Raw genomic sequence first — 71,688 nt, forward strand, 5'->3', positions numbered from 1 at the left:
TGTATGTTGATGATGTTCATATTAGCTTTAGGTCTTCCAACCTGTCCATCTGTGAAAGGCAAATACAGTTAGGTGTAAACAGGCTCCGGAAATGGACAGAGGAAAATGGTTTTAAACTGAATCCTCAGAAAAGTACATGTGTTTTATTCACAAGACAGCGTGGAATCCATCCGGAACCTGACATTACGCTGAACAGAGAACGGATTCCCGTCAAAAAAGAACACAAGTTTTTAGGTGTTATACTTGACGAAAAGCTAATATTCATACGGTACATAAAAACACTCAAACAGAAATGCCTAAACACCATAAACATTTTAAAAGTTTTGTCGCATCAGTCTTACGGTGCTAATAAAGATTGCCTTTTACGCCTCTTTATCAGTTTAGTTAGGTCTCGTATAGACTACGGAAGCATAACATACGGGTCTGCATCTAAAACTGCCCTAAAAATGTTGGACCCAGTGCTACATTTGGGCCTTCGCCTTGCCTCGGGAGCCTTCAGGACAAGTCCAATTCAAAGTCTCTATGTAGAATGTGACCACTGGTGCCTAGAGCACCAGCGTGCTTATACAGCACTGCTCTATGCTACTAGGACAATGTCTGTGAAGAATCACCCGTGCAGTTCATTTCTGAATGACGTCTCATCTGCCCATTTGTATTTAGCGCGCCCTTCGACCCTTGCCCCTTTATCCTTACGTGTCAAAGGCCTTGCAGAGGAAATAGTGGTGTCTTTCGATGAGGGCATGAAGACTTCCATCGCCGACGAAGTCCCGCCTTGGGAAATGTCAACGATTCGTTGCGACACATCCTTTAAACGCATTGATAAGCGCCGTGCACCTCGTGAGCTGATCTTCCAGCATTTTTTACAACTACAACACACATATCCATACACCTCATTTTACACGGATGCCTCGAAGTGTGCTTCCGCTGTGTCGTGTGCTGCACATGGCCCGGATTTCGCCAGCACGAGGACCTTGAACAAAAATACCAGTATCTTTACAGCAGAAGCTTATGGTATTTTAATCACAGTGGAGCACATTACACAGAACAAAATACAAGAATCAGTTATCTACACAGACTCCTTAAATGTCGTTACGGCACTAGGTTCCTTTAAACCTACAAAAAATGTTGTCCTCAATCACCTTTTTAAAGCTCTCGTGACTGCTCATAAATTACAACTAAAAATACTTGTTTGCTGGATCCCTGGACACAGTGGCATTCTAGGCAATGAAATTGCCGACCAGAACGCCACTTTGGCGGCCCTCCATAGTTGTGTTGACGTCGCGGAAATCCCTTACCTCGATCTGAAGCCAGTGATCCGAAGGGGAATCCGTAAACGCTGGCAGGACACGTGGGACACACACACAGAAAACAAGCTCCACTCAATAAAACCCCACCTAGGAAGAAGATAGGTTTTTTTTGGCAGCAGCAGTGGCGGCGACGAGACACGCTTCCTAAGTCGCATCTGCCCTATTTTGCAGCCTGTTTGCCGGTTACCATCTTCGGGTTCCTGCTGCATCACCTGCCTACGTGGTCAAATCCACGTGCGCCTGCGCCGCTGTCCAGCACGTGTGCGTCTGAGCGTTGGCTTAACAGACCCTCTGAGCCTGCGCTGCCTGCAGCCTGCTGCACCTGTGCGGCTCTCGTCACCCCCAAGCGGAGTCTTAAAGGAGCACCCACGGCAACCCGGCTTCATTTGGCAGCAGCAGTGGCGGCGACGAGACACGCTTCCTAAGTCGCATCTGCCCTATTTTGCAGGTTGGTTGCGTAAAAATTCCAACTGTTGGTTATTGTTTTGCCGCGACTGTTGCTGCCCAGCGTTTGTGGCGTTTTGGTGCTCATTTTTTGGTGGTGCAATGCCTACTAATGCTGAGCTAGCTCAGAAGATTGCGTCCCTTGAGGCGTTGCTTGATGATAAGCTAGAGGGTATGCTAGATGCGCTTGCCGAAAAGTTTAAGACGAAGTTAGAAAACCTGGGACTCGGCGAACACGTTAAGCTATCTGAGACTGTTGACTTCCTAAGTGCGGAATATGACTTGATGAAGGGGAAACAGGCGGAGCTGATTGCGTCAAATAACGAGCTTTCGGCACGCAACGCTGCTCTCGAGAAAAGGGTGGGCGAACTAGAACATACTCGAGACTGAACAACATTGAGATCAAGGGCGTTCCTGTGACGGAAGGTGAAAACTGCCATGAGATCTTACAGACCATGGCAAACGCCATTGAGTGCCCTGTTGAGGTAACGGACATTGACGTCGTGCATCGCGTCCCAACAATGTCGAAAAATAAGAATGAAAAAAACATAATCGTTCGTTTTTGCTCGCGTGAAAAAAAGAATGACTTCCTCCGGAAGGCGCGCAAGGCAAGGCTGTGCACTAGCAACATTGGTTTTTCTGGAAACACCGATGTGCCTGTCTTCGTTAACGAGCATCTGACTTTTGAAAACAAGAAGCTTTTTTCCAAGGCCCTATCTCTTAGGAAAGAGCACCACTGGCAATTCCTATGGACGGACAACTGTCGCATAAAGGCCCGAAAAACCGAGGACAGCAAGGTCTTTCGCATTGACACAGAGAGGGACTTGAGGGTTTTCTCATAATCCTCAGGCTTGTAGCTTTTTTAGCTACTGCTGGCAAACTGCAACCAATGGCTTTGCTGTCACCCGATGATGCAAAAAACCGTCTTTCTAACAACAAGCGGTCTTTAATCCATTTTAATGCACGAAGCCTAAAGAAGAACCTCGACACAATCAATAGTTTCATAGCTTCACTGAACCATTCTTTCTCGTTCATATGCATATCAGAAACTTGGCTTTCTGATTCTGACAGCAATATGCACAGTTTTCCATCATATCAATCAGAGTATTGTCATCGAGCTCCAGATAGCCATGGAGGAACAGCAGTTTTCATATCGCCTAATATCTCGTACACACGTAGACATGATCTGTCCTTCACTACTAATCATTGCGAATCGGTGTGGATAGAAACGGATAGGTCACTACTTCCCCATAACAATAAAAAGTTCGTCATTGGTTGCATCTATCGTTCCCCTTCGTCCTCTCTCACTGAATTCCTGCTTAACCTTGATACTATTGTTAACCAGCTAGCATTCGAAAATAAGGACGTTCTGTTAGTTGGTGACATAAACATTAACTTACTTGACACCGAATCTAACTCGTCTACAGCTTACACGGATTGCTTTACTGGGTTTGGATTCGAATCACTGATACATTCACCCACCAGATGCGTGCGCAATGCTCCCTGCACTTTATTAGACCATGCACTATCTAACCTATCACCCCAACCTTTCCCAGCCGTTCTTGACTCAGATATCACCGATCATTTTCCTATTTTGCTTATTTTTGACGCGGACGTACCTGAAAAATGCAGTTCTCATTTCACATCCGTATTTGATTCGGTAAAATTTATAGAAGCTATCAGGGCGACTGACTGGCGTACCATTAACTCTATGGATGATGCAGAACTAGCACTGCAGCACTTTTCTTCGGCGTTTTTAAGAGCTGTGTCATCTAGCACTACTACTGTTAAATGTAAAAAACGATTCAGCTACCCGAATAATCCTTGGATTACTAATGGACTTTTAGAAAGCATGCGAAAGAAAGATAATCTCTACAAGAAAACCAAAAGGCAGCCCTTTAATTCCAATTTATCTAAGCGTTACAAAAAATACTGCTCGCTCTTAAACATTCTTTTAAAACAGGCAAAAAAAACGTTATTATGTGAATGAATTTGCTAAACACGAAAATAACCCAAAAAAACAATGGAATCTATTTAATACCTTTCTTAACACGACTACAGTTAATGCCTCAATACAAAAAATTACCTACAATGGAGCAAACCTAAATAAACCTACTGACATTGCCGATGCTTTTTGCGATTATTTTTCCTCTGTCTACAATAACACCCTTCAATCTGTGAATGCGCAACATGGTATGCGCCGTGCTAGCCAATCTTTCTTTTTATTCCCGGTTACACCAGAAGAAGTCCGGTCTACGCTTGGTACACTAAAAAACAGGAGCCCAGGCCTAGATAACATTTCTATTCGTCATTTGAAGTTAGTTGTCGATTTAATCGTAAATACACTTACCCATACCATAAATCTTGTATTTAGGTCTGGAACGTTCCCATCTTCTTTAAAAAAAGCAAAAGTGATACCCATTTTCAAAAAAGGTGATCGATTATTACTATCTAACTACCGCCCCATTTCCATTCTCTCCTGTCTGAGTAAACTAATTGAACAGCTGTTTTCCAAACGTCTTAATAGCTACCTAACTAAGTTTAATATACTAAACCCTTGTCAATTCGGTTTTCGGTCTGGACGTTCCACTAACCTAGCTTTGCTTTCGTTAACTGACTTTATTAAGAAATCTATTGACTCTGGAAATTTTGTGGGGTCTGTTTTTTTAGACTTTACTAAAGCATTTGATACCATTAATCACGAAATCTTGTTTAATAAACTAGAAACGTATGGCATAACCGGACCGGCATTATCCTTTTTGAAAAGTTACTTACTAAACAGAAAATACACTGTATATGTTGCTGATACTTTCTCTGAAACGAGAACATTTAATCAAGGTGTTCCCCAGGGATCAATCTTAGGTCCTTTACTTTTTATTTTATATATTAACGACCTTCCCGATTGCATTAATCCCTCTCATTGCGTTTTCTATGCGGATGATACTACAATATCATTATCTAATAAATCAATAATTTGCCTTACCTCTAACTTGAATGCAGTGCTTAACAACGTTATAAACTGGTGCCGTGACAATTACCTAATTATTAACCCGGAAAAAACTAAATTTATGGTATTCAGGTCCCATCAGAAAACTATCACTATTTTTCCTGAACTAAAACTTGGGCCTCATTTAATTGCACCATGTGACCGCGTTACATTCCTTGGCATTCATCTCGACCCTAACCTTACATATAAATCGCACTTTTCCAATCTTAAGCAAAAAACAGCTTTTGGCATACGTGCTTTGATCAAAGCTCGGCGCTTTTTTCCTCATCATGCTTTGTTGTCTTTATATTTTGCTTTTGTTCAGTCATTTCCATTATGGCATTGTTTCATGGGGCAACGCGTAATCTTCACACGTTTCATCGGTTCAACATATTCAAAATCAGTGTATTCGGATTATAACGTTCAGTTCATGTCGTTCTTCTGCTTCAGGCCTTCTACGTCAGAATAACATACTATCAATTAATGCAGTATTTCACTATAACCTGGGAGTATTTTTTTACAAATTATTGCACTCTTACCATTCTTATGATTTCATTGATCTTGTTAGTTTACGAAGCAAAACCTTCACCAGATTTTCAAGTAATAATAATTTCTTGTTACCACCTGTTCGAACTAATTACGGTAAGAAAACATCTTGTTTCGCAGCTATCACATTGTGGAATAATTTGCCTGTTGCGGTTAAATCGTCGTCTCCTATTACATGCTTTAAAAACAATCTTAGAGAGTTTCTTCTGGTTTAATTACAATCCTGCTTTTGTTCGTATTTATGAGTTACATTCCTGTTTGCTTGTGCCGTTATTTCTTTTACGTTACTTCACATTGTATAACTTTTTGTTTATATATATTAGGCTTACTGTTCAGTGCATGTAGATTATAGATTAACTTCACTTGTCTTTTTACTATTATGATGAGATGATACGCCCATTTGCTGCTTTCAAACATTTGTTTGTGTATTCATCATCAAGGGTCCCCTTACAGTCTGTCGACTATGGGACCCTTGTCTGTATAATATTATGTATATATTCTTTTTATAAAATAAACTTTCACTTTCAAAAAAAAAAAAAAAAGCTCCACTCAATAAAACCCCACCTAGGAAGATACACAACAGAAAAACAAAACAGATTCATTGAAGTATCGATTTGCAGACTACGCATCGGCCACACTTACGCTACGCACGCATACCTTTTAAATGGCACACCCCCACCGGTTTGTGATAAGTGTGGGGACCGGCTCTCCGTCCTCCATGTGTTAATTGAGTGCGCATCCTGCAATGAGGCCAGAAAACGGCATTTCCCTAAAATCTATACTTTCAACATTCCGCTACACCCGTCACTGTTCTTAGGAGATGAACCTATGTTCAAAAACAAGTCCCTTTTAAGTTATTTTGCAGATGTGAAGTTTTTAAAGCTCATTTCGTACAGTGCGTGACCTCAGAGCCTACAAGCATTGAGCAAAGCCTTCATGTTTTCATTGTTCGCACGAGGGGCCCGCTGCCGTAGCGTGCTCTTCGGCTCGAGCTACAGTCGCGTTCCATTCATAATCCCTTTCATCCGCCATTATGAACATCTCCATTTTTTAGTCTACGGGCCCTCTACACCCATATATACAGTATTTTAGGATATATCATACTCATTTCATACATATTTTAAGCTCAAACCTGACTATTGACGGACCACTTAACATAGTTTTGGCGCTCTTTGGTCCTAGTTACCCTTGCGCCAATAAACACAAACATACATACATACATACAGACATACAAAAATTTCTGGGTTTAAGTAGCCCCAGAAAGACTATCGTCTATTTAAAACCATTCTGCGAGCTGCAACAACGCCTGCAAAACCCGCCCGTGCTCGCTCATTTCAACGAAAACGCCGAAACGGAAATGCACACGGACGCCAGTGGTGTAGCCTTGGGTGCCGCCCTCGTCCAAAAGCAAAGCAGTTGCGAGAAAGTAATCGCCTATGCCAGCCGTGGTCTGTCGAAGGAGGAAAAAAAACTACTCAGCCTCCGAGAAAGAGTGTCTCGCTATTATATGGGCAATTTAAAAATTTCGCCCATACGTGTATAGTAGACCATTGAAGGTTGTGACAGACCACCATGCGCTGTGTTGGCTCGCCAATTTGAAGGGCCCCTCTGGGCGTCTTGGGCGGTGGAGCTTGCGCCTGCAAGAGTTCGACGTTACAATCGTCTATAAATCCGGCAGGAAACACCCCAACGTCGATTGCCTGTCGCGCACTCCCGTCGACCCACCACCACAAGACTCGTATAAAGACAGTGCGTTCTTCGGAGTCGGGACAGAGAGCGACCTAGCCACCCAGCAGTGTGCCAACCCCGACCTGCGCGTCATGATCGACTACCTCGAAGGACGCAACGTCGCCGTGCCAGAACCTTCAAACGCAACTTACCTGCATTCAGCCTCAAAAACTCTGTCCTCGTGAAGAAGAATTTCAGCCCCGGAACGAGAACGAATTATCTTCTTGTCATCCCGGCAGATCGTCGACGAAATATCGGAAGCGTGCCACGACGACCCGTCTTCCGGACATCTTGGCACAGCTCGCACAATTGGAAAAATCAAGGCGAAGTACTATTGGCCCCGCCTCACATCCGACGTCACCCACTACGTCCGGAGCTGCCGTGACTGGCAGCGACGAAAAACGCCGCCGGCGAGACCCGCCGGACTTCTGCAGCCGATCGCCGTCCCATCGAGGCCCTTCCAGCAGATTGAAATGGACCTTGTAAAGCCGTTTCCTATGTCACGATCTGAGAGCAGATCGTCGTAGCGACAGACTGCATGACGCGCTACGCAGAGACCGCCGCTCTTCCGAGGGGGACTGCACAAGAAGTCGCGAAGTTCTTCATAAACCAAGTTGTGCTGCGACACGGCACCCCTGAAGTCCTAATCACGGACCATGGAACGGCATTTACTGCGGAGCTGATGCAAGGAATCTTACGCTACAGCCACACGGATCACCAAAGAACGACGGCGCACCACCCCCAAACGAACGGACTAACGGAACATTTGAAGAAGACGATTGCGGATATGCTGTCCATGTACGTTCAATCCATTGGGCGAACAGGAGCATATGCAGCGAGCAGCCAGAGCAGCACACCGGAGTAACGGGGACCTGTGCTTTCGTTCCGCGAATGAAACATTCGCGCTGCTCCGGGAGCAGATAAAAGAGAGGGAGGGCGTGGCGTCAAGGGTCATGTGACCAAACTGTTCCCGCGCTTGTTTCCCGGAGCATTTCGCGCGCTCGCGTTGTCCGCACGCAGTTATTCCGCGCCAGTTTTGCCAGATACGTGCCGGTGGTTTTGTGTCTGCCTTCCTCACGGTGACGAATGATAAAGTAGGCGACGAGTGTTAAAGTAGCAGCAATTCCTCGACCAGACGGCGGCGCTTACCTGCTGCCGTACGCACTGAACGACTATCTTGGCTGCTAGATTCCGCCATTTTTCCTCCGCCACCCCGGGGATAAAACCAGAAGTGACGTAAAAGAGGTCATGTGACTTCCTCGGCGTTCCCTGTTACTCCGCCGCTGGCGACGGAGTACCGAGAGCTGCTCTCGGCTGTTCTCGGCGCCAAAAAAGTGCTCCTCTTCGACCAATGAAACACAACGCCCCTGCTCCTGCCCGACCACTGGGAGACGCCAGACCTCGCGAGAGCACTTTGAGTGCAGTTAGAAGTGCTCCTGCTCGCCCAATGGAAGGCGCTATAAGACCTGGGACGAAGTGCTCCCATCTGTCACGTTTACGTACAACACGGCTGTCCAGAAAACTACGCAAGTGACACCGTTCGAGCTTGTGTACGGAAGACTGCCGACTACGATGCTTGACGCCATGCTTCCGCATCTAGAAGACGACGACCTCAACCGCGACGTCCAAGGATACCTTCAGCGTGCGGACGAGGCCCACCAGATCGCTCGAGTTCGTACAACGGACCAGCAGCTGGTGGATGCCGGCCGCTATAACCTCCGACGCCGAGACGCCGAGTACCACCCAGTACCACCCTCGGAGCACACTAGAGATTGCGCCGCGAATTTACCCATGCAGCGTTTCCCGCTTGGGAGTGCCTGCTCGCAGGCGGCGGCCGTGCGACTGCGTCGTCTGCTTTAGCCGCGGTTGTTTTGGGCCTATTTTAGTGCAGCTTCGCGTCAATTGCGCGGTGCCTTCGCAAGGCTTGATTATCTTGCACGACAGCACCTCCTGGGTAACCCGCACCCGACGGAATTAAGTGGTCGTACGGCAAACATACGTTAATGATTGGTTTGCAGGGCGGGAAAACAAAATGTAGAGACCACACACAGACATCTGGCCGCTAGAGAAACGCTACCTTTTGCGCACTGCTTGCCACGAATGGGGCTCCTTTTTCTAATTTGGTGATTACCAATTCGGTTGGGATTTAAGAGGTTTTAGAAAAAGCGAAAGTAGCAACTGGTCCTTATAAATAGTGGTTATATAAAAGTTCCCTCAGCTTTCTCACAATTATCAAAATTACTAAATTAACTAGTATAAATCAGTAGAAATTGGAATCGCGAAGCTCACATATGCCGAATTGTTTCAGTGTCCGCGCTTGTGTCGCGCAGTGGTGTAGCCCCATGCTAGCAATTCAGAATGGCTAGGTTCCTCTGTTCCACCCTTCGAAAGACGCCCCTCTCCGTTTTCTTTCCCCCGACTCACGGCCGGGCTACAGCGGCGGCGTCCGCCGCTCTAGCCCGGCCGTGGCCGACGCTGCTGCTGCGTTCGGGACGCCGCCCCCGCGAATTCCAGGTAACGGCTGGCAGAATGTCTGGTTTTACTGTTTGTAGAGCTACGTGTGTGAGTTGAAGTGATGTCGCATGGGCAATTGTTGTGGGTGTCGTTTAAAGCTTTGTATTCCAACCACCTTCACAGCGTGGATTGGAGCCATTTTTTTAATGATTTCTTTTCATTTTCATTTAAAGAGCTTTCTATTATTTTTACAACCAAGCTGTGTATGCCTCTGTTTCCAAGTGTAACGTGAGCAGGCAATTCGGAGTAGAACGGAAATTTTTCGCAATTAGAGCTAATGTTTTGTGCCCCGTCTTGAACGGCTCGTGGAGTTCTGTTTTTGCGTCCTTTGCACGTGCACGTAGAATGGCTTTCGGAGTGATGTTTTGGCTGGTGTCTTCCCGTACAAGAACACGCACGCCACCTGTCAACCCCTTATAGCTGGTATTCACATAAACGTTTAGCGGGCGATTTCTTCTCTTGGCAACACTGAAAACCGCCTTGACTGTGCCGGCCAACGTTCTTAGACTACTTTGGTGCCGGCCCTGTCTTTACTAGAAGGTAAGGGTGTCATGCGGGGAAAAAACCAAAGGAGAGTGAGGGTCCCTTTTGCGATGGAAAAAATGTATGGAGCACAGGCGTTCCCCAGAGAACTCCTGTTGCAGGGAGCAACACTTATAAGTTTTTAAATCACGCCAAACAATTATTTGACGGATGATATAAAACTTTATATTTGGCAATAAAAAATAATACTATTTAGGGCAATAAATAAGGGTCAAGACCCCTTGAAAAACGAGAACCCTCATTGCCCGGGTTCGGATTCTTGTCCCCTCTCGGGTGCTAGCAGCGCCGGCTCTGCTAAATTCCCCCCGCCCCCCACCTCCCCCCCCCCATATAAGGTGCTTTGCGCCTTCGGCTATGCTGAACACTTTTGAGCGAGTTAGCACATTTTATGCACATACTGCCGCGAACGATATTCTTATTTGTTTACTGATATTTGTTGCTAGGAGGTCGCCGCGCTCGGTTATCTTATCTTGGCTTCCATGTGAAGAGCTCGTATCCTTGTTCTTTCGTACGCTGTATCGGAAAGCTTGAGAGGGAAAACGTGATACGCTTTTCGGTCCCTTTCATAGACTGTTTTGGCTTCGTCGACAGTGTTTTGTTTCCAGCAACGAGACACCAACAGATAAGCGCGTGACAAACAAACGCCGCGGGCTTTCGATTCGTCGACATTCCACTGTGCACGTTACTTTGTTGACTGCCTTCTTCGCCGCTAAATAAATAAATAAATAAATAAATAAATAAATAAATAAATAAATAGGTAGCAGGCATTCACTGCTTAGCGTGGCCTTGGTATTAGCGTACCTTATAAGTTGTAGTGATTTCCCAGGACTACTTTTCTGTTTGCTTGCTGGAAGTTATTGTCGCCATTCGACAAGACCTTAAAATTGACTTCAATCTAGACGGAAGGGCGATTACTAGTATGCGCTGTGAGTTGCGGCCTTTGGAAATACCTTGTTGAGAAAAGGATACACAGATGGCAAATTAAGAGGAAAAGCAATATCGATAACCAAGAGCATTCTGCAAGCGCGCAGTCAGTTCAGTGACACCTTTTGTAAACCGGCGAGGATTTATTTTGGCCATCACGTTCACAGCTACTTACATCAAAGAGCTCTGCATCACGCTAGCAGTAAGTTGCATGGAACGAACACAGGATGGAAAGTCTCTGTTATTCTATCTTGAGTTTTTTATTTAAACATACGGAAATATTAAATCACATCTCCCAGTGGCAGGATACCATAGGTACTCATAAACATAAGCGTCGAAAACGAACGAAACGCAATGCAAGGCATCGCCTTCTCACAATGGCTTCTCGTCGTCTGCTCGTCGTCTGCTTCGCCGCAGCTCTCGAGCAGACGACACACGCGCGACTTGCAGCGCAACTCAGCGATTTCACAACGGAGGGTCGAGGTGGTTCGAAAAAAAAAATCTTTCTATGAGCTAACGTTATTAGATAAAAAAAAAACGTTGCAATTAACTGTAGCGCAATGGACGTTTTGCGAGCTAATTTTATTTCTACAAACATTAAGTATTTGGGTAAGTCTCGTGCCCCGCGCGGGGTACGAGATCTAGCCCCCTCGCGGTGGCTCCTGCCCCGCAGAAGTGACGTCAAACTAAACTAGTCACGTGACTTCCTGTGGCGTCACCTTTTTTTTTTTTTTTGCACATTTGAAGGAACGTCGTGTGTGTGCGCCATGCGGGATTCCGGCCTTGGCTCCAACCGCAAGCCTGCGCAACGTTACATCCTTATCGCCTAGCACAGCGGCTGCCTCGCGGCGCTTTTTTCTTGTTGGGAGGATTGTTTGCAGTTATTTATTGAGTATTTCTCGTGAACTTGCTGCTGCTAGTCTTGGTAAGCCTAACGCATCCTATTTTGGCAAGCTGCTTCGCCCCGCTTTTTTCCGTGCTCCTTTTGTTGCTGTTAAATATGTTGCTAGCTTCATATTGTCTTGCAGTTCGCGTGCCATCGGCTTTATGCTCCTGCATTCGTTGTCTACTTGTTCCGATCGCTACTTGCATTCCGAGCCTTGTATTTTGATTCTGGCGTGAAACGTATTACGTGCGGATCAGTTTTCCAGCGCTTTGCGCCGTGGCTAACGAGGTAGCTGACTTTGATGACGTGATAACGCGAGCGACGCAGTGTCAGCGGCGTCAGTGTGCACGAATCAAGTATCGTCAGGTAGCGCAGGGCATCGTCGAACGCAATCCGTCCTCGCATGTAGCCTGTTCTGCAATTTTTCTCGCGGGGCACTGCAAGAAACGTTACTACCCCGCGAAACGATCCGTGCACGCTGCATGCAGGGAGCGCAGCTCCACTTTAGTGGGTGGCCTGGTGAATGGGAGAGCCCAGCAGCCGCCCGTCCATGGGCAACATAGGTACTTAGCTATCGCTGAAACCAGCCGCTCACTGGCTGGCTTCCTGTGCAAGGAGGCTCAAGCTCCAAATGTGCAAGTTCGGGAGAAGTCAAGCCGATAAGATCGCCGTTTGTGCCAAGCTTGACACTTGTGTTAAATAGTGCTTTCAAGTTTGGTGTGCTCAAGGTAAACAAGTGGCTCTTGTTGTTCATCTATGTTTTTCGAATTTGTTGCTTCGAATAATACTATTGTGCTTTCATGATATGCAAGACTTCAAATGAGCTGCGAATTCTAAGCAATCTGTAGGCAGCCATTATTGAATGCACAGGAAGCAACGTTATGTCTACCTTAAAATTTTCTACATAGGGTATGTGGAACTGCCAGCTAGCAAGTTTAATGAAAGGTTGCTATCTGCTCAATTATAGTAAAGAGGTAGCAAGGGATAGATAGGATAGCCCTCCCTCCTCACCAGCTGATCGTCTGGCAGCGTCTCATAACTTCCTTCACAATTACCGCATGGATTTTAGTTCCCTAACCTTTGCCCCACTGCCTTCTACCTTCTTCAACCCGGTTAGTCAACAAAACTTCATCCTGCATCTGTTCTGTTTATGTATTTTGGTACGCTAGTTTTTTGTTTACTCGTGTTTGGCTTGGAAGTCAACATAACCAACAACAATACTTTCATGCCCACTCAGTTGGATGGCCAGTAATGGTGAGAGCTTCTCTCGCAGGCTTACGGAGGATTCACGAATTCTGATTGACTGTGACATCAATGTACCCATCCGGAGCACCCTGTGGAATTCAACTCGACGTTAATACTTGTGTTCACAGCTGGTAATTGTCTGCTCTGTGTTTGGGGGAGGGGGGTGAACAGTAAAAGTTTCTAATTGCAAAGAGATATTTCATGTTATTTTGCTTTTTAACTCTGTGCTGTGTAAAAAACTGTTTCGGCTAATTGCTTAAGTGACTATACTTAGTCGTAAGGGCCATAATGCAGCGTCCCATATTTTGTTTGCAACGATGCATACCCAGCAGAGCCCAACTGCTAGAAAGCACATTCTCTGGTGGTGGTAATTAGCTTGAAGAAAAACAGGGCACTGAAACTATTTTTTAAGCTAACAAGCCTAAAAAACAGGTTATGGAGCACATCTACGAGGGAATGGTTCTTGTACAGCTTGACATTATCCTCTCCCGTGAGTACTTAATACCTTGTGCAGGAACTGGAGCCGAGGACACCTATGTGGACGTGAATGTCTTTATTGGTGTTTGTGAATATTGCAGTACAGCTGAAAGCTGTATGTATCCTGGAAGGCTTCAACAATAAAATGACTCCAGTGAACGTACTTCTGCTTTGGTGTCAATGGGCAGCATGTGAGCATTGATAAGTGCTTCGCTGTTGACATTTTTGTTAGACAAAAATAGGCTTGATCAGGCACTGTAGCAAGTCTTCATGAAAAAACACAGGAAAGGAACTGGACAAAAAAGCTGCGAACACATGGACACTGTTCATCACAGCACCTTTCCTTGTACTTCAGTACTGTTATTGTCGCTGTATTTTTCCCCCAAAATATAAACCAACTCGCCCAGATTCACACCTTCAGACAGAAAGCAAACATGGTGTTTGTCAATGACAAGTGATTCTATCAAAATTCCCTGGCTGTGAAAAAAGTCAGTGAGTAGCTCTACTTTCTCTGCACAGTCTGTGGTGTGAAGTTCCTTTTCCAAACAAAACGCAAGGGTTTCTTGGCACAATACACAGAAAAAATGCCAAATAAGCAAGTGACGCCTTCTAGCACTACACTGCAGTCCTGCAGGAAAGCCAAACAACCAAGTGATCTTTTTGCTTGAGTGCAAAGCTCCGCAGAGAAGCCAAGAAAGATTCCTTTTTTGTTGACACCAAAGCTCTGCTGGAAAGCCAAAACGTGTGGCTTCTGTCACTGCTGATTTGCTGTAAGACGGGCATGTAAATGTATTGCAGTAAGGCATTTGTTGTGTACATGTCCTTCACACCTAGATAAATATGAACCAGGCTGGCTGTGTAACAAAAACGTCAAGTGAGGTAACAACCAAATGTTTTATGTAAAATCTTAGAATACTGTTTGTTATAAATAGCAATTAATGTTGTAATATGGTTTTGACAGTAGTTAAGTGACCTGTTGGAAATCATAGGCTAAAACTAAACAGAAGCAATGTTTCATACAGCTGCAATCGTGTGAAATAGCAAAATAATGGTTTGGGCCCTAAATTCAGCAGGCATGTTCCAGGTGGGAATGTGTTTCTAGAGCACAACAATAATAAAGACATGGGAAAAAAGGGTGAGCTGAGTTGAGTTACCCCCAAAATATTGGTAGACAGTTAGAATGCTTACAAAAAATTATAAATAGTTTGGATACCCTGAAACAATAGGGGAAACTTCACTTGCCCTGGTTTTAAGTTAATTAGTATTGAGCTTAATGTACCCCACACAACACCATTGAAGAATGTTACGCCTGCATGGACACAGCAGCGTTTAAGGTATAACACAGTTTTATTTGAGCAGAGGTAAATAAGAGAATATTCCATAATCAATCCATTTATACGTAAATTAGAAAAAGTATGGTTTTTGAAGTGAAGCTCGGAAGCATGCTAAATGAAAGGGACGAATGGCGAGTTGATGTTGTTACTAATCACAAATTTCAACTCAACCACCTTGCCGGAAACAAACCCCTTCCATGGAGGGAGTGTGTGTAATCGCAAGATTTTTAAAGAAAAGTTTGTGAATGCACTGTACACGTAGGCCAGAAGGTATTTTGACACCCCAGCCGAGGACTCAGAGTCATCAGCGGTCTTTTCTGCTGTTTTGATGATCAAGGGCTGTTTGTTCAGGAACCACCACCTTTTCTCCCTTTGGCCACCATCTTTTTCAGTCACTGCATTCATTTGCTTGCTGTGGGAGCTAGCAAACATGAGCATCACCTATAGGCAGGATTACCTCAGGCTCGCACAATTGCTGGAGAGGCTAAACAATGTTTTCAAGATCCCCAACTGTGAGCTTGCACTTTTTTTTTTGCGAAAAAAAACAAAGACATCTAGATAGGCCTTTGAGAGCTGTCTGAAATCACAAAAGTGAGTATTTTGTGCCCAAACTGGCCTGCTAACCTCACTAGTCAACCCACTCATTGAATGCCTCGCATAAAAATCAAGAGACTCACTGCATGGGTTTATTGCATGGCATTGTGTGGGTGGGCTTCTGGTTTCCACCTATGAAGCCTGTTGGTTGTGTTAAGTGTCCAGTCCTGCTGTCAAACTTCTTTTGAGACTTGCACTGCCCTGGAGTAGTCAAGGGTTCGACGAAAGTTCGTCTGGTCAGGCATTGTTTGAAGAAACAGTAAGGCAGTCACTGACCAAGTCAAAAAAGAGTGTACCACCGTGGATTCCTTGGAATTTATGTTGGCCATTAAAAATCCTAGTAAATCGTTACAAGCCCCTGAAGCTGGCTGGCAAGTGGGCATTTGTTTAGCGACCACTGTTTAGGGGCACAGTAGGCAGGCTGTTACAGAGGCTACGAAGAAAAAATACAAGGTTCGTTCATTAAAGACTTCTTTGCCCAAAAAACAAATGACATCAATTTTATTGTAAACTTCAAACAAATAAGATAGTACAGAAAATGTGTAGAGCAGTGGAAGTTCCATACACACTTTCCAGCTATTTCTCTATGACATCACAGAATCTTGTTTGTGCAATTTACAGCCACCAACCTAACCCACCGCAAAAAAAGCATAACTGGGCAATTTCAGTGGGGCCTCCATTCCGTTTGATTGTATCACTTGAGTGCTAACGTACAGTTAACACACAGATAACTGCATTTACAGTGCACGTCCATATGACGTCACTCGTGCCCATATTACATCAATGCAGTTTGAAATTGGGATGTTTTTCACCATTTCTTTTGGTTAAACTCGCAGCCTTGACCTTTGCCTATCAATTACATTTGCAGTGTGCTCGCTGCTCATACCCATGGACACAAACCACCCGCTGAGGCTTTCACGTCCCAGGCACATCTTCAGATTCTCTTTGACGTTGACTATTGTGCCCGCGTAGAACCCATGGGTTTTCATATGCTGGAGACATGACGGTCGGCCAAGTGTTATACCCTTCCTGTTACCGTCTGTACAGCTTCTTCTCTGACCCTATCGGCTGGGTGTCCTGAATTAAGTCCCTTTGCATGAGGGGAATCAGTAAAATCTGGCCAACATAGCCACATATACACAGACGTGAAGGTTATGCCAATGCAGCAGCTATGGCATGAAGCGCCTAGCTAGTGTACCTTTTGGAGGACCCAGTTCCTAATTTGTCATAGCATCATGTGTGTGCCAATGTGAGGAGCTGAATGCATGATGGAAACTACCCAGCCACAATCTGGGCCACGGGATACGAGACTGCCAATGTTCTCACTCTTTCACATCCTTTGTATCGCAGATGTATTTCTGCCACATTTTACTGTAGTGAAATGGCTCACCACTACAGCTACAATAATTTCTTCTGAAAAATCTTTTCAAGCGCTGAATACCATGCATTTATGATGCAAGAAGCTCATGATCACCAGACTTTTCCGCGCACAAAACGTATTTCGGGTAAACAATTTTAAGCCACAATTCAATCCACTCGAAAATCGGGTCTTTTTTGCTAATCTCCTTAAAGGGGAAACTACTGTGCTGGGTTGTACAGTGCGCGTCAGGCTTGTCTAGGGCAAGGGAGCGCGCGGCTTCGGAGCGTGCTGGCGACATCTGCTGATAGCTGCTGGGTTAGAGATAGCTTGCCATTGCGCGTGCGCCGATCTCGGACAGGGTCAGGCCAGTCGTCGTTTCGCATGTGCCGCTCGAATTTGCCGACGCCACCACCCTCGAGGGGCGCTTGTCTTTCACAGTGCCAGCTGGGAGCGTTGACAGGCCAGATAGACGCGTCGTTCGACGCGGTGCAATAACCCAGCAGGCGGTTACGTAATACTACAAAACGACCTCCGCTAATCTTCTGAATCTCACATTTAGCCAACGAAAAGCACGCAACAAGAACGCAGTGCAGCGCTTTCCGTCGATACTTTTGAGCGATTAGGTAACGGCTGCACTGATAATGCATCGCGCCAAATTACGCGCTTATACCCGTGTCACTGCCTACGATTGGCACTGCAGAATAAAAGCGCCCCTTGTGGGGCGTGGCGTCTCTAAGTTTGAGGGGCCCATGCTATAAGACGACCGACCCGAGTCTGTCCGAGATCCACGCACGCGCAATGGCAAGCTATCTCCAACCCAGCCACTATCAGCAGATGTCGCCAGCGTGCTCGGAAGCCGCACGCTCGCTTGCCCTAGACAAGCCTGACGCGCACTGTACGCGGTACATGTGTGGGAACACCAATGATTACCTTTTCTAGCTATCCGTGGTTTGCACTTGTAATGCGCACATGCGACCAGTAAAATATCAGTGGCCGCGTCTAGCCTACGTCCTGAGCACTGTTCCGCGCTGCTGTCATTTTGAAAACACCGCGATTTCAGGCCACCCATTTAAGCATTCTGAACTTGCCGTGGTGCAAACTGTTGATAGCAGATGCCGCCGCGCGGACATGCCGCAGCAGGCTCACATAATCACGTTTGGACGGTGTCTTCTTATGTGGGTTGTTCAAACGGGGCCACTCGGCTGCGCGATGTCGTAGATCTAACGCAGGTACCATCGGCATAGAGGCAGGTACCATCGGCAAAGGCTGGCTTGGTCCCCGCATACGGCAACGTTCTCGCACATTCTGATAGTGCTTCTAACTCTATCAACTCTGCTTCATCTACGTTGTCGACCCAAGAAATTCAGGCATTCAGGGCTTTCGGCACTTTCGGATACGCCATACCGCCAGCAGCGGCAGCTATATGACGTCACTATGACGTATTTATGACGTCACGCGGGGCAGGAGCCGCTGCGAGGGGGCTAAATCTCGTGCCCCGCGCGGGGTTCCAGACGCTGCCTAAGTATTTTAGCGTTGGTTAGGGCCCTTCTCTGCAACGTTACTAGTAACGTTGCTTCTCTGGAAGTCCGCGGACTGTCAGATGGTAAACTGCAGAGATGACTACTTTATTGTTTGTGTGAAATAATGTGTACGCATAGCCGACCACAAAGTTTATTTCATTATCATCATCAACCAGCTGTCCATGTGCTTTCTTGGCGCGTTTTCGGATGTTGTGCTTGGTATCAGGAGTACAACTGGTACAACATTGATGTTGTCGTCCCTAGAATACCACCCTAGGTAATGTGCTGTCTCCGGTTTGTATGAGCCCCTTGAACGAGCAAGGCATGTTCAAATCATTCTATTGTTCGTTCGTAAGGACGCACGCGTGGACGACCGTGCGCTGGCTTCGCGCAGCACTCCGAAGGTGAGCGCCAGTGCGACGATGCGCTCGCACGCGCTGAGGTGCTTTTTTCTTATTGGCGCAGGGCGGTTCCCGTGATCGAGGACGCCGCCACCCCTGCCGCCTCGGTGCCTCCCCGCGAACCGCCCGCTAAGCAGGGCCAGCTCCTCCGAACAGCCGACGACGAGCGAGAGAAGTCCGAGGCCCGCCGTCTGAAGCTGCGCGCGACGTGCCGCGCCGATGACGACAGCAAATGCGACAAGTGAGGCACAGAGCGCGCTGGGCATCGACGAGGCCCAGACGCACTCCTTAACACTCGAAAAAGTGGTTTTATTAGGGGTGTAATCAAATATCAGCGCTTTCTACTGGTCTTATGTTCCTGTCAGTTTTGAGCAGTTCCTTGGCCGCCCAAAAACTCCCCTCGCGATAGAAATTCCACGGCGAAATAAAATACAAAACGGCTTTCGGGCAGTTTTGAGCATTCCGAAATGACGAATAAAAGAGGCCTCGCGAATCCTATATCAGATGGTGCAGAGTTGTAAAATGAGTAACAAAAAAAAAATCTTAACCTAATATCTTGGAACTGAGTAACGGCTACCATTGGCAGCGTCGTTAGAGCAAGGGGGCAAACGTTAAGCGCCGTCAACAGCAGAGTCGAAACGAATAAAATGTTTTCAGGAAAAGCTCGAGCCAGGTAGGATATTGCTCTGGGTGTCGGCCACATACCGCAGGGTTTTGACATGCTATGCTGATGTTTCCAGGCCATTTCTAATGAACTTGAAAATTATGAACGCATAAAAAATGAGCCAGGTCGCTTCCCTGCCCCCTCTTGGCCTAGTGCAAGGGTTATTTTCAAGGGTTTCTATTAACGCGGGCTCCTCGGGCCCCTCCTGTATCCCTGGATGCTTTTCATGGACCCTCCGTGGGTGCTTACAGCTGTGCTTACATGAGTAAACATGGGCAGCGTAATTGACGCAGTCTAAAGAAATTTGGGCTGGCGTGTTCCTGAGAGAGCAGTCCAGTGCATGGTGCGTGGAAAATGAACCGTCTGACTTATAAGCAAGCAAACAAGAATACATACATATAGGCCCCCAAAAAAACTTATTTCTCGACATGAGTGCATTTTGTGAGAAAACTCAGTTTTTGTGAACAGTTTACGGACAATTCAAAGTTTTACGAATTCTCAGCACTGCTTGGCAATTTGTTTGAATGGCTGTAGACAGAAGACTGATATCAGTGCTGGCTGAACAACAACTTTGCACAGGGCTTTCCAACTAACCTAGGGAAATATGGGTTAGCTGAAAGTTTGGCGGAACAGTACTTTAGTTGGATAGTATTCTGCCAGCTTATGTTGCTGAAGTTTGCGTAAAACTCAATATGTGTTTCTTTTGGGTAAATATGATGCACTTGGTTTTAGACCCTTTTAGTCTTGCGCCCCATACATTAGGTAATGCACATAAATAACTTATAGCATTGCAGATCTCATTTGGCACAGTCATTTTCAAAAGGGCACATCCGAAATGGTGACTGGGTTCAGCACGGGGTATTACTAATATAAGTCCAAAAGTTGAACCTTGGGGCACTCCTGCTCGTGTGTCTGAATGATCACGATTGTACGTACTATCATAACACAACAGTGGCATGCAAACAATTGAACGCGTGACTGTTCGTGCATGCTGTGTGGTGTAGGAATGGGAGGCATGTGAGGATTTCGGTGCAACCCCGAGTATGCCTTGACACTCGTTCAAAAAGACACTGGCTGGCCTATCTTATCCAAGTGGTCATCTTGAACAAAGTAACAACGTGATTGGGGCGACACGAATGATCTGCCCAGCTGTTGTGCGGATGGCCTGGGAAGTTGTGCCGGTCAGTATGTTGTGTGCCCTGACATTGTTGCGCCCGTGTTGTTGCAGGTTGGCCATATTGGCGACACCGCTCTGGAAGTACCCCTGCAATCAGCAGCTTTTGGTGAGTGGCCCTGCTTGGGTGTCGTTTGTTGCGGTTGTAAGATCTCGGGGAGATTCTTTTTTTTTTTTTCTTGCCATGATTGCGGGCACATGTGGATACGTTCTAAGACAGAATCGAAAAATAAAAGACGTTCTCAAGGTGTCAGTACTGGGCGTCGAATTTGGCCATACTGGTTCCACCAAAGTGGAAATTGTACTCAGTTGACTGAACACCTTCGCTGATTAAACAAGAACCTCGCTGGTGAAATGTCGCTCAGAAAAAGAACCTTGTGACAAGATGGCAGAGCAGTGGAATAAAAAACTGTGCGGACGTTGTTGTAAAAAAAGAGGGGCACTTGCTGAGCATTGAGGCAGCTAATATCCTGTTGCGAGCACAGTGAACAGGCACTGATTTGTGGCATTTCACTCATGCTACAAATTGAAATTAAACTTTCTTTTTTGTTACAAATTCCATGCGCAAACAGCGTGTTACGTGCCTTAGGTAATGCACACGTGCGTGGTCTGTGAAAGGCCCATGTGTGGTAAGCTTTCCTGCATAGCTGTGGTGCCATGCGGAAAAGTGAACTGACGGGTGTGGTGCGTACGGCAAAGCTTAATTAAAGAGTCACTAACGACTGACTAACTTTTTCTTTCAGCTGAAAGATCACGTGTTCCATAGCCCTCTCAGCTTTTGTTTTTGACAACCAACGATGCCTTGTTTGCTCAGAAAGAAGTAATTAGAGCTGGCATTTCCCTCTGCCATTGCCCTTCCATTTTTGTCGTGACGTTTCCGAGCCCATCACAAAGTGGCCAGGGTCAGCTGAGTCTGGCATTACTCGATCTGTGCCAATTTCCTTAAGGCCTGTCCTCATTGGTTTTCACTTTCATAGCAGCCCACCAGGAAAGGTCTGTTTATTGCCATCTTGGCATGGCAGCCAGGGTGTTGGAACGAAACGAAAACCGGAAACGAAAAAAGACCCCGATATTTTTGGCCGGAACGAAAAGGAAAACGAAACATTATTTGTAATTTCGTTCCGGAGCGAAACCGAAAAAAAAAGACGTTTCGGTTTGAGTACAAAGTGCGTTCGAGTACGTGCGCTGTTGTGCAGATGCTTTGAGGCTGATTTAATGAAAGGCTGAATGAAAGGCTAGAAAAGGAACCGCGTCTTCTGAGAACCACAAATGTATTGGCATTTTGGGAAGAGCGCAGAGAATGACAACCTGAACTGTACGCCTTAGCGCAGGTAGCTCTTGGTGTTCCAGCCACCGAAGCCAGCGTGGAGCGGGCATTCTCGTCGCTAAAGTTTATTTTATCTGACCAGAGGTCTCGCCTTTCACCTAGCACACTTGAGGACGTGCTGCTTCTGAGGTCATATTCAGTGCCGTAAGATGTGTCTGAAGAAGTGCTTCAGTTTTTGTGTGCACTTGTGAGTGACATTTGAGGACGTGCAGCTTCTGAGGTCGTGTTCAGTGCAATAAGATGGGTCTGAAAAAGTGCCTGAATTTTTGTGTGCAGTTGTGACACTTGAGGATGTTCAGCTCCTGAGGTAATGTTCAGTGCCATAAGATGTGTCTGAAGAAGTGCTTCAGTTTTTGTGTGCAGTTGTGAGTGCTCTTTAACCACTTTAGTTGTTACAAAAAAATCAATAAACATCGCTTTTTGTTTTTCTTTTAAAATTTTGTTCTCATTTTTTTTTTCACGCAAGCACGAACCGTTATGAACCATTACGAACCGTTATATTTTTTGTTCCGGAACTAAAACGAAACGGAACTTTTCTCTATGGGACGAAACAAAAAATGAAACAAAAAACATTTCGTTCCGACACTCTTGTGGCGGTATGTAGCGAAACTGGCCACCAAGTTCCCGCTCTTCATTGGCGGGGAGTGGGGATGTCGGCAAAGATTTCCACATGACCGTCCAGGATGTGGTGCCACCTGGGAGCAGTTGGGGAAACTGCGTTTGCTGTTGAACGAACAATTTCACATCCATCTCATCTCTGGTCGATCGCTTCATTGCGATCTGCTTTTTCTGACGCTGTCTGTTTCATGCATACATGCGCTAGTGGTCGGTAGGTGCGCTGGTCCCCAGCGTTCGCTCGCGTGCACGCATATTTTGACTGCGCTTGCGCACAAAGTGAAACAGTTCCATGAAATTGAGACACAGGCTGAAACACAGACTGCCGCCTGGGCTGTGGCATCACATTTTGCTGTGTGTGCTTGCTGTGGTTCGTGCGTCTTCAAAAGCAGGCGACCATCAGACGTTCCCGCATGCATTTATTTTACATTTTCAGGCCTGCGCTGCCTCCATGCTCGTTCCAGACAACGCTTAAGCAAGCTCCACCGATCCCATTTCACCATGCCTTCGCATTTTGCAATGTCGCAAGGTGCAGTGCGGGAAAGTCTACACCTGTTTTCAGGCTTTTGGCATTTTCTGTGTTAATAAGCAACTGATGCTGCGGTGAGTGCTATATATGTGTTAAAAACAATTCAATGTACCGATATACGGCAACTTGCTGCTACACTTTAGTGTCCCTTTAAAAATGCGCTCGTCGCGCAGCAAAATGAACTTTTGTTTCTGGAATACTTGTAAATTTTGAGTGGTCAAAAAACAACAAACATCAAATGAAATACTTTAACTGGTGAAACATTGCTTCGTATTGATTCGAGTAGCATGCACTATCCATCATCTCTGCAACATTCCTAGTATTTACATGACTGTTTTTTTTTTCTGTTGTTCGTGCGAGCGTCTGGCATATACCTGGCACCAGGGCAGCTAAAACAAACCTCTCCAAGTGTAATGAGGGGATCTAAAAGGACAAGTGAGGGAAGTAGGTGAACAGGAAGTCCCCCTTGTTCCAGGGGTCACGGGAAGGTCATCTCCGTTGCCTTGTGCGTGCAGTTGTGCCTTTTGTTTCAGTGGACCCAGCACGGTTGCTTAGTGTGGGCCACATTTGATCCCGGCCGTAGCAGCCGCTTTTCTGATGGAGGCGAAAAGTGAAAGCGCCTGCGTGTCGAGATTTCGGTGCAGTTCCAAGATTCCCCCAGGGGGTCAGAATTAGTCCCAAGTCCAGCCCTGGGGCAGCTTGCAGCCCAGCTGTTGTTTCAGTGCGTTCAGCCCCCAAAATTTGAACATCCTGTTCTGCTGGATCGATTCCTCCAGTCGGTGCACAGGAAGGAGTGCTGCGGGTCGTGACTCTGACCCTTCGCCTCGGTGTGTGCAGTTGAAATACGAGGACCTGCAGATGTGCCGTTGTGCCAGGCCAGCACGACCTTCCCCCCTGGCCACCAGGGGCTGCCCTGCCCCCTGCGACCTGTGCTGCCCTCGGCGAGTGGACCCCTTGACCTCCTGAGGTGCCTTTAGCTGAAAAGGCCCTGGGGAACAGGCAGCCCTTCGGCACCAGGTGTTGAGAAGACAAGGTGTCAGGTTCCCAGAATTGCTCTACTGTGAAGACGTGCGCACTTGAGGCCTGTGTGCTCCCTGGAGTCGGCAGAGTACTTAGGGGTGCAGATTCGTGCACTGCACTTGGGCCGGTAGCTTCACCACTCTGCTCGGGCATAGAAAGCTGCTCAGCAGTGCTTAGATGGGGGCTAGCAGGTATGGTAAAATGGAAGGTTAACAGATCACTGCAATGCATGCAAGCAATCACAAGCCCAGGGAGTGCTTGTGGAGCACTGCAAATAATGCGAGTGTGTCCTTTGGTTAGATAATGTATACATGTTGGCAGAGTGTACAGAGAACATAAAGAGAGGGATTACCAGAGCTTACTGGGTTTGCAGTGAAGCTGATGATTGCATCAGTGCACCCTGTATTGGATTGTTCCAGGGAGAGACAGCATATTGAAAACAACGTGGCATAACGAATGATACGTGGGAACAAAAATTTATTTAGATGTGGTCTTTTCACTCCCAACCCCACCGTCTTATAATCATCAGTATTTTGTGCGAATAAATCGGTCGATAGTTTCCGCTTGTCTTGTGAATGTGTTTTCTTCATTGTGTTTAAACAGTCGCTGCAGTCTAACATGAGCACGAATAGAATCCTGGTATGGTGGTGTGTGTGCGCTGCATTCGAGTGCATCACCTGTATGAATTGCAGTTGTCAAACAAGAGTGATTGATTGATTGATTAATCGATCACGTGTTTCAGTGTGATTCATTGATTTAAGTTTCAATCCTTCTCGGAAACTGCATTGGTCATTTCAGGTCGGTCCAGTGTGCGATAGGGGTAAAGGCAGGTAGCCCTGGAAGTTCCTTAAAATTGCCTTGGATGCGGCATCTTGTGATGAAGTGTGCAACATCCCGCGTGTAACTGCACTCTGTCCTCATTCCACTGAGCCACAAGAAGGGCTGGCCAAGGTGCTATGAACCGGGTCAGCGCTGACTTCTTCTCTCTGTGCTTTGTGGTCGCCTCAAACTGCAGGCACGCATCGTGCATCCCGACATTTCGGTCACATCCTTATTGGCTGTGGCAGCTTAGGAACTGGTTGCTGGGTCTTTTGTGCTGCCTTTCTAGACACCGTTTTTTGCCTGACGGGAAAGTGTGATACTTTTTGGGCCATTTTGCTGAAACGTCTCCTTTCGAGATGCTGAGGACAGTCAGTAGTATTGACCGATAGCAAGGAACTGCCGAACTTTGCTTCTGTCACCACCTCCAGCTGCACGAGTACGCATGCGCCGAGGCTTCAAATTGCGAGGCCTGAACACGTTGTGCATTGAGAAGCGTCCGGCATGCTTTTTTCCTGGCAGCAACGTTTGGTTGTCTGCGCTCTCACAAATGATGGTGACTGCTCTGTGCAGCCCGTGGTGGAAGGGTACTGCAACCAGGACGCGTTCTCTGTCTGCCAGGGGCCGCGTGGGGAGCCCAAGACCGTCGGCTTCCTCGTGGGGAGCTTCGCCGGTGAGTGGTGCCCTCTGCAATGGAGCCACCTGTGTACCCAAAGTGGCCATGAAAACAAAGTGCAAGGTTGGCTCGTTTAAAAGGCTGCCTTGTCTCGATAACAGCGGTGCCAGTTTTTACTGCACACTTCAGACAAATAATTGACGTGTTAAGGAATGCATACAAAGCAGTGGTGACTCCCTGGCAGCTTGCGGGTGATTTCTCTGCGATATGATGGAATCCTGTTTCTGGGACTGGTGGCTGCCCACACCAAAACCACCACCACCAAGAAGCGTGAACTTGCTGCGGTTGCAGTGGAGCCTCCAGTGTGTTTGAACGTATCACTGGGATGCCAGCAGGCAGTGAACACGCTGAATTATAAAGTTGGTTTTGGCGTGGGCCTGTATTACGTCACTCCTGCGTATTGCTGTGGCGTAAGCTATGAAAGGTTTTGAATATTTCTTGCTTTTCTTGAGTTAACAAAGCGTCTTGCAAGGCTGTCATTGAGCTGAGGGAGTGACCAATGGCTGGCTCTTTCAAATTGAAGGAAGCTGTAATTGGTCTTACCGTATTTACTCGCGTAATCCTCGCACTCGCGTAATCCTCGCACCCCTAATGTGAGCCACCAAAATTTGGATTTTTTGGTTCCTCGCATAATCCTCGCACCCCCAACTTTGCAGCGGCGAAAGTTGCCTGCTCGCGAAACCCGCATGGTGCACGCGCTCTCCAACGCGCGCCCTCCCCCGTTGCCTCTCCGTTCGGCGGAGAGTGCTGTGTATCCAAGGCCATCCAGGCGCCCCAACAACCTGCATGGCTACTCCCTAACAGGCGCCCTAACACGCTACTCGCACTGTACTTGAGCCGGTTTCGCGTGCGCTCAACTAGACTGCGTTCGCGCAGGCCGCTGTCGTGTCGTCGTGTCGCCGTCGTGGTCCCGTCGTTGAGCAGCAGCAGTCAGTGAGTCACTCGCGTCAGTGGTGGATATCTCGCTGCCATTTTGAGAACTTTGTTTTGTGCTTGGTGTCGCTTCGCCATGGGGAAGAACGCCAGCTACATTGCCGCTTTCAAATTGAAAGCGATAGAGTACGCGATCGAACACGGCAGCCGCCCCGCAGGCAGGCACTTCGGCGTTACCGACTTCAACGTGCGTTACTGGAGTAGGGCACGCACGTGACGCCGACGAGATAGGGCGCGCACCAGAAAGCAAAGGCGGCAATTTCATGAACGCTGATCGACGGGAGACTGTTTACATTGTAAATAATAAAATAAAAAGAAATAGCTGCTGTTGGCAACACTGAGCTTACATATACAAAAAACGACCGCTACATTTAGCGGGACTGGCAGAAGGCAATTTGGCAACACTGTGCACCGGATTTTTTTTCCCCGCATAATTCTCGCACCCCTATCTTCGCATTGACTTTTCTGAAAAAAAACTGCGAGGATTATGCGAGTAAATACGGTAATGGCCCCTTTAAGGGGGGGACAAAGCAAGATCTTTTAATTTTCAAGTAAATTTTGTGAAACTGGTCAGCCTTGCAGCTTTCCTCCCACTGATTTAAAATATGCCATTATTTCTTTCGATTGGTCAATTAGTTCTGAAGGTAATTAGAAATAGTTAGCCATCTTTGGTCAAACAGTAGACAAAACATAAAACTAATTTTTATAGCTTCGAATACTACGAACCCTGGTGAACGCAATTAGACAAGCAGCTGTTTGATGCACCGCTTGGAACTAATTTTACACCTCATTAAACTTTGGGGTTTGAAATGGGCACTGGAAATGGTTCCCTGCCACTGGTGGCACCAAAGTTTAATGAGGTGTAAAATTAGTTCCAAGCGGTGCATCAAAAAGCTGCTTGTCTTATTGCGTTCACCAGGGTTCATAGTACAGTGTAGACCATTTATAACGTAACCGCTTATAGTGCGGGACCGGATATAACGCGGGTTTTTGCGACCACCGGTTTGCCTCCCATAGAACTCAATGCATAAGCATACCGCTTAAGATGCGGCTGGCCGAAGCACAATACCGTTTATAGTACGGTTTTTCGGCGGGTCTGCTGATCTACCGGCGCAGCTGAGGCATCATTTTAGGGTAGCAAAAGAAAACGAAAGGATGAAATCGGCCGTCTGATGCAGCGTGCACCCCTTGCCCCTCCTTTATAACGTAGACACCCAAAGAAAAAAAAAATAGGCACCTTTTAGTTCGTGCGTACCTGATAACCACAACTGTCCTTGCTTGATGCACCTCGGAAGATAGCGACAGACTCCCCATCCGCGCGCGGCAAGTTGATTTTATTTATCGTGAACCGCATGGTCCGTTTTTGCGCACGAATCGTGCACATCGGCGTTGCGCGCGTTTTTTTTTTTTGCTCGTGTCGGCGATTCCGCGCTCGCGGTGGCTTCTTCGCGTGGCAGTGGGAGGAGCCTGAAGACTTGCACCAATGGGGAGACGCGTACCTAATGGCGGGAGATTCGAAGCGCTCCGCTCCGAGCCGGTTAGCCGCGCCAGAGATGTTTAGGCTTACCACCGCGGTATTTTTTGATGGGCGCTTTCACAAGCAGCGTGGATGGCAGTTTATATTCCACTTTTCGCCCACATTATTAGCTCTTTTCTTGCATGAGCATCTTTGCTTGCGCCCCGTGCGGCATTTCAGCGATCGGTTAGAAGCGGTCGCTGGAACTTACTGGAACTGCCTGCACCGCTTCACGGCCAGTGCCGACGCCATGTTGCCCCCTCTTACCGCGCCGCCCACACAACGCCAGTTGTATCCGCGCTGGCATGCACTGCACGTTTTCGCGATACCAAATCTACCACGCGGTTCACGCTTTAGAACGTTGTTGCAGATAAGCCACCGCTCTTTCCCTTTCCGAACATTCGAGCCGCGCGAAGCCGAAGATTTCCACCACCAGTACGTTGCGCTGATAAGCTGCCGCCTTCGGCATCGTGAACACAAGGTGGGGTAAAAAAAAAAAAAAAAAATATCCCGCGGGCGTTTTTATCACGTCTTGCGGCGTCTGTTCATAGACGCTAAAAACGCAGCCATGGTCTTTCAAAACAAACACAACGGAAGTTAAAGCCGTGCTCGCCGTTTGTGAGACTGCGCTTTTGCCCTGCAGCAGCGGCTGATGTGAAAAATAATACGAAATATACACCGTGCCTTCGTTTTTAAGTGCTGTGCGTTTGAGTGATGATAAATATAGGTTGACTTGAGAGATAGGTGGCGATGTGGTTGAAATCGCGCGTGTTTTAGTTATAGTGCGGTACCGCTTATAGTGCGGATTTTTGCGGCTCCCGCGACATACGTTATAAGCGGTCTACACTGTATTCGAAACTATAAAAATTGCAGTTTTATGACCAACACTGTTTTGTCTGTTGTTCCTGCAAAAATGGCTAATTATCCTTAATTATCTCGGGGACTAATTGATTGGCTCAACAAATAATGGCATATCTGAAACCAGTGGGAAAAAAGCAGAGAGCTTGCTGACAAGTTTTACAGAGCTTACTTAAAAATTAAACGAAGTTGTTTTGAGACCCACGTCCCCCCTTGAAGCACAGCAGTTGTGATGAAGATGGGCAAAGATTGGTACGTCCTCCGCTTTGCCAAAGGTGTTGCTCTTCGCTCCGTGATTTCACATCGACTGGTGCCGTATTTACACGATTGTAAATTAACTCGAACGTGGGTCGACCCCCCCCCCCCCCCCCCTTCCCCCCAAAATGCATCTAATAAAAAAAAAAGTGAGCACAGAAAGCAGCTCGTTTGAACGCTGCTGTGAATGAGTGCCGAGAGAGTTCTTTGGGCCCAGGGCAGTCATGACAGACGGGATGATTCAGCACAACACGGAAGTGACAGAAGCACGGGGCAATGCGGCCGCCTTTAAAATGGTATCACAAAGAGAAGCTCTTCCCTCAACTACCAATACCCCCCATATGGCGGCTCTTCCATCAATGACTGATGCTCCCACAAGAGCCGTGCGCTCGTGGAGCGCGCAGTAGACGTTAAAAAATAAGAGCTTTTGTATAAGCACACGAAATAACCATGGAGTGTGGGTTGAGTGGGAAACTATATTGCCAATCAGGAGAACAAATTCACTGCGAGATGACAACCATCGAAGCTATCGGCAGTGCCCACTGCTGCGCGATATAAAAAAAAAAACAATCTGGTGGCTGAAAGAAGCGGCCGCTTGCGATTTCCTTTGAATTGTGAGTACGTTGCTCGCATTTAAGAAGCGTTTTGTTTGTCTCTGATAAACAAAATGAGTATTTCTGAATCCCTTTAATCAATGCACGGTGCTGACGTTGGAACAATCATATCATGTTCAGCACACTTCTGAATGCGCTGGTGGAAGGCTAGCCGCTCTAGGTACGGTGGGCAAAGGGCACAGATCGGGAACGGCAACTTTCAAAGTCGGCATCACCTTTATTGACACCAGAATGTATGCAATGGTAAATTAACACGCTACGCTTCGACAATAACCACGGAAACGAGGGTGTTACGCTTCCCCCAGCTCCTAGCACCCCTGGTTTCTCATTTCTCTTGCTGTTACAAGCGGCACAAAGTTTGATTTCGATTCTAAGTCAACCCCCAAACACTGCATTGTCAAACTTGAAAGAAGGGTTGACCTACAATTGTGCAAACACGGTACTAGGTCTTCAAGGAAGCTCTTCCAACTTTGCCACACTTGCACTTAATCTCCAAAGCGTTGTTAAAGTAAAGCCCTCCTCAGAGCAACCGTGCAGTCGGGTTGATTGTGGTCCACGGACTACTACAATGTGATGCAGGAGGAGAACTGTCGCGGGAGAAGGCAGGCCTGCAGGAGCACTTTGTCCACGGCCCAGGGAGTGCCTGCAATCGCTCCTCCCTCTTCTTCCAGGCCTGGTGAGATTGGAGGGTAGCCTCCCCTTGTGTTTTGCCTCTTCTGTAGAGCTGCTTTCTGCATGGATCAGTGACAATTCCTTTTATTTGTAAGGACGAGGTGGAAAAACAAAACGATAAAAAGAAAATCGCATTCTAACTGTTGCACTAGTGTTGGAAGAAGCTGTCAGGTCGCGGGAGAAAAGACCAGGGCCTGCTTGCTCCAAGCCCAATAAGACCAACTTGGTGCCAGTCTGATCTTGTGGTCAGACTGCTTCGGGGTCGAACCTTTCCTAGGCGACTACTAGACGCTTTCTGGAAACATATAAGACAGCAAATGAGACTCTTAAGAATGCGCGAAGACTTCAAACTAGCAGGCCCCGAGTAGTCTAGTTCACAGACCTACGATCCTTGCTTATGATGACTCAATCGGCCATTTCATTGAAAGTCGGGGCGTTTTTCGCCGCTGCGTGCGGCATGGGAGAGTTGGCCCTCCACTCCTTTCCGAAAGGGGCGAGTTGTGCTGGAGGGAGTGAGTGGGAGATTGCATCAGCTGTCGGTGCAGCAGCTACAAAAAGGCGGCACGGAAAAGATGGAGCAAAAGTTTGTCATAAAACCACGCTCATTAACTTAGGAACAACAATTACGCATTCAGAATGAAGCTTGTTGCGATAAGGAAAGTATACGTTACAGCGAAAAGTTAAGTCTAAAATCCCTCTGCCCGTGAGCGTTAAATGGAATCGCATTTTCGATGACAAAGGATCCTTCACAGTTCTCGAGGGTGGCGGTTATGTCACTCAGCTGTTTGGGTTTGTGCTCTAGTTGTGCAGTTTGCTTGACCACTGAGGGTGTTTTGCTCTTACAAGCAGGCGTGACATCAAAAGCTGCCGACCTGGCAGTGGGAATTACATGCTGTCCCACGCTTTATGCATGTCGTGGGTGCAGTGGTGCAGTCGATGGAATTTGTGTCGTAGTACAGTCCACGCCCGTTACAACGGACCCTCTTAATCCGGAAAAAAACGTCCGCTGTAGCCGAAGTATGCAGTATCCGGAAAAGGCCTAGCGCATGCGGTCAAGTGTGGAAAGACGGATGATAAGCTGAGCAAATAAAGCAAGAATAAAACTAGAAGCAATTATTAACCAGCTACAAAAATAAGGGGTGGCCGTCAGAATTAGTTTTAAATCCCTTCGTTACGAGGCAGAATTCCCCGAAACCGTTCGTCAAACAAATGGCATCACTGCCTGACTGATGTTCCCCCAAAGCAGCTGCCACTTTATTTTTTTATTTTAGTCTGGTCATTGAAACAGCCGATACGAGAAAATCTGATGAAGGACAGCTGTGAAATCGAAATTTGGACCAGTCGGACTGCACACTGCCACCGGCAGACTGCACACGTCGATGGGAACCAACTTGAGGAATTTCTTACCTTTTCCACCGAATGGAACGGGAACAATGCATGCGTGGGGGTAAGAAAGACCGCAATTCAGTGTGGATTTATTACATAAAAGAACTATCACGAGGGCAGACTTGACTCCAGGTTCACCACTTTGCGTATTCGATAGCGCTGTTGTTCAGTCTCACCACAGTCGCGTTTATCGGCAGCGGCCTTGCACTTGACGGTCTCACGGATCGTCTGCTTCGGCAGGCCTGTACTTGCGGTGATGTCGGCCTATTTTTCCACCTGTTCGACAGCGTTAATTATGCTTAATTTATCCGCCAGTGAAATCAGTTACCCTGCCACTCATGCTGCTGGTCGCATACACAAAAGCCACTGGCACGGGCTTGGCTTGGCTGCGCCAATGACCCGGCTGCCTGCAATGTTGCCAGACGTAACAGTTTTCTTGCCAAACTAAACAAAAAAAAAGCATACCGGGTGCCGGCCTCGCGGAAGTCCGCTCTAAACTTTCAGTAGGAACTATTTTCGCCTAAAATTTAGTCTGTTGTAGCTGATAGTCTGCTCTAGCCGGGTCCATTGTGAGCAGAGTGGACTCCATTTAAAATGCATGGGGACCAAACAAACCAACAGAAATGGTCTGTTGTAACCGAAAGGCTGTTGTTGCCGGGTCCGCTGTAACAAGCGTAGACTGTACTTCTGCCAGTAGGTTAGAAAGAGTGGGTCCTTGCAACCACGTTGTAACGTAGCTGGAGTGCTCAATGCGTCCGAGTCTGTGACGATGACCCGAAGCCTGTTCACAACTGTCTAATTCACGGCGAGACAGAAAGCCCAATGATTTTGCTCCGACAGCATAGTGTTATTCTGGCCTCCTCACGAGTAATTGTACAGACACTGCAGCTCCTTTTACTGTCAGTCCAGCGGGTCGCCACATAGCAGGCAATCTTTATGACTCACAACAGCATCTGTGGCCTATCAAGGCCTATTGCGTGAAGTGGCCTATCAAGGGTGGTGGATCATTGTAACAAATTCGCGACAGGGTCCAGATGCGCGGCCTGATGAGCCACGTTTCTTGAACTGTTTCGATCATGCTTAGAAACAAACGCTTGGCGGACGATGGCGACACCAACAGGCAGTTCTGCAACGCATTCCCTGCTCTTCCCTAGAGGCACCTTCCATGCACAGCTAGGCACACGTTGTCCCTATAGTCTTCATAAAGACTGCTCTTAAGCCTAGCCTCTGCACTTTTGGGGAAGCGCACTAGTGTGAATCTAACACGCAGACTTATTGTAGTCTGTAAACCAGACTTTACTGCTGACAAGGCTTCCAGTAAGCTGTTTGTTTGAGCAAGGCGGCCCAGGGGTCTGGCATTTCCTCTTTGAATTGCTAGCTGTGAGCATGGATGCACCAAGAGGCTCGCGTCCGTGATCTGTGTTGGTGCTGACTGGCAATCACCGAGGCTTCCCTTTGGACTGCCAGTCCGTCCTCACTGACTCGCCCCAGCCACTCTGAACAGAAAAGCATCTCTGAAAGATGGTGTGGTTGTTTAAAGCATGGTGGCTAGTTCGGGGTATGCTGCTATCTGGGCCCTACAGTGATAACGAAAAATGACAGGGACGCACTCTGGGTCCTTGTAGGGAATCACTGGCACCAGTGCCACCATGCAGAATGTACGCCAATGCTTCAGCATGGACTGAACAAAGCTTTCCTTCAATAAAAAATGCTTCATGAGTGAACAAACACTGTACCAGTTAGACTGACCGGCCTCAGCTGAAAAAGGAGAGGGAAGATTTAATAATAGAATGGATCTGTTCGGCAGAGTCAACACTGGAGCCCAAGGTATATCGCGCTTTCAATTTGTGGGACACTTTTGCAAAAGGATTTATAATTTTAAATATTTTTCTCTTTTGGCTCACTTGGCTTCTCCGCATAGCTGCGGTGTCGTGCAAGAAAGCCACTGTAATGTGTCAGCATTACAGTGGTGACACATTACACCACCCCCCCTTACACCATTACACCATTACCCCCCCCCCCCCCCCCTTGAGCCCAATACTGTTCATGCTTTACATAGCAGGGTTAGAAAAGAAACTGGAAGAAAGTCAAGTAGGGTTTAGCCTAACCCATATGCTGCAAGGCGAAGTGGTACAACAGCATATCCCGGGAATGTTATACGCAGACGATATTGTTCTTTTAGCTGATTACCAAACCGATATGCAGCGGCTAATAAATATTTGCGGCCAGGAAGCCACTGACCTCGGGTTAAATTTCAGTGCAGAAAAATCAGGAATAATGGTTTTCAATGACGCTACCACCGACGTAGTGTCTATCCAGCAAGGCGAATTACCTAGAGTGAAGGAATATAAATATTTGGCAGTGTGGATAAACGAAGGGGATAACTACTTAAGTACTCACGAGGAGCAACTTAAGGTTAAGGGAAAGCGAACCGCAGCTATAATGAAGCATAGAGCTCTGTGGGGGTATAACAAATATGAAGTAGTAAGAGGAATGCGGAAAGGAGTAATGGTTCCGGGCCTCACGTTTGCGAATGCTGTACTCTGCTTAAAATCAGACGTTCTATCTGGCCTTGAAGTAAACCAGAGAACGGTAGGGCGTTTAGCCTTAGGCGCGCATGGAAAAACAACTAACGAAGAAGTTCGGGGAGATATGGGCTGGGCGTCGTTTGAAGTTAGAGAAGCTCAGAGTAAAATATGTTTTGAGATGAGGTTGAGGGCAATGGATCAACGAAGGTGGGCAGCTAAGGTTTTTAGGTACCTATACTTGAAAAGCGTGGACACGCAGTGGTTAAGAAATACTAGAAGGCTAACGATGAAATACGGAAAGAACAGTGGGGAATCCAAAACAGCAAAGGTAACCAGAAAAGAGGCAAGGCAGATTGAAACGAATAAAAGAAGGGAAAAAATGGAAGCTAAAACGTCGTTAGAGATGTACAGGGCTGAGAAGATGAACATCAGAAAGGAAAATTTCTAAGATAATTCCCAGGGCAGTGCTTTGCTTTTTGAGGCTAGAGCAGGTTGCCTGCGAACTAAGAGTTTTGTGAGGAAGTATTCACAAAATGATGGGGTATGTGTGGTCTGCGGAAAAGAAACAGAAACTATGCGGCACATAGTGTTAGAATGTGAGGGTATCCATCCAAATCTACATGAAGGGAATATAGGGCTTTCAGAAGCCCTAGGATTTAAGGGTATCAGAGAGGAAGTTAACGTCAAGGCTGTCGAGGGGACGGAAAGAAGATTAGAATGCTGGTGGACGAAAAGCAGAGAGGGGAATATTGCCTAGGACAGTTACCACCTGTAGCAGGGAAAAGAAAGTATTACGGGCCTAATAAGCTTTTGTGCCTGCCCTAAGCAGCGCTAGTATTAAACCAAGAGTGTAAAACATGGTTATATTAGTCCTTTTTGGTAAGATGACATGTCATCACCCCGCTTCAAAGGGGAAACCAATAGGAATCATCATCATCATCATCATCATTGAGGAGAAAGTAGAGGATGTGCATGCGTTCCAGGAAGGTAAACTGTATAATGTTATTTGTGATTTGTGGTCTTATTTGTACAAATCAAAGACTTTGAACTGTGATAGCTTCAATTTTACTGTTCGAGAAACCCGATAAGTTGGAGGTGGACTACTTGGTGGGAAATATTCTTATATTTCTCAATGCTTGGAGCAAATTGCAAACAGGCAAGTACTCAATGAAATGCCTGAAATAACTGATTATGCAGTTATTCATAATACATGCCCTAAACTGTTCCAAAGCCTTACACCTAAAAAAAAAACAGAGATGTGCTGGAATAATTATTTGAAATAACCGATTGTACGCAAACCATAATACATGCCCAGTGTTTTTCGCCAGCCTAACACTGAAGAATACAGCTTTTTTTTTTCTTCCACCCATTTCTTGACCATACCTGTTCATTCTGTTTACGTAGTTGGCGAGAGTGCAGGTTACCAAGCTCTGTTTCTCCGAACGATCACCCTTATGGATAACGACCGTCCTACGCAGCCAGCTAGCCAGCTCCTACAGGAGCCAGCATGCTGGGAAGTGGGTGGTTAGGGATGGCGTGGGCCGTCAAAGGGCGGGAAATTCAAACCTCACGTTCACCAGCTCTGCTTTGCTCAAAGTGTGAGCGGTGACTGCTGGCGTGAAACGTGGCAATCGTTCCATTCAGTACCTATTGGTACGGTACCTAGAATGTACTGGTCAGTTCAGTTCCAGTGGTTAGCCTTGCAAACACAAAAGTGCACAAATAAACTGCACCGCTGTTATACCCATCTGCTCAACTAGCACATTTTATATCTGAGAATTTCCGTTTAGTAAAACTTTCGCAATCTGTCTCTTCTTCGGCTTTGTGTTTACACAAATTTTCATTTTGCGTGAAACTCCGTCGGTCCACCTGTGAAATTTGTCAAGAAGGGCCTCGGGAATATGTTTACAAGCAGCTTTGTGCAGCCCCATCATTTTTGCATGAGAACGGAGGTTTTTCATGAGGGAAGGTGGCATTGGAAATGTGAACCTCTTTAAAGGCTTTGGCTCTTTCAGGGGCACGTGAGCCACACTTGTAATAGCTGTTCGAGGTGGCCGCAAGATTAAAACTGGCAAAGCGGGGTGTCAGAGCCCCACCCCTGTGTATGCCTCAATGAGAGGTGTGGTCATCTTCGAGATAGACATTTTTCAGCAACTGCCCATGTACCAACCAAAGGGACGGGCAACTTGTGGAAAGGAATTCCGTATTGCCATCCACCTGCTTGTCTTGCAGAGCGGTGCCCAATCATGAGCCATCGCGTACAGTGATGTGCTCATGGATAGTGTGTTCCAAAAACACAAGCTTTTCCCTTAAGGGGGCCATGAAAGAAAACACAGCTTTATTCAGCTTGAAAGAACGAGCCTCTGGAAACTCACTCACCTCCACTCCAGCTGTGGCGGACATTTTTTTTCTAAAGGGGGCACATGGGTCTTTGGGATGGCAAAATTGCAGAAAAGAGCATTTTTTGGATGTCTTTTTTCTCTTAAAGGAGCACTGACACCAATTTTCGGCGTTAATATTATTGCGCAGTTCGCTTCCTTCACTCAACAGAATACCCTGGCTGAAATATGAGCGGCCTGCGACGCGAAGAACATAGTTCAATTGGATCTCATTTATCGTGCCGACGGACCAGCGCGCAGAGCGGCACTCAGCAAATGGACGTCAGCGTGACATCATCACGTGAATCCAAAAGAAATGACGCGACAGCCCTCGTCAAAAACTCGTGACGTCAGTTCACGTGCACGGCCCGTGTGCCGGTGACGTCCGCACAAAGCGGTGAGGTCAGGCCGGGATTCTGTCATATGCGCCGTTCGGGATGACAGCGCGGGATTTCTAAACAAACGATTGTCGGGCCGTTCAATGTAATTAACTATCGCGCGCTAAATATTTGAAGTGCTCTTTCAGGTTCGCCAGACCAATAAGCATTGATGAAAGCAATAAAAGTGTAACATAAAATTTTCGTGTCAGTGCTCCTTTAATATGCAGAATTTTTCCTCTGAAAATTCTGTACTTGGAAGAGTACCAGGTACTCATAAAAACCATAGAGCCCGATTTCAACAATGAAATTAACAAGTTTTTTGTAATTCCCCACTTCCCACAAGTGGTATCGCAGTGATACGAAATTCTCGAGAGGCACATCCCAGCATGTAGGGAGGGCAGCTAGGAAGATAATTTCTTTTGCACTGCGAAGCTGAATGGTTAAACCATCCAATGAGGGAAGCAGATTTTGCATTTTGGGTTTCAGTAGTTCTTTAGTTATAGTGTTATTTGTAATTGGCTAGCACGAGTACTTCAAACCTAAAAGTTAGAATGTATGTAAACTTGTATGGGATTGCAAAAAAAAAAAAATCTGCTTCCCACAATTCATTTCCACAATTTCTGGTATCTATTAATGATTTGTGAGTAATATTTTGTCGAACAGTTTTTTCCCTAACATTCTCAACAACAACAATAGAAGATTTTTAATTAACTCTGACACTAATTGCATCACATAAAAACTAACTGGACATCTAGCAAAAAAAACTGAACAAGCCCATGAAGTTTCATCAAAATCCAGTGGAAAGCAGAAAAAAAAAGTTTCTAAGACTCCCTTAATGGAAGACACGAGAAATATTGAAGAACTGTCAAATTTTGCGCTACAGGGACGTAATATGGGACAGCACTGCAAATACTCGTCAATGTGTTAGTAGGTAACTGCACGCTGGCATTCATTCAGGTGACATGACCAGACTACACTGGAGTCCCTACTACAATCCCCCAGTCGCATTTCTTGGCGCTGCTTAGGTTGTTGGTGGCCGCCACTAGTACAAGTCAGACTGGGTGACGTCATGGGGAAATGGCCGGGAAGGGGCTGAGCAGCTGCCACTTCGTCTGGTTCGTCTCTTTTCCCCTAATAGTATCTCGCTTGTTTGTTTGAAGCTTGGAACAAAATTGGTATCATTGTTATGGGGGACAAGACAGTCTTTTTATTTAACGAAAATTGTATTTTATCTTTATGTCCCCTTTGAAGGGACCATGCAGACAAAACAACAGTTTGGTTCATTCGAAAAGTTGCCTCATTAGAGTCATACCGACACCACTTTTAACGTACACTTCGCTCAAGTAAGCTACAAAATTAGGAAAAAAGGGAGTGGCCATGCGACCCACTAGCTCATTTCCCGCAGCAAAACCTGTGATGCCCTATGGGCCAGCTCTGGGATTGCCTGAGGCTAGCAAAAGCAAACACAAATTAGGCAGGGCTTATAAGCTTGCTGAACGAGCTATTTGCCCCTAAATGTAATGCATATTATCTTACAGCTGTAATAATGGTGGGGTAAAGCATGAAAGGTACGAAAATACATGTAGACAAAGAAGTACCAATGTGCACTGCTCTTGGTACTGGGTGCACTAGGCTTGTTTTAGCTGCACAGCACTCCACCGCTTTGGAGTTACAGGACACTGGCCAATTGGTGTAAGCGACGTTGTCTTACGTGACCCTGTTTGTCGAACATAGCCCATTTTTCATGAAACTATTACATTCTGCCTTAACAAAAACAAGCCGGGAACAAATATGGTGAAAAACAAAGCAACGGCGGACAACGGCCCATTGCTGACTATGGTAGCGCCATCTGGGAGCACTGGAAGCAAGCAAGGCTGCAGAGCCTAATGACTCACTGGAAGTTGGTTTGAATACTTGCCCTCATGACATTAGGGCAGACGTCAAGAAAACACACGATTTGGCGGGATAACCAAAATGTTAACCTAAATTGATTAGTTTCTCAGTGGATACGGCATCATTTGTTGCTTGCTGGACGAGTGCTGGGGGCACTCTGAATCACGAAATCTTTGGAATGAAACGAACTCGTATTTTGTCTGCAAGGCCCCTTTAAACACACAGTGGAGCGAGCCCACAGCGTGCGTGCATTCCCTGCATGAGGAACTGGCAAAGACCGGCTGCAGGGGCTCAAGAAACGGAATGAAACGACAGTGGAGGTGGACTGAGCAACTGCACATAGCTGAATTATAGCAAACAACAAAGACGCTCAGCTTGACAAGTGAGTTAACAATACTTGTTGCTGAGCTAGTTGGTACATACTTGAAGAAAGAAGAAAGCGTGGTGCAAACTAGACGTGTACGAAGAAGACAAGGTAACAAACAAGCCAGGAGGTTTAGTTCCAAGTGGTGCACCAAAAAAACAATTCTCTTATTGCACTCACCAGGGTTCCTAGGATTGGGAAATATAAAGATTACAGCTTTATGAGTGGCACTGCTTTGTCTATGGTTCCTCCCAAAGTGACCAATCATCTCTGATTGTCTTGGGAACTTAATTGTCCGGCTGACAAAATGATGGCATATTTGATATCAGTGGAAAAAAAAGCAGCACGCTTGCCGGCAAGTTTCGTTTAACAAAGTTTACTTCAAAATGAAAGGAAGCGTTTCTAAGAGCGTTTCCCCCCTGAAGGAAGCGTTTCCCCCCTGAACCACATGTCAAGCCCCCTTGGTTTGTTCTCTCAAGTCAGTGGTCATCCGCAGTAGTGCGGAGATGTGGCATGCTTGCACGCAGTGGCATTGTGGCATCCACTTGACTGCCGGTGGGTGCTCAAGAGGAGTGCCCTTGCCCCCCCCCCCCCCCCTCTCCCCCTTGTAGTGCTCTCTTGTTTCCATGTGGGTAAAGGAGCACTGCTGCCCTGCGTCGTTGCAGGCACCACTGGGCTGACGCTGGCACGGCAGGCGCACACGGTGCTGGGCATGGACGTGTCTGCCCAGGCCACTAGGGACGCCACATACAACGCACAGCTCACTGGTGAGTAGTTGTCGGCCAGGGCTGAGCAGCATCGGGGGCTGATATAGTGCGCAATGTCAAGGACAACATTCAGTTGCAGGCAGCATTTTTGGCGAGATTTGACTATGCAAACCCAAGTTTTTAGTTAACGCCACTGCAGTTAACTCTTTTCTCAAAATTAGCACTGCAATTGAGGGGGGGAGGGGAGGAGGAATAGCTTTACTGTCAGAGGGGGTGTGAATGCCTTGGTGGGGAAGGAGGGGATAATCAAAAAGATAGCACTGTTCAAGGTTCAACCACTTGAAAGCATGGGTGGCATTTTGAAGTCAGTGGTTCCGTGAAGATATGGGAGATTTCGTGAAGAGACGGGGTCTACGTTTATCGAAGGAGTCGGTCCAGGTTATCGCACCAACTTGTAGAGACCACTGGTCAGTGAGTATTCAGTAATTTTCTCGAAGAAAATTCAGTTTGTGATGACACCATTTTTTCTTTTTTTTTCTCAGGTTAGCAGCCTGCAAAGTCACATGTGAGGCTTTCCATTTCAATGTATGGTATCGTACTTTGCTTGCACTTTCTGCCTACTGCACCTACTTCTTTCTACCCAGCAGTCTGGAGAGCAGGGAGTGTTGGCACGGTGTTTGCTTTCATGATTAAGAAGTTCCCTTTTTTTCAGGAGAAGTCGCACTTTTTTGGGCCGGTTGTGTTCGTGGCCTGATGTAAGCCGGTCTTTCCCCGCTTCTCTGTCCCCCCCATTCATGGCTGTGCACACGTCATGTTGTTTTTTCACTAAATGAGCATTTGCAAAAGCCACTACGGTGCTTGGCAGTGGACAGTTAGTTGCACAGTTAGTGTGAGCATGTCAGAACCAAGTGGGCTGGCTTACTAGATACATACTATACCAGGAGCTGTGCCATGCATTAGAATGTGCTGAAAATTTGCAATGAAGTACATGCACTGTGTGTGGAGCTATCAGCATCGCGCCATGCTAAAGCGGGTCAGTTAAAAGCCACGCCAACAGAAGCTGTGGAAGAGGTTTCTACGAGGAGTAGCTGTCTTTAGTTACGCAAAGGAAATCGCTGTGGTGCAGCTTTTTTCCCTGCTTTTTTAATCAAGACTAAGGGGTGCACTCATAAAAACATTAGCCTGAACAGGCATTCAGCAATTATGCGAGGTAGTCACGTGAAGACTAGAGTCTGTAGCATGAAACACACTCCTTGTTCATTTTATGCAGGGCATCTCTGTTTGGCTCACTGGGTGGCCTGGGGAACTACCTCAAAAATGACGGTCATTCAAGGAAGGCCATTCTCTCCAAATGGCGCTACGACCTTTGGAATTGTAGCAAAGGCGGTTCTTGTGCAAATGCTCCTCTGCCTGAATTTTGTCTGGCTATGGATAACTGTCTTGAAAGGTCGTGTATGGAGTGAACGTTCAGCGTGATTGCTCTCGTCCTGTTCTATTCTTTGGATAGCGCCCGTTCCCTGCAATCGAATAAATAAGGTGATCGCAATCTCTAAAGTCGTTAGTGAAGCTGCTTGTGCATGAAGGGGGACCATGCTGTTGCGAAGCCCTGATAATAGAGTGGTATGTGGTGTCTGAGAAAGCGAGAGAGAGAGAAATACACGTTCATTGGCTGAAAAGACCAGCTAGGAGTTGGTCCTTGCCGGTCCGAGGTGGTAGGTCTCTTCAGTCCAAGAAAATATTTTCTCAGGTGCTGGTGTGTGTGTGGCACAGTTCTGCTGTTACATCTAAGGCCAGTTGCATGTAGATGGAATTCTACAGAGGTGTGTTTTGTTCTGCACAAGGGATGGATGAAGCCAATAACCTTTTCAAACAGTAGCTACACTAAACTCACTCACTTAAGAACTGAAATGCGTAGCATTTAGGATTTCAGCGAAATAAACAATGCAGGTAATGTTGGTCATTCATGCCCTGAAACTTGCGTTCCAAGATGGCTGAGGCCAAAGTTTAAAGGGACACTGAAGTGATTTGTAAACAATGCGGGATTACGAGCGCAAATTGTAGTCCGGAGTCCCTAGGCCCTGTTTTGACCACTCTGAGCGCGTTTACGCGAATTTATTTAGTAGAAAAATCAATTCGAAAATGCTGTCCTCCTCTCTGCACTCTCGCCCATTTTCTTTGGCATTTTCGTGTGACGTCAGGAGGAGAGGAGCTGGCAATTGGCTGCGCTGCTGCACGGCTCGCCGACCTTCCGCGACCGAGTCAGTCGGCCCAACGTTTAGTCCGCCGGCCGCCGACGGGTCATGGCAATTCGCTCGGTCAGTTGAAACTAAGCCACAACACGTTTGTGAATGGAAGAATGTGCCTTTCTTTACTTCGTTAGTTTGTACTCTGTTTCTAGCTCCAAATCAAGGTCGCTTCACACAAGCGATGCACAAGTGCACATGCGACGCTTCGCTGACTGGTACGCCAGTAGGAAAATATAAGGCCTCTTGAAGGGGTAGAAGAGTCAGCGAAGTCAATATAGGTACTAAGGAAATAAAATCAACTGATATTTTTACCGTACAGCGTAAACCTAGGGTGCGGGAAGCACTTTTTTGCGCTGGGCGAACAAGCACAGCGGTCAGCACCACGACTAGGCATCTGCGAATGCTTTTCCGTCTAAGAAATGCAATTGCTAGACGTGAGCTATGGTAGAAACTCGGGGGACGCTTACTGCACGAGCGCAATACAACAAATAGTCACCTAAGCTGCTTGAAATGCTAAAACTAAATAAAAGTGTAAACTGGTTATACTATATATACCTTATATTTCCATCGTCAGCATCGCTCTCGCCCGTGGCCGTGTGGTTTGGAGCGCTAGGTATATCATCGCAAGTGTTTTGCCCGTCACGAGTTCGAATCCCCGCGGGTACAAGCTTTTCTTTTTTTTTTTTTATATGGTAACTTTTTTGTTTTCCGCCGATGTTTTCTATATTGAGTTCACCTTTTTTTGGGCTGCAACGTTCACTGCTCCACGAACTAGTTCACAAAACTCGGGCAGCCTGGCACTGGCGCGCTAGCGAGTTCTCGTTGGCGTGCTGTTGCCATAAGCACCTACTCCTTGCCGGCATTCGGCACAGGCCAGAATCAATAGACCCTTGGCCTGGTGCGAACACGCTTTTTACGATACAGGCATGAGTGAGGCAAGCTCCAAATATGGGGGAAAAGCGCATGACATTTGGGCGTCTGCGGGTACGCGGAGGGCGTTCATGCACGCGTAGGCCTCGGATAGTGAATGCTACGATTCCAAGCCGTCCTGGGAGGCTTATCTTATGCATTTTGCAGCCGACAACATGGCAGAAGCGCGGTACTACGATTACTGGGATATTGAGAATGCCCATCGAACGACGCCATCGGATGTCAAACATGTTGTTTTACAGAACCGAAACCCAAACCGAAACTTGTTTGATTGCTAACCTTGGGCATCGTCCAATCACGGCGCCCCCTCCTCCCAACGTCACAGCTTAGTTTGTGCGGCCGCCGCAAACCGCGCATGGTAGTTTTTCTTCTTTCGCGCTTTGTAAAATAATTACCGATTTGTCAACGGGATAAATGATGAAAAGTGTGCTAATTTCAGCCAGTCTACGCAGTGCAAGCAAAAACGGGAGCTTGACAAATTCACTTCAGTGTCCCTTTAAGAAAACGATTTTCTGCACTGTTGTTATAGTACTTGCGCTGCATTTATGTTGTAAATGGTAAAATTGCCATAACTTTTTTGAGGGCCACACTTGGAGTTTGTTCTAATTGTCACAATCAGTGCCTTCAAGCATGCGCATGGGTTTTCGCTCCACATGTTGGTGCCAGGCCTCAGTTGTGAGTAAGTCAGCCTTGGTACAGCACCTTTTTTTGGTTATTGGGCCCATAAGCGACTGCCTTTTGCTCTATGGGGTGTACTGAGGTGCACAAGGCCTGTGTGTGTGTGTGTGCGTGTGCGTGCACGTTGTATTTTTTCTTGGGTAGGCAGAAGGTTGGCCAGCACGTACTACCAGCACATGAGCATACAAACCGTCAAAGGGTCGTTGTCTGTTCCGTTAGGGTTAACTTTGTCATTAAACAAGCGCACAAAAGCCCAAGGGCCCAGTCGCACCTACAGCTACGTCCTTATCGCACTTTATGGGGCCATTATTATGCTTCTGACAGGTGGCAGGGAGGATTGAACCGTGGTGCATCGGTGGGGCGCTACTTTGTGCGCAACAGAATGCCATATCCAGAGGCAAGTCAGAAATGCTAGCTCTCTGGGATTACGTTCACATGAACCAGTTTCGATGCTTGAGGTGCAAAAGGAATCACCGGCCAATGCAGCCTTATCCTTAGTTGCGTTATCATTTCCTGGACTGGCAAACAAAATTTTCAAAGCTCCCACATCTGAAATTTGTGTCCGAAACTTTCTGAAAATCATGTCCACATCTTGTCGGGTACCGTGTTAACGTGCATGACATCAGCAGCATGATTGAGGGAGGCTACCAAGATTTCTGAAAAGCGCAGTGCCTCTAGGGAAAAGAAAAGGCAGGCTATTTTGGGAACCTAGAGGAGGAGGTGGGCAGTGCTTGGAGGATTGCGGTTTTTCCTGTTATATCCAAGCGATGTATTTTGCTGTGGGCCACTGTTGCGTTTGCACACTGCTGATCTATGCAAATCCGCCTAGCCTGCAACCGAGTGCGTAATGCAACACTCAGGGCTGTTTGTGCGTAGAAGGACGACGTGTTTGGCCTGGTGTGCACGTCACGTCTAGGTGAAACAAAGCACCAACAAGCCTCCACACCTCGCCACCTTGGCAACAGTTTGTGCCCTTGTTGGGCGGACATTGCCATGAGGGAGGTTAGAAATGCTGTCAGTCAAGAGCACCACAAGATGCACTTGTGTTTTTTGTGTGTCTGCGCTTGAAGGAGAACAGTGGTCCCTGCAGTTGTGTGCTGATGTCTGTCATCATCATCATCATTGCACAGGCGTCAGCATTGCACACTACCAGGTTGGCCGGACAGAGATGCTGCTTCTCGAGCTGCGCGGCCAGTTCTGTGCCGACGACCTCTGTGCCATCGTGAACGTGGGTCAGGCTGGTCTGAGTGAGTGTCTCCTCCCTCGCATGGCTCGTATTTCAGTCCCCGACACAGCCTTCTACAAGGCCTTGCACAACGCCTTTGGCAAACAGGTGTTACATTGTGAGATAGCTCATTATAAGCGGTGCAAGAGTTTCCTCTGGATTCGACTTCAGCTGTTTCGTGGCTTGTCTTGCGAGTGTTAGCAGCGGCAGCGTTGCATCACTGCTGCTTGCGAGTGAAGGTGTGCAGTGCAGTCGTACACAGGTGCATGCCCTTCTTTTCTTGCATGTGCTTGACAGGATCCACAAGCTCTGACGTTTCCATGCGCGCCATTCGTCAGAGTTGGATGCTATGGGAAAGTCAGTCGCTGCAGCATTGATTAGCGAGTTCTATGCTCTTCTGGCTTACCTTGTGGATGAGAGGTGGAAACTGCATTACATTTGTGTTTAGTGCTGGGCAAGGACTGCTGACGGTGCTTTCTTTTCCTTGTTTTGTGCTGGGGATGGTGAGTGGGGAGGATGCCTATCCTTGGCTCTGACATGAATGCAAGCTGCCAATGTGTGCTGGTGGAGAGAAAAAAAGTCTAGGAGCCTTAGAAAGCACTTACGAAGCAAACTTGAATCAGTTCAGAAAGCTACGGAATGAGAGATGTTTAGTGCTACACTGACGGAAAGAAGGCACCTGTCTTGGTCACTGAGCAAGAACACACTTGGGAGGGGGAAGTGCCATTGGTGTGGGCACATGCGGGTGATCAGAAAGCATTACAGTCTAATCCCGCTATAACGAAGTCCGCTTCAACGAAATTTCCGCTTCAACGAAATATTTCCAATTCCCCGTCAGCTAGCCATAGAAGTCAATGCAACAAAGTCCTCGCCACAACGAACCATTTGTCTGGCTTGCTTTCGCTTCAACGAAATTTTCGATGAATTGGGCTGGGTTTGAACAATTATTTTACAATAAAATAAGCATAGCGACAGCCATCTGTAACTTTTTAAACATTCAGGACGCTTAGTTTCACCGAAAACATGCGCTGTGCGCCCACACCGCCACCCAAAACAAAACAAAACAAAAACTCATAGGCGGACGCCATTATCTGATGGTGATAACGATGTGGCTGGCCGTCTTTACATGAGGCACAGGCCCGGTTCGCCAAGCCGGAGCTACAGCCAAACTGTATCCAATTGAAATCGCACGAATGTGCTCCGCTGGCTCCGCTGCTGGCGCGGCGCCGTCATGTATGCGTTGTGACTCGTGAGCAGCTGTCCTTGCCGTTTTCCTTCTACCATTCTTCATAGTCAAGAGCAAAAATCATGTTTGCGTGTTTGGTCTTGAAGCCAAGTCATCCTATCTTAGTCGTGAGCGCGCGGTCATGTTTAATGCAAGCGCGCGCGTCTTGCCTGCCAAGGTCAGTAGCTGCGGTGCCCTGTCAGAGGATAAGATAACGGCACTGCTCCTGCCACAAGAGAAAGAGGGGCTTCCGACAGCCTAGCAGCTATCTCCAAGTAATCAGTTGGGTGGGCACACCTTGTTGTGCAGCAATACGTTTTGCACCTGCATTTCTTCACCCCCCTCCGTAACGCGTTCTTTGCGTGCAGTGAACACAGATAACCATTGGTATGTTTGTTATCTGAATAAACATGACGTTATTGCGCGTCACTCCTTTTTCTAAACATTGTTTTTTTTTTTGCTGCCAATGATGCGGAAACATACGGGGCTATTTTTCTGGCCTTTCCGTGGTGTGTTTGGGCGGATTTCGCCTCAACGAATTTTCGCTTCAACGAAATTTTTCGCGCGTCCTGTCAATTTCGTTGTAGCGGGATTCGACTGTACAAAAATAAACCATGTACTACTATGGCCCTACGAAGGCTGCCAAAGTAGTGTGTGTGTGATGCAGATTATTCAGCTCCATCACAATACCGTCTAACCCAATTATATTGAACTCACAAAAAAACACGTATCAGTTCGATATAGGGGATAATTCAATATAAGCAAGCTAACAAATTTGATGTCATAAAAGCACATAGAATTTATAAAACACTTTATTGGTGAAACTGCCGTACTTTCGCACAAAACAGTTGTGTTTTCTTCTGCTTGAACGACCTCATTGCCCGAGACAGTACGCACTTCTCCCCTCTGTCTAATCGGTCGGAGCAGCTGAGGCCGCAAACCTTCACATTTGCAAAGAAGCATCAGACTAGCGCAAGTGCACCCGTGACTTCGGAGTTTGTAAGGAAAGGATCGTCGCTGCTTTCCTCGTTGCGCCCGCTTTCACTTGCGCTCAACAATGTGGTCTTCAAAACTTTCCCGTGGTCACGACACCATCATCCCCACTCGCAAACTCGCCGACCATTGATCCGGCAATGGCATCTGGAAATTCCGTCGGCCCGCTGGAAGTGGGTTCGTTGCACTCGTGATTTTCTGTCATCACTGGCACACACAAGCCGGCACATTTGAAGAAATTTCGGGCAGTTTCTTTAGTAGCACCTGCCCACAACCTACTTCGACAAAGTGCCCTCGGGAATCTTGTGCCTGACGGGGACGTCCGACTTCTCATCAAGTTCATCTCTGATTTACGATTGCCAGCTCCACGGTGAAAGGGAAACGTTGCAGCTTCGCACTAGCCAGAGCCACTAAATACGGTTGGTTATCTTTAGTGGCAGTAGTAGTGCTAGTCACCACAACTACACTTCTGAAAAAGCCCACAAAGCGCGAACGACGAGAACACAACGAACGAAAAAGAAAGCATGGTGGGCAGACCGGGCTCACCTTTTGCAAGGCGGGGGTGGTGCCGATGGCTAGCCGTACACAGCGCGATGGCACAGTCACGATAGGGAGAGCGAGGGGAGTGAGGGGAAAGAGCTGCCCGCTGCCGGTGACCAGTCGGGCTAGACCACTTCGAGGGGTGTGCTGCCGGTACTTACCCGCCCCAAGGGAAAGCCACTTGTGGGGGCAATTCTGTGGCATTTCTTGTTCGATATATCGGTTGTTGCTGGTGTTTTTGTTTGATGTAAGCGTGGTTTCTGCTATATATTCTCACTGTAAATGTGTTGTGTGCAGAAATAGTTCGATATAAAGTATAATTTGATGTAAACGAGTTCGATATAGTCTGCTTTGACTGCACAGCCACGAGGGTGTACCAGCGTGTTACCGCTTCAGACATACTTCATCACAGCGTGAAAGATGGGACAGACAGAAGAATAACCACAGGACGGCGCCTGTCCTGTGGTTATTCTTCTGTCTGTCCCGTCTTTCGCACTGTGATGAAGTAGGAACACCTATCAACTCGCCGAACTTGCAACTGTCCCACACTTCAAACATGTCTGATGTTTCCGAGTTGCTTGAAAATGCTGAGCTGCTGCTTTTGAAATGTTGATGCTTGATGATCGTGGATTAGAGAGTAGATAGGGAAGGGGGTGTCATTGTGGCTGAAACGAAGAAAGGACCGAGGAGACTTTGATGGTCCCAAGCTTTGAGTTGTGGTGCTGAGTTTTCACTGTGAACAAGAACCATGTCCCTGGCTTGCCGACAGCGGGAGGACACGAATGTTCTTGGTGGAGCAGAGTCCGGAAATATCGAATGTTTTCTCCACAGCCATCACTTTATTGCTGTGTGTTTTATGACACCTTGGGGTGGCTCCAACCTTGTGAAGTCTATGAGCAGGCATCTCTGACTTGTTGAGCTAGACCAGGGTTTTTACAGGTCCTTGAAATCCTTGAGAACCCTTTATTTCTTCCCGCAACAAAAAGGGGACCTGGTTACGTGACCGGGTTTTCACAGCTTAAAAAAGCCAGCTTGGAGGTGCACTAGTGCTGCTTTTGCAAGTTAAAGTGACCTTGGAAGTACAGGCGTGCTGCTTTACATTTGCACATTGGTTCGTGCAGAACAAAATTCCTGCATTGGCCGAGCGGGAAATTAGCATCGGTCCCCTTCCAATTTTTTATTCTGCTTTCTGCACTGCCTTGTCCTTGTATTCATTTTATATGTTATTCGTTTTACGAAAACGAATGGTGCTGGCACTCAAGGGTGAAATAAAAATGAGCACAGATAAACAAACACTGTGCGTCTGGGTCCTAGGCTTGAGTGAAATATTTTATTTTGACAGGTGTGATGGTGGGCAGAGCCGGTAGAGTCGTCAGTCTCCCCCCTTAAAATGAGCACAAAAATTTGGGGGATGAGAATGGCAGGGGGTATTAAGTTATGTTCCTCGCTTTCCGAGACTTTGTATTGAGAGCGTTTGCAGAGCTTGAAAATTTTCAAGATAACGTGGCTTTTGTAGAGCTCCCTCAGTATTACTGTGGGGAGGGGGGGTTAAACTGTAAAGTTGTCCACTTCCAAAAGGTTGAGCTGTTCTAAAGAGACTTTCTTGGTGTCATTTTTTGAGATGTAAAGAAGGAAACGTTTAGCGTGTGAAAAAAAACAGTAGTGAAGTGCTAGTGCACGTCTTCGCTGCACCTTTGAAAATGCCTTAGCAGGGCCTTGCAAGTCCTGGAATATGCTTAAATTCTTGTCCCTGAATCCTGTACGAACCCTGGCTAGATGTGTGAGGCTTTGCAGGCAGGTGTAATTCAGCGGTGTCTGTTGATTAAACGTCCACTGTAGATGTCTGCCTCCAGTTCGCACTCTATGGTGGGCAGCTTCTCAGCTACAAAAGAGCTGTGCCTATAGCGACGAAATGAAGCTTGTTTAGTGGCTCTAGCTGTAAAATAGTGCCTTTCATTTCCACGTTCAGGCATGCTCCACCACGAAAGCTTCTCAGTGCCACCATTGCAAGCAATGCTGGGCCAGCCCGTGATGTCCTCGGCCTTTGACCTCTTCTTTTTTTAATGGGCCCAGGAGAGTGTGGTTTTGGAAAAGAAGGAAGGTGTGGGGACAATGATTGGCTGCACTTGTGGCCTTGTTCAGTTATTGCACTGCTGCCATGAGAAGCAGACCCATCCTGACCTGCAAACACTGTTGAGATCACGGCTAGCAGTTAAGTGCTTTAAATTGGTCTCATACAGGACGACTTAGCCCTGCACAATAGCTTCTGCTGCCTGCACGAGAGCTTCCTTAGCTTTACGGTCCTATGCATTTTGTCATGTGGAGAGGCAACTCGGCTCTTAATCGCTGTGGTGGCAGCCAGCGTGCAGGTGCCTTTATTGTAGAAATTCTTCTCTCGTACGGCAGAAGTTTTCTCACTCTGAAGTCGAACTTTGGGCGAGGTCAGCTCAGTAAGGTCTCCCATGCAAACGGTTGACCTCTTCCTCCTGCACGAAAGACCCTCACTGTGGCAGCCACACTTGCCTTGTCAATCGCGTCTCATAGGAATGGACACCTTACTTGGAGAGCGAGAGAAAGAGGGAAAACTTTTATTCGCCCTCCTTCGAGCCTCGCTCTTTTGCGGTTCGCAATGAATGTTGCCTGCTACATTCATCTGGGTTCACGTACCCCAATAGAGTAGAGCTGAGGCACTTCCGTGCTTCTGCTTGCTGTCTCATGGCAAAACTTGGCTGCCTGGGTTTGCTCTTCTCTCCCCCGAGTGCGATGCCCTGTTCCTTTTTCGCTTCCATCCTAGTTTCCCTGTTCCCTTGACAGAAATGGGAATGAGCTCTATAGAACTCTGCTCACATCTTTGTTGTTGTGCAAGCTGACGTCCTCTCTCTCCCGTGCCTTGCATGTGCGAGGGCCATTCGAGTGCTGCGCGAGTACGTCCGCATCAAGCGCCTCGTCTGTGTGTCCTGCCAGCCTGAGTGAGTCGCACAGTTGGGGGGCAAGGGCTTCACAGGGATGCAGAGGCTGCTGAGATCTGTAGAACTGGGGACGCTCGGAATGCGAGTTGCTGGGACGGACGTGTGAGCTACTGGAGGTCCACTGGCGACATTCTCTCGCCAAGTGAGTCTCCAAGTGGTGCGCAAAAAGAGAAAGGGGCGAGTGTGGGAGTATAAGTAGCAAGGTGTAAGCTAGGGTGTGTCAGTAAATCGTTCTTGGGACAGCACAAAGAAAAAAAGACATGGATGAAACGCAGACACGCCACTGCACTGTGTCCCGTGTAAGTCCCGTCTGCGCCTTTTTTTGCATCATTCCAACAACGAGCAAATATAGGTCAGCTGGGGACAGTCTCTTGTTGAGTGAATATGTCGACAGCCTGCAAAAAGAAAAGAAAGGAGAGTGGTTCATCTCGTCTCTTCTTGATGAGAAGCAAGGAAGCAGAGGCAATGTCAGTGCATGTCAGAAATGGAACAGGGAGCTCCTTGCAATGCACCTTGCAATATTTCATCCCACTTGTGTAGCGGAATCATGTTCCAGCACCTGACTAGCATGAATAGCAAAATGGGACACCAGATCATCATTTCACTTATCTTTATTGACTGTGCTGTTTCATCCCCCTCCTCTCAGGATGGAGTTGTAGGCATACAGGAACTCATGTACACATTGAAAACTTCCTGCGAATACCCCAGCAGTGTTTTTTCATTAAGCATTTCATTAAGCATTTTTTCATTAAGTAGTGGAAACGTGGTCAAATCCAAAGTGGTTGTTAAAGCAGGAACTCGGAAACCGTTGTTCAGTGTTGGTGATGGAGTTCTAGAGATGAGCGAAAAGGGGCACTAATTTTGGGCAGTTGGTCAGAAGAAGCCACCAGCTATAAATAAGGTGAGGAATCAGATTGGAGTAATAAACTTTATGGGAGCACTCTGAGGCCTGCCTGCACTTGCAGCCTGCCCTGTGATTCATCCTTTCCAGTGCTACCCCAGCCCTGCACTGGTACTAACATGTTGCAATACATGGGTAGTGGGCCTCTCCATCAGATCGTTGCAAAGTACCGGGCTCCCTTGGTCCTTTACCTAAAGGGTAGTGATGTTGCTGGCTTTGAAGTGTTCATCCAGTCCTATCCCACCGAAACTGTGTAGCTCACAACCGTGGCAGTGGCACTAGATGGACTGGACGGGTAAAGACAGGTAAAATTTGCGTCACTTTCGTTTTCATCTGTAATTATGAGCTATGCCGTAGGCGAAAAGCAAAAACGCCCGTGTGGACGATATTTCGGGGCACGTTAAAGATCCCCAGGTGGTCAAAAGTAATCCGGAGCCCTCCACTACGGCGCACCTCATCGCCTGCGTTGCGTCGGCGCGTTAAACCGTACAATCACTACAATCTCTAAATGAGCTATGCCGTTTGAGCAACTTGCCAAGTGTTTCGTTCTTTTTTTTTCTCTTTCTGATCTCTTTGTTTCCCCAGGGCATCACTGTCCTCTGAGTCTACATATGTATAGTATAGGCAAACTCTTGTGTATAGTATAGGCATGCATGTATAGTATAGGCAAACTCTTGTGTATATTATAGGCATGCATGTATAGTATAGGCAAACTCTTGTGTATATTATAGGCATGCATGTATAGTATAGGCAAACTCTTGTGTATATTATAGGCATGCATGTATAGTATAGGCAAACTCGAGCCAACTCCATTTTTATTTTGTAGTTACAAAGGGCTTTCTTTCTTTTTCGTTTCGTCATAATGAACCAGAATGGTGGCAAAGCTATGACATCCGGTGTTCAGCCCTTTTCGTGGTCTGTGTGTTGAAGATTAGTTGTGTAGTCCACGTGCAAAAATGAGAAAAAAAGGATGACAGGTTTCTCAAGGGTCGCGCCCGAAGTGTAAATCATTCGTGTTCAATATTGAGATAGTAGTGGCAACTGAACCTGTGCAATGAGTTATTCAGGCCTTAATTGTGCCCGTTCTGTCGTCGCCATCTGGTCTACAAAATGGCCGCTGCTGTAAAAAATATATAAACAAGAAACGTGTGGTCTGTCGGAATTTAAACACGGGTCCCTGCAATGGCTGCCCGATGTGTCACCACAGTGTTATCACAGATGTTGCCAATGGTGAAACAAAACTTGTTGCTCCTATTGCTTTCTTCGTCCCACTTGGGGTACTGGCCAGGAATTGAGAGCTTTGGGGAGGTAACGTGCCTGTTTCACAAAACTCTGAGTCAAAAAGGCAAAATCATATTTTCGCGAGTATATAACCTACACCAAAAAATGCGAAAATTTCTGTGGCAGAGTATGGGTGCGGGTAATACGCAGGGTTTTTCCTTTAGTGCGGCTTCACAGCAATGCGCGTTGTGCCGTGAAGCTCCTCCGCAGCTTCAAGAAATGTTGCATCACAAATAACATGGGTGGAACTGAAGGTGACCTTGTGTACAACAGTGAGGACTGCGGCTCAAGTGATAGGTCTAGCGAGAGCAGTGACATGGAGTGAATTGTGACTTTTGCCTTGCAGTCGGTGTATTGTACTTGCTAAATATATGCTTTTTCTGTCCACATAGTAGGTAGTAGCTTTGGTGCAACCTCTCCTGTATCAAATGTGCTGGCAATACGCAAAGATTTTTTTTTTCCGGCGGACTGAAAGTTGGGGTGGGGATTATATGCAGGGGAGCGTTATACGCGTGAATGTACAGTAGTGTTTGCCGCATGATAGCTGAATGTGAAGTTTTGTGAGTAGCAGAAAAGAGCCTGGTCGAAGCTGTAATTTTCGCCAAAACACAAAGAAATGAAAGCAAAGGAAGAGACTTACTAGCAGTAAAGAACTTGTTTATAACTATTGCCAGGCTTTCACGTTCAAAGTGCACAAGCAGTCTTCAGTGCCCCAGGAATCTTTTGACAGCTTGTTGTACAATGCATTCAGAGAGAGAGAGAAAACTTTAATGAATACTGAAGAGGTTAGCCCCACAAACGGCGGGGCTTGCTACTTCAGATGGGGGTGAACATAGCGAGGTGAAAAAAAAAAAAAAAAAGAAGAAGAGGGGAAGAAGTGTGCACCAACAATGAATAAGAGGGAGAAGAAAATAAAATCAGTTCGGAACGTAGAAAAAAAAAATTACAGCACTGGAGAAAAAATGTGAGGATCCCAAGTTTAAAGAACATCGGTTAGTCCCGTGTCAGACAGAAAAGTTAAGAGAGCCTTTGTCCCTCGCGCCGCGTCAGCGTGATTTTGCCACGGACCAAGAAAGTGACGCAGCTCTAAAGAGTGTCCTCGTAGCAGTCGCACTAGAGTTCTTTTAGCTGTTTCGCGTTGAGTTGTATGCTTCGGGCAGTAACACAAGACATGCTGTATGTCGTCTCTCACAGAGCACACAGAGCACAATGGCGAGTCCGCCCAGCCTATCTTAAAAAGAAAACTACCAGTGAAGGCAACGTTCAGGCGTAGTCGGTGAAGGACACCCTCAGTTTTCTTTTGCAGACCTCGCGGAAACTGGAAACTGCACTGAGGGTCAATCGCGTGCAGAGGCAAGGGTATCTTAAGAGGGTCCTGTCAAGCTGATAACTGCAGTTTCCATCCAAGCGCATTCACGGCCGTACTTCCGTCTTGTCTGGAATACGGGATTCCAATAGACACAAGCAGATTGTGCGCCTCTTTCGCTGCTGCGTCAGAGATGACGTTCCCCTTGATGCCGGAATGACCCGGTAGCCATTGAAGCGAGATGCGGTGCCCGTCTCGTAGCCCTAGTGTGTGCAATGCGTTTAGCTCACGCACAAGTTGGCCGCAGCGGTGGGATGGCTTCATCAGTGCTTGCAAGGCAGGCCGCGAGTCGGTAAAAATCACCCATTGTCGAGCGGGACTATTGGTGATGTGAAGGAGTGCCGCCCTAATAGCAGTTAACTCAGTGAAGGTGGACGGCGTCTTGTGACTGAGTTCCTCTTTCACAGTTAGTCCAACCGACGGAATCCAAACTCCAATGGCTGACGAGTCAGACTTCACGGATCCGTCTGTATATACCTGAATGTGGCCAAGATAACGCGAACTGATATGCTCCAGCGTGTAGTATCGCAAGGCTGGCTGAGGCAGAGATGATTTCTTGCCTATACCTGGTATGGTGAGGCCTATATCCCATGGTGCAGCTTTCCATGGCGGAAAGGCAGGCTTGCTTGGGCGTTCGAAGTTGGCCGGTAGGAGGCTCCATACATGCAGGGAAGACACCTGTGCTAGAGGATGGTCAGCACACCGGGTTACGTGACGGAGGCTGGTGCGAAGGAACTCTTGGGCTTGGAGTGTCTGGGCGGACATACACCTTGCTTCGCAGAGAGTTCCATTCGTGGATGTGCACCTTGGAAGGCCCAGGCAGATGCGCAGAACTTGAGCCTGCGCACACTCTATCACTCTGAAGTTTGTCTTAGACAAACCAATCAGCGCTGGGAGGCTGTACCGCAGAAGGCCAAGGAGTAGTGCCTTATAAAGTCGTAGTAGCGAAGCCACTGAGCAGCCCCATGTTTTTCCTGTCAGCATCCGGAAAATGGGCACAAATGAATGCAGGCGTTCTCTAAGGATACGGATATGGGGGGCCCAAGATAGCGAGCGATCTAATGTAACTCCGAGAAATTTATGGTTGTGAACGTATGGTATTTCTGTTTCATTTATGACCAGAGGATAGCGGGATAAATCCCGCCTCGTAAAGGCGACCGCGGCACACTTTTCGGGTGAAATTAGCAAGCCGCAGGTGCTAAGGTACTTTTGAATTGAAAGAAGAGCTTTCTGCAGTTTTGATCGTATACTTCTCCGGTTTTTGCAGGGTGTGCAGCAACGATCCCCAGGCAGGGAAAGTGGGAGCGCCATTCCGCCTCCTTCTGGCCTCTCCAGTGGACATGTTCCCACGGACTCGGCACTGCGAACTCCGGCTGCTGTCTGGGCACTTGACAACACCTGCTCTGTGGACTGTGGAGTCGGCTCAGTTGTTGTGGTGTTCTGCGATTTTTAGAGATGTACAATAAATTCACTCGCTGTCTTCACCCTCTTTCTGTCTTTTCATTCTCTCTTTTTTTGTTATTTTTTGGGAGAACTGGTGGTGCAATGAAAGGGCTCGAAGGTCCTAAGGCCATTACTGGGGAGCAACACAGCTATGTGACGGGTTCCACTGTTATTTCAGTGTGTACAGTTGTGGTTGAAAGCTTCCAGGCCACATATAATTGAAATAGAATATTAACTCATGAGCGCTACCGAAACATTTTTGATATACAGTATAACCCACTTATAGCAAACCCGCTTTTAATTAAATCCCGGTTATAATCAAGAAACCTTTGTTTCCCGATGCCATCTGTACACATATATTTTATGTTCAGGTAAAGTGAAAAATAGGCATAACTAACTCGTTTCTGTTTCCTGATGCCGATGTTTTTGTTATAAGCGGGCTGGACTGCATTGACTAATGCTTTTCTCACCTTTACAGTATAAAGCATAATTTTATTTCAATGGTCAGCCTTGTGCTTCGAACAATGCCAGAACTAGTACTAGTGATTCGAATCGGCAGTCAGAACTTTCCCTGGAAGCGGTGCGAGAGTGGGGAAAGAGAATGTTAAGGAGAGGTGGTAGCAACTCGAGCAGTTCTTGTGGTGGACCAATCGAAATGGAGCTCTCCTACCCTACCAGCAACACTGGCCCCATAGTGACGCGCTGATAACACAAGCCGCTTCAAAGGGCATGTCCAGGCATTGGCCAGTAAACCATCACATGAGCCGCTCATTTCACCTACGGGCTACATTATCATGGTCTCTATGACGTACAAAAGCAATGCTGAATGCTTTGCACTAAGCTTATCAGGGACATCGGAGCTGCGTTGCAGGTCTTTTTGTCTCTTTCTTTCTTTCTTTGTGGTCACTTGCTGTTATCGGCCAGGTTCTGCTAGACAAGCACAGCGTGGTTTTGGCAGGCTGAAATTCATGTTCTCACGAGTGGTTCTCATCGAGCTCCTTGTAACATATGTAGACCTGAGGTGCAGCTGTGAGATGCAGAAATGGAAATCGAGTTGCACTGGGGTGGAGTACAATGGTAGAGTAGACTCCCTGCATCTGTATTGAAGTACAATTGCCATGTCATCTACACCGACAGTAACATCGGCACCTGCTCGACCTTTCTTGAACCAAAATGCACAGCGATCTGTTGCCAAAACTGTGACAAATAATAATGCTGATTGATTGCTGATCACAATGTGGCCCAGTGAAGTTGGCAATCATTTGACGGCAGGATCACAGGTATTCATGCAGTAGGCAAATTGTACATTCAGAGACCACCAATTTACACTCCTTGCCAACGTCATTCCACCTAAGTGCACTCGCCAATAAGCCAGCAAGGGGTCATCTCGTGAGTGCCGTTCCGTCTTCACTCTTCAGGAGAGGATCGCAATCCCTCGGGGGACATTTCCGTGTAACCTGCTCCTTGCTTGCAAATAATAGAAGGCAGTGGTTGGTCATCTCGCAAACGGCCCTCCTTCTCTCCTCTTCGAGCGAGCGGTCACAGTCCCCACTCGCAGATGCATTGGCAGGGCTGTTTCGCTAGGCTGCTCCGTATTTGTTTTAGGCGGTGCGCACTTCAATTTTTACATCGCAGCTGCCACGTTATGAGGTCGTCAGTGGCAAAAATGTCACCTGGCAAGGGAAAAAAAGCCAGCAGTGTCCGCATCGGTGCAGACGATTAGAAAGTGGTTGTCTTCTCCCCCACTTTGCACATCTAAAATACAGCACTTTTGGAAAGGGTGGTGCGAAGCTTTGATGAGGAGGAATGTCGGTGGCCAGCGGGGGTAGGGAAGGAAAGTGCAGTTCGTGTGTGGTCGTATTGAATGTGCGAATACTGGCTAAGCCCTTCTCAGAAAGGTCAAATAAGGACGCAGTTTGTGACGTAACCACGGCTCGCACTAGGCTGCTTTCCGTGTTATTGTTGAATATGGTGGGGCTGAACATGTCTGTGTAAACAGCGGGGGGAGAGGGGAAGAGGGAGGGAGCGAGAAAATTCGGGGCGCTGCCCTATGTTGCCGGCGAGAGGAGCGCACTTCACGTGTAACCAACGGACTTCACATCCCAGGCGGCGCAAAGCCCGCCTTAGCCCTCGTGATGCCTTCACCAAGCCGACGCCGAGCGGTTTTCAAAGGCGCGGGGCGTAGCAGCGGAAAGAGTTTGCCGAGGAATACTCCTCAGCAAGCGGCCGTATTTCGGCCCGCGTAGCGTGATCGACGCGCAATGTTTTTTTCGCTCGCATGGCCGACTGCGCGTACGCGAAATATTCCAGCCGAGATGCCATTAGCAACTTCGCCGCGAAATTTGTGCCATTTCGATTATGCGCACAGTGATTATGGTGTAAAACAAGGGGGCCTGCGCCTAGCATCCCACGCAGGCTACGTGAAATTGCAATTTGACTTTACCGCCAGTGCGGTAATGGCTACGGCTACAGATGGGGCTAGTTATGTGACTGACTTGTTGGCTTCGTTTTCGTTATCCTCGTGGTTTTGTGGTGCACATGCGGTGCTCAAAACAAAGCGGTGTGGGGGAACTCGTGCATTGCAGTTAAAGTTGCCTCGTTTCTCGACGCGTTTCCACGCTGACAGCGAGTTTTCCACGTTGTGTAACCGCCCTCGACTGCAAGCGCCATGCCGTCTCGATCACGGCGCGCTTGATATTTCTAGATTTCTATCACCGTCTGGGCATTACGCATCAAGACGGCAGCACCCCTATTTGGAAGCGAACAACGACAGGGAGACTGACACCCACGTGTGCCTACGAGACCGCAAATGGCCCTGCCGCACCGACAACTACCAGCGATGCTTTTTAGAGAGGCTGCATCTCCCTGTTCCGCGAACATATCGCTCACAGCCCTGCCGTTTTCAACTCCCAGGCGAGTCCGTCGCCGCTTTTGTAACAGCTTTGATGATGCTGGTGAGTGAATGAAGCTTCATTACGCTAGCTCCTGTGCCGCAAGAAGGGCTTACGGCCTTGCCAGAACAGCTCCTTCGCTCGCCGTTATGCTCTGCGAGCGTTTCGACCATGCACTCCACGACGCGGACCTCCAGCAACGCTGTGCTTGTGAAAGAACTGTTAAAAAACTGTTGTGCGTTGAGCTTCGTTCGGAGCACGAACACCAAGAAGCATCAGCAGTTGCACCCAAGGACGTGGTCGGAACAATCTGACAGCTCACTCAACTGCTTTCACAGATCGTACGTGGACCACAAACTGCTGCACCTTGCCCAGCAGGCTCTACGCTACAGACGGGTGACCTGGAGCCTCTTGGCCTTCAATGAATACCGCAGACGGCAGCGTTTATGGGGGCAGGCGTTTTCCACCGTAGTGCGGTTTTTGGGGTCGCACTATGCGCTCGTGGTGCCTGTGTTGCCGCATTATGGTCAAGAGCAGTGCCCCGCAATTCTACCCCACACCCAGCGCTACGACAAGAACGCCGGCTGGGATTTGTGAGCACATGGTGAATTTCTGGGCCAGAGCTGGCAGGCTTCCGTCATGCTGGCCATGGCGTTGAACTGTGTCTCAGCGATAGCCAAGCCAGAAGGTCTCGATTTCATCGAGAACCTTGTAAGGGAAGGCCGAGCTCTAGACATGGGATTGGAACACCCCGTTGTGCCCGTGGAAACACTGCGTTGTGAATTTGCCAGGACGCGTTTTCGATAATCAGTACTGCATTTCCAGTTGGCTGGATGTGCACATTGTGGTGACAGTGACATCAGGATTAGTTACGAAGGAGCTCCAGGTTGTGTGTGACAACAGAAGTGCCTTTGTGCCCTCAAAACTCCGACTTCCATCAGTGTAGTGGCATTTGTGCTGTTTTTAGTGCACTGTACCGTCCTGCTAGTAATGGTTACGTAGGACAGAGGGTGGGTTTCATATTGTAGGGGTGAGGAAGACGTTAAAGTATGTTTGGCACCATATCTGTGCAAACAGTAGTCAGCCGAGCACTTAGATTTATAAGACACCTGCTGAGCTCGTGCAATGCTCAAGCACACTGAAGCGAGCATTCTTGCTGGGTCAGCATTCCAATCCTCTTGAACTTCTGTGTTCCAAATCGGAAGATGTGTCGTGTCCTGCCTTGTGGACGGTTGATTCGTCTGCACAAGATCCTCTTCAAGAGCAGCCTGCTACGTCTGCCTGTGCTTCAGTCAGCATTTCATCTGCAGGAGTTCCACCTTCTGGGAAGGACACAGCCAGGTCACACAAGTCAGCGTAGCCACATCGCAGAACCCAAGCAAGCTGTTGACGTGGTGTCAACAGGAAGTGTGACGTGATCGTGGCTGTAGCAGATGGTGACAGGCTGTGACATTGTGATTCTGTTGATGCCACATGTAAGGTCAGTGCACTTTCTCTTTCCTGTGGTGTCTGCTTTGGGGTCTGTTGGGAGTGGGAGTGAACGGTCTTCAGGAACTAATGTGCAAAACTATTTATTCTTGGGATTGTTTGTTGAAGTCTTCACCAGTTGATTAGTGGCTCTATTGAGCTGCAAAGGCTGTTAAAGTATTTTTTTTTTTTTTTCAAAATGTTTAGGGAGGTGTGCACAGTTGTGAGATGCATACCGCCGCGAAGGATGGTGAACCACTCATAACCAGTTTTGAGAAACAACTCGTATCGTAATCACAAGCGAATGCTGAGGTTCTACTATCATAGATACTGTCTGGCTGCCTGGACACTCGAAAGCGGCCACAAACCTGGGGTGGGATATCTGCTCACGACCTGGAAAAAACAAAACAAACCCTGGGTGGGCCTTGATGTAATACTGAAAGGCCTTGGAGGCATGGCTTGTGAATCATTGAATTCATCAGTCATTCAGCCAATCGTCAAACGCATTTCCTTCTATTAATCTGTCAAACTGCCTTAGTCCTTTGTGGAAGTCCACGGCCATTTCTTTAGGCAGCCCCGAAAGTATTACGTCGCTTAGCATTGTCAGATATGATGACTTGCTAATTCTGAGTCCTTTAAGTGTACCAATGTAGGTCTGCACAGGATAGCACAAGTGGCATTTCCCACATACATCTTTCTACAAAGATATGCTGGGAACAGCCCTCAATTTGGCCATATGCTCTTGTTGAATTCTTTCTTTATCACCAAATCTTTGCGGCGACATTTCGACAGCATCTTCGAGGCATTCCTCCATCGTCTGCGCTAGAGCTCCTTTACTGCTAGCATAGCTGGTCCCGTAAGCAGTGGTGTTAAGTAATGGAACTTTGCTGCCTTGCAGAGCCCTTCGTTGCCTTTGCACTGCTTTTCGGTAGCATTCCCGAAAGGTTGCCATACCTAAAGCTCACCGTTGCAGCAGTCCAGGCGCAGCTTGGGTAGCTTCACTCTCTGTTTTCAAGACTGGGCAGGTCGCTGAGGATGTGATGACTTAACCCTGACTGAAGTAATGGCACTCGCCTGAACTGCCACCGTCTTCTCCTTGAAAGGGCCAACGGCTTGGCTAGATTTGTCGTCGTACTCTTGCTCGAAGGCGTCCTCTGGCTGGACGTCTTCGATCTCTTCATTGATTTTTCAAAGGTTGGTGTTGTTGACTTCCATTCGCTGTAAAAGAGCACTCAACTGTTCTAGACCACAATTTTGAAAAGATGTCGCCTCGATGATGATTTCATTTCATTTCATTTATTCATCCTTAAGAGCCTGGAGGCATTACATAATGGGGGGCATACATCAAGGTTGCAACATCTTCAGAAGAAGGTAACAAGGAACAACAACAAAATAAGGAAATAAAAAAGACAGGAATGAACACTCAAGTGACGGCCTACATCAAGATTTCAACAACTTCATAAAAGAGTAACAATGACCGCAATTTTAACAAGAAACAACAAAAAAGAAAAAAAGGAAGGGAATTAACACTCGAGTGACAGGGAGTATGTCGAGGTTGTAACCTCTAAAAAAAGTGACAATGATCACATATTTTAACAAGAAACAACAGGAATAAGGAAATAAAAAGGAATGAACACTTGAGTGACAACAGCAAGACTAAGAATAAATTTTACAGCAGTGTAATAACAAGACAAACAAATAAGACTTAAAAAAGACGAAGAACACAAGTGTGGTGTTTAGGTGGCGTCGTTTTGGTTGCCGATATAGGTTAGTTTCTCACGAAATTTTGTGTGATCACTGCACGAAGCAATATCGTCGGGGATCGCGTTCCAATTTATTTTTGACATTTTGAGGGAAGTGCGAAGGTGGCCACAAAAACAGCGGATGTCTGGTGGTTGATAACAAATGCCGAAGAAGGTTGTCATCACGGCTGACGAGTGAGGATGATAGGCTACTTTTAACTCCTACGAGAACGCCACCTCCTCTCTTATTTTTTCTATCATGGCAGTATACTGTGTAATTCAGGTTCAAGGGCAAAACTGCACAATCTTTAATGTTGTCATTCATCCATTTCTCTGTGGGAACAATTACGTCGGCGTCAATGTCTGTGGTAAAACTGTAAGTGATCTCGTTTTGGAACTACACTTCTGGTGTTGGTGAAAGCAGTGTTAGTATCTACAGAAGAGGATGGACGGTTGTTTGAATGACCTTGGTTATTAGCTCTGTGTCAGTTGGCACATGCTTCGGCTCTGAAATGCAGCTGAGGCGTCGGGGTCGGTGCAAGTGCAGGGACGTTTTCGCACTCTAAAACGGCATTGGTTGCCGCAACATAAAAATGGGATTTACTTACTACGTGCAGTTTGTCAATGGAGAGTTTAAAGGCACACTATTGAGGTCGTATGAACTGTATTTATTTGGAGCGTGCGTATCGAGTAGCGGGAGCGAAATGTTCTCGGATGGCGGAACTTGGTACTGCTGACGACTCTTTTTGTCTGCTGTCTCGTGTCCTTTGACACACAAGGCGCACTTTGGCCTGCACGAGTGATCATCGTGCCGTTCCCTGGCACCGCATGTCCCACACACTTCCTTTGCCGACACGGTAGCCATCGTTACTGGGCACACGTCGAATCTGTGACTGAGGCGTCTGCACCTCTCGCACACTTAGTTTTTCTTCCTATGAAGGTAACAGCGGTATTTCGCCCCTCGATAGTAAACAAGTAGGGGACTTGTCCCCCCTCGAAGGCGACGATGGCCGTATTCGATTTCCCCAGGCGTCTTACTTGGAGCACCGTCGGGTTTCGGCGATTGGCTAGCCTTTTCGAGATGTCCTCCTCGCTTTCTGTGGCCAGAATGTTGTAGATGACGCCCTTTGCGCAATCCTTCGGCCGCGTAACATATGCTACCACTCCGTAGGTTTTGTCCCCTATCGTGAGCGATTCGGTCTTGCTGTACGTGGCAGCTCGCTCCAAGCTGGGCGTGCTCACTACTACGATGTTTCGGAGGGTATTAACGCGAAGCGTATCTTCGGCCACCTCTTTGGCTTTGAAATTTGCGGTGTGGAGAACGCCGATACCCGCGACATAACTCATTTGGGAGCGTGGGTCACGCAGCTGCATGGTGACGTTAAAGCGTCGACTAAGACAATCCCGGAGGAAGCGGGACTTGAGCAGACCGACGCCAGGCTCCTGCATATGTGGGAAGCCAGAGAGGGTCTGCAAAGACGACTGGCCAAGCAAAAATACAATCGCAACCTCCGCAGACGGCTAGCCAGACTCAACAGAGAAATTGAAGAGTACGCTGATCACTTGGCACAACAGACGTGACGAGATGGGCCGGCAAATGGGGCTAGCAAAGACCTGGAACACACTTAGGTGTTTGATAGACCCCCAAAAGAGCAAAACAACTCAGAAGCGGAATCTAAGCAAAATCATTCACAAATTCGAAGGCTCAGACGAGTAGCTCGTAAAAGAGATCCGAAACAGGTACGTGGGCAACGATCCCCGGGGGGAACTCAAGGATTACGAGGGACCCTCGAACCCTAAGTTAGATGAGCCCATAATGCTGACCGAGGTGCGCGGAGCCATTCAGGCGCTGCGTACAAAGTCGACTCTGGGTCCCGACGGCGTGACAAGATGCTCCGGTACCTGGACGACGACTCGATAGAAGCGCCGACTCGGTACTTGAACTGGTGTTGGGAACGCGGCGAGATATCCACACTGTGGAAAGACGCAAAGATTGTAATGATTCCGAAGCGTGGAAAAAAACTTCGCCTAGAGAACCTAAGACCCATTTTACTAACGTCGTGTATGACCAAACTGTTAGAATGGCCAAACTGTTAGAACACGTAGTCCTAAACAGACTTCACGCGCTCATGGACGAAAGAGGTCTTTTCCCCCATACCATGATCGGCTTTAGACCGGGCTTGTCCACTCAAGACGTGATGTTGAGAAGTATAAGATCCTTGACAAAGAAGGGTAGAAACCAGAGCCATTCTTGGCCTGGACCTGACGAAGGCATTTGATAGCGTCAAGCACGAAGGTCGGCACCAGGACTCACAACTACGTCAGGGACTTTCTGCCCAACAGAACGGCATGCCTGGTCATGGGCGGAGTAGAATTGGATGTCATAGAGGTAGGGAGCAGGTGCATACCTCAGGGCTTCGTCCTGTCCCCATTTCTCTTCAACACGGTCGTGATCGGGCGCTCCCGCATTTTAGATTCCATAGAGGGGCTGGAACACAGCCTGTATGCAGACGACATTACCATCTGGTCGTCCGAAGGCGATAGTGATGGAGAGATCCTGGAGCGACTGCAGAGAGCCGTGGACGTGGTGGTAGAATACGCTGCCCCAAGGGGTCTGCAATGCTTGCCGCAGAAGTCCGAGCTTCTATTATATAATCCTAGAAGGCAAACAAAGAGCGCGATGGAAGCAGCTAAGCGAAGTCCTCCAATTGAGCTCTGGGCCGAGGGACTAAGGATTCCCGTGGTCCACAGCATCAGGGTTCTGGGGCTCAGGATCTAAGCGAACGGGCACAACATGGAGGCTATCAAAGCACTGGAGGGTAGCGTGCACCAGACGACCCGACTCGTCTCTCGCATAGCCAATCGGCATCGGGGAATGGAGGAGAAGGAGAATCTCCTTTCATCGTGAGTCGCGTGGTGTACGTGGTGCCATTCGGACTGGTTAATGAAAAGGAATGGTACGAAGTAGTACTGTAGGTTTGAGGTGAGAAACATGAGCAAAAGCTAAATAAAGCTGTCATGTAATAGCTTGCGATGGGCCGCACGCAACTTCTGAATGCAATATGCGAACTATTCTATGCCTTTTGGTACAATACGTTGTACAGAGGCGGCCTGAAAATAACACTGCGGCGCAGATCACATTGTATTAATAGGCAACCGGGTACAATGATTATTATCATCAGAGGTGAGACTCGGATTTACACTTGCCTTGCTTTTCTTTGTCGGGACGTTATCTCTTCTCACGAGTCGCCACTGGCCAACTCTAACCTGTGTACGGAAGTTGCAAAGCATAACCGGCTGCCTAATAGAGCACAATAAACTAAAAGATAGTTGATAAAACAACCCACCTTTCGCTAAAGCATCGGGGTCGGGTTTGTTTCCGATCGCTTCCCGTCAACAAAGTGCTCGGAACAGACCCGCGATGCAGCCGTCGGCACAAAACCTTTTCGGTTTACACTGGCCACCCAAAGACGTTCATCTTCGTCGCGCGGAAATCGGTGCAGCTGAAATATTCCGCAACTGCACTGCTGCCGCAGCTAACCATGATCCTCACACAGCTCTTCCGCAAGTATTTTTCGTTTCCGAAAGTTGTTTTTGCAGCCAAACACCGCGCAGTGGTTCCCTGTTGACCGGGAGCTAGTTGTCATCACAATAAACTGGCCATTAACGTGCGCAAAAGACAATATCAACTCCGAGATGCTGCGTTTGCACAACGAACACGCTCTGTGAAGAGCCATTGGAAGAGCTCGCCGCACATACCAGAGGAGGAAAACAAAAACAAACAAACATGATGGTGCTGCTAATGTGCTCGCGATGACGTTAGAACAGAAAATGGTGTATAGGGAAATATTGGACCATTACAGAAGCTCCCGGCTCAAATACCCGCCGGCGGACAAAAATTAGAAAGGGGGCAGGCGGTGGCATGGTGAGTCCTTCAGGTGAACAGGTATCCAAATCCGGTGTTGTACAACCGGTGCTGCCCCGGAATGTACGGTGCACATTGTAAATGGTTTGAAGAAGCCAGGGCGGATTTCGCTTTGGGATATGCTCGGGCCCAACCGACAATAACAGGGTTTCAAATGACAGCACGACAAGCTGATCCCCCCACTCGGGGGAAGACGACGGGAATATAATGGTAGAGCAATATAAGGAGCGGCAAAGGATCCTCTATGATCGCTAGACATAACGGGACCGCTGAGTTGGGAGACTGCGCTGCTCAGTACGGACCCCCAGATCCAGAAGAAAGTGATCCAGCTGGCCGAGGGTGCCACTGGGGCCTACGGGCTCCTGGCCGCCACCTGAGGAAGAGAAGTTACATCTCCTTTCGAAGTGGATTCGAATTAAAGTTATTCTGTATCTCTCTCAGATGGCGCAATCAGTTCTATTCAGGTGGCGGCCACAAGCAAAGATATTTTCTCTAGTCTTGAAGTGGTTTATCTTTACATTTATAGGTCTTCTTTTGTTGTTACCAAATTTGCCTAAGCGGTGGGCACGTTTGATAGCGTTATCGTGCATGTGTAGCTTCAAGGTGGCAGAGCAAAATTCTAGTATTTTTTTTCAGACTCCTGCCAAGGCTCTGTTCTGTGTCATCGATACCCAGAAACAGAAGATTGTTCCTGCGCATTCGGCTGTTGGTATCTGTGTTAGCCGCTTGAAGGATCGCGATTTCACGTTTGATTGCATTTGCCTCGTGCAGAACTGCGTTGGGATTATTTGTCAGTTGCATCATTTCCAGTGCGGCAGGCCTCTCAGTGATATCTGTGAGCATTTTTTCTTGTGCTAACTGTGTGGTTTTCACGTCTTTTACCTCAGTTTTAATAGCATTTTGGTATTCTTGAAGCTTACTCATGGCAGCCAGAGTTTCTTTGGTAGGACCGGGGTTTAGCTCAATGTCATCAGACAGAATCAGCAACAAGTGACACAGTAAGCCAAATGCAACGGCATCTGTACACACGCGAATAGCACGGTGCCAGGCCGGGTTGTAGAGGCATGACGCCACAACAAGAAAGGGGTCATAACTTCGGTACTAAGTTGAATAGCGGAGGTAACTAACCTGCGTCAAAAGATGCAAAGTCATGACTGCCTGTCTCGCGGTGTTGTGCCTCATCTGGGTCCGGTGCGGGGGCTCGTTAAGTAGGCACGGATGTACAGGGCCGGTGATTGCTCGGGGGAGCAGGAAGGGGGAATCGGTTGCGGCGGGGAGAAGCTGTTGTTGGGAAGTGATGACGGCGGCATTTTGTCGTTGTCGAGTGTGTCGCTTTACTTTGAGTTTCCCCATCGCTTTTGCCTCTATCTCTACTCTTGACCCATACAAACCTAAACTTTAGTCTTTGCTTCTAGGTTTCGCCACCTTTGTGTTATCTATTTCAAAACTGAACTAAAGCAATGAGGTCGACATGAGAGTAAGGGACAATAGAATGGAAGACTATTAATCACACACGTCAAAAACAACATTTCTTCTTTGCTTGAGTTCACAATCCCGAGTTACTCACCAAGAAGCTCCCTCTCATGGCTGAGGGGCTTGCCTGTCTGGGTCCAACCCTCAAAGGCGCTCCACGGTACGTTCTGGGTTTCACTCTGGTCATTGGTTCTCCATCACAGGGTCTCAAAGAGCTTAGTTTTTGGTTATTGGTTCTTTGACTTTTTGCCGTTGGCCTTGGAGTATTTTTTTACATTGCCTGGCATTGTTTCATTGTTGCCTTTCATTTTGAGGCACATTGAGGCACTGTGGGAGAGCAGCTTCACCGCAACCGTGCACGTGCTTCTTTATCGAAAAATACTCTTGTACGGGTCCTTTTGAACAAGATTATGGAACAGGATCGTGTAATGGTTGGACCTGTTTAAACCAGGCCCCTTTTAAGCTAGACCCATATCTGTAGAGCTGGTGGTGATCTGATGAATATGGTTTTGGTTATGAACCAGGAGAGGGCTTTTTTGGCATCGACAAAGACAAAATGCTTGCTCATTTCTTAAGTTTTTTTATGTCTACAAGCACGCCAAATAGAGCTAAGCTTTTTTCGATAGTTTGTTGAGGCCATTTTGTCCATTGAATCTGCTATGACGAAGTGGTCAAACATCCCTCGAAAACAAAATACGGTCATTTTTAAATTGCTTAAAACACACAGTGTACGTTTGGTCCACAGCACCGATAATGCTACACGTACAGCTCAGTGCTTACACTGGCTTTGACAGACGTCACTGCCTTCTTCTTCTCACTTATGTTGCCTGATGTTTTGATGAAGCAATGGCAGGACTGGGTCGTCACACTCCAGTGTCAGGTTGGCTGCCGTCCAAAGGCACTCGGCCCTTTTTTGAAAAACTGGGGCTCGGCAACACGCTTCAGGGGCCTCCGTTCCTCTGCTCGAAAGGGCATTCCACTGCTAAAGTGAACCTGCATAGAAACATGGCACAGTAGCAGCAGAAATTTACTACTAATCACTAAAGTACCAAGTACACAAACGAAATAATGACTCAACATAAGGCTATGCATCGCACAAAAGTTAGCCTACTCGGGCAACGAGTGATATTTAAAGTCATGCACACTAGAAGGCATTTAAAGGCATGCACACTTCCAACTCGTCAAAGATGGCATCAGGCTTTGCCTTCACCACTTTCGGCAGAAGTTCCAGAACCAGAATCAATTTCATTTGGCTTTATGTTCACCTTTGCTCATGAAACTTCCCTTGAATGAGGAGGCTTGGAGATGGAGAACTTTTCCCGAGGACATCTCATTCGAAGAGATCTTTGCCTGACGTGCATTTTGTGTTGACCCTTGCTGGATTCAACTTTGAATTTTGTCAGTAGCCATGTTAGACTTTCCGCATATTCTTATACCTGGAGTGATACACAAAAATCCTCCATGCAGCCATTCACATCTTCAAGCATGGATGATGAAAGCTTATGTGCTCATTTCAAGTAACTTGTACGTTCCATCATTCCCCAGCTACTCAGGGTACGCCTCCATCGTAGAATGCATGGGTGGTGTTCAGAAGAAGACCATGGAAGCTTCCATCTTTGGTCAAGATGATACACACAAGACCTTACCTGGCTACTAGATTGGATTGTCGTGACTATGGCGTTGGCTGTCAAGAATTATATTTCTTGGTTGCGAGACTACTTCGGCGGTTGCAAGCAAAAAGACACGATTAGCTTTTGTTCCGTTTAACCGAAGGTAACAATTAAGTGTTGAAGTGTTGTTTCATTACCCGAAGGATTTTACTGCTTCAAAAATAGGAAACCAACAAATTAATCTTTTTTAGTTACGTTTATCAGTAATTTTCATTTATCTGAGTTTTGTTTATTGGAAGTCCTCGTTAATTGTTTCCATTGTTAAGTCTTTCAGACAGTAGCAGACTTCTCATTGATTGCAGTGTATATATTGTCACGTTATGGGATGGTGAGGTTGCCCTGACCAGCTCAGAGGGATGGACGCAGGAAAGCCGTTGACATGTTTAACAAAATAAATTTATTCTAAACACTCGAAAAACCCGTACGCAAGGCACTCAAGACATTACTTGCATACACCTGATAAAAAATCAAACCTCAAACTAAATATCCCGAAATACAATTCAAAACAAAACTCAAAAGTCTACAACAAAGTTCTATGCAATTATACGAAATACACTCATTACGTCAAGTCCTAAATACTTCCTTTTGTACCACAACTCCCTAGTTGTGTCTTACGACTATGTCCCTAACGGACTGGCCTACCCCGGTCGTTGGTGCTGACGTGTTGCACCCGTTGCGTGGCCACAACTCGGTCTCGCTTCCGTGCCGACGTTCCATGTGCGCGGTCGTTCCTTGGACGGCGTGGTCTCTGTGCGTCCTGACGTGTTTCCTCGGTGGCTACCCCCTGGTAGCCGCTGCCACTGGAGGTCCTTGATGCCGGCGCTCGATGTGCGCGGTCGTTCCGTGCATGGCGTGTTTCCTCGGTGGCTACCCCCTGGCAGTCGCTGCCGCTAGAGGTCCCAGGTAGGTCTCGGCACGAACGTAGCCTTTCGGGGTTGTCGAAGTGAAAATCGACGGAGCGTGGACATTGGCCGCAGGTGCCCGACCGCCGCCGCTGGGGCCGCGAATACACAGGTTCGTAGTGCGCCTAGGATGCCGAGCCGATGTGAAGTCGGCCCACTCCCCCCCAGGCTTGGGTAGGCATAGTCGGTGGCCTGGCCACGTCGCCCTGGCTCGTTCCTCACATGCTTCTTCCGCCTCCTGGTTCCGTGCCTCCCCCCTTTCTCCTTGTGTACCCCGCTTGTTCTTGGTCGCTCTAGGCTTGATAGCGGCACAGTCTGATTGGCTCCTTGCCTTTTCGTGTCCATATTTAGTCATCACGCCACCTTCGTCCTGTGCAGCGTTCTCTGATTGGCTGACCAGTGTGCTAACACATTTGGCCATGATGCCTCGGTGTTTAGGCGCGGCGTTCCTTCATTGGTTCGGTCCTGTCGCGCCGTTCAACTTGCCGTTGCTTTGTGTTTTTTCCTTTTCGGGGGGTTTTCATGCATCCCCTTTCAGGAGGCGACCTGACACATGACAATGACATTGAAATTCGCTGCACTCGCGACTGACAGCAATATCTTTCAGAGAGAGCAGCAAACGAAAAGAATGTAGATCATAATCATTTTGAAGTGAAGTTTTAAGCACACAGCAATAATACATGAACAAGACGATTTGAAAGTTTTTAGGAACCTTTTCACATCATTCCTGAGCCAGTGGCTTTTTGCTGCTGCACTTGAAGTATTCATTGAAGCTAAGGTGTGCAGATTACTAAAACATCTTATTTGGTTTGTGTTTCTGACTTCTCTGGAAGCAACCTTGCTTGCTGCGAGACACTGTAATGTCGCCAGGTCTCTTCTCAAAGTATGTAGGACCATCACTACCAATGCATTTATGATGGCATTAAAGTGGTTTATTGCACTGAACGGACACCAGCACTACAGTGAACACAGCGGCCCACTTGACCAGCGTTTGGTGCTCTCTTTTGTTTTTGCACTAGCGTCAGCGATTTTGTCATTCTTCCTGCTGCAGAAGTTTTTAAGTAGAATGTTTGTGCACACGCTTCAGCAGGAGCTCACTCTTGTGGCCGTCATCGCAAGTGCCGAAATCGGAGCACTCTTGGTCGGCTAGCCACTTTGCGGTGAGGTCAGTGGCTACCTGGCGCTGGCTGAGCATGCTTAGAAACCGCTCCTGCATCTTCAAAAGTTGCTCGGCTCGACGACAGCGTGGTTATAAGGTACAGCATTAACTGCGAGCATCGTGGGGCGCACAAGCCCTCCACGGCCCATTTCTGTCACAAGCTTGTAAAGCTTCTCGTTTTTAGAAACTTTTATATCCTTGTTGAGCGTCAGGAGGGCCCTATATTTCTTGCACTTGAGTTTCTTCAATGTGGCTTAAATGGTGTATTCTACCACGTACACCAGGATCAGAATGACATCTCTTATAGTGTCGTGTCCGAGGTGATGTGTGCACATGCCTGAGGAAGAACATTACCCTTGAACCAGTAACACCTCTTTTAATGAGGTATAGAGCGTGGGCAGGTCTTGATTCACTGGTGCAGACTTCGCTTGTGCAGTCAGTGTGGGTTGAGGTGCAGGGGCTGATGGTGCAAAGGGTATATTTGATCGCTGACCTCCCCAGGTGGCAGGCGGAGGCAGTGGCACGGACGAAGTGGGCGGCTTTGA

At 47.4% G+C, this 71,688-nt stretch overlaps 1 protein-coding gene across 2 annotated transcripts; it reads left to right on the plus strand.

Annotated features, from left to right (window-relative positions):
• Positions 1-18,560: 18,560 nt before the first annotated feature.
• On the plus strand, positions 18,561-57,194 carry LOC144168839 (uncharacterized). 2 transcript variants are annotated; one of them, XM_077697821.1, is made up of 9 exons: positions 18,561-18,812; positions 18,874-19,050; positions 20,702-20,756; positions 23,956-24,085; positions 25,531-25,630; positions 30,389-30,485; positions 40,076-40,177; positions 45,102-45,218; positions 55,739-57,194. In XM_077697821.1, exons 2-9 carry the CDS (start codon positions 19,042-19,044, stop codon positions 55,861-55,863), a joined length of 735 nt encoding a protein of 244 aa, XP_077553947.1. In that variant the 5' UTR covers positions 18,561-18,812; positions 18,874-19,041; the 3' UTR covers positions 55,864-57,194. The 2 variants fall into 2 exon arrangements, with proteins under 2 accessions (XP_077553947.1, XP_077553946.1); XM_077697820.1 differs by having other exon boundaries at positions 18,564-18,812; positions 23,956-24,059; positions 55,739-57,190.
• Positions 57,195-71,688: the final 14,494 nt, after the last annotated feature.

The sequence above is a fragment of the Haemaphysalis longicornis genome, unplaced genomic scaffold (assembly GCF_048455015.1).
Source record: "Haemaphysalis longicornis isolate Haplotype H1 unplaced genomic scaffold, Haemaphysalis longicornis Haplotype H1 scaffold_2, whole genome shotgun sequence".
Taxonomy (NCBI): Eukaryota; Metazoa; Arthropoda; class Arachnida; order Ixodida; family Ixodidae; genus Haemaphysalis; species Haemaphysalis longicornis.

Excerpts from the sequence above, each read along its gene's own strand:
- LOC144168839 (XM_077697820.1), top strand. The coding sequence starts at position 18,709 with ATGAGCCCCTTGAACGAGCAAGGCATGTTCAAATCATTCTATTGTTCG. Across the intron at positions 24,060-25,530 it reads TGCGACCTGTGCTGCCCTCG|CCCGTGGTGGAAGGGTACTG; the intron begins GCGAGTGGACCC and ends TGCTCTGTGCAG. Across the intron at positions 45,219-55,738 it reads CGTGGGTCAGGCTGGTCTGA|GGTGTGCAGCAACGATCCCC; the intron begins GTGAGTGTCTCC and ends CGGTTTTTGCAG.